General features: G+C 38.3%; 7 protein-coding genes, 1 long non-coding RNA gene and 3 pseudogenes across 8 annotated transcripts in view; 5 read left to right on the forward strand and 6 right to left on the reverse strand.

Annotated features, from left to right (window-relative positions):
- The window catches only part of LOC145466740 (matrilysin-like), an 8,397-nt gene extending 714 nt beyond the window's left edge, over nucleotides 1-7,683 (reverse strand). Inside the window, exons 1-5 of the mRNA XM_081450449.1 lie at nucleotides 4,977-7,683; nucleotides 2,965-3,335; nucleotides 1,990-2,300; nucleotides 782-814; nucleotides 135-237 (exon numbers count right to left, since the gene is read on the reverse strand). Of these exons, the coding sequence (XP_081306575.1) occupies nucleotides 137-237; nucleotides 782-814; nucleotides 1,990-2,300; nucleotides 2,965-3,335; nucleotides 4,977-5,057 (897 nt within the window). The 5' untranslated portion in view covers nucleotides 5,058-7,683 and the 3' untranslated portion in view covers nucleotides 135-136. The remainder of the gene's footprint in view (nucleotides 1-134; nucleotides 238-781; nucleotides 815-1,989; nucleotides 2,301-2,964; nucleotides 3,336-4,976) is intronic.
- LOC145466743 (uncharacterized) lies at nucleotides 821-1,989 on the forward strand. Its single transcript, XR_014041974.1, has 2 exons — nucleotides 821-1,017; nucleotides 1,601-1,989. It is a non-coding gene; the product is annotated as an uncharacterized LOC145466743 (long non-coding RNA).
- Nucleotides 7,684-9,718: 2,035 nt separating the features above from the next.
- On the reverse strand, nucleotides 9,719-11,493 carry LOC145466229 (collagenase 3-like). The gene is made up of 2 exons (XM_081449963.1): nucleotides 11,458-11,493; nucleotides 9,719-10,941 (listed from the first exon to the last, which is right to left on the reverse strand). Exons 1-2 carry the CDS (start codon nucleotides 11,491-11,493, stop codon nucleotides 10,552-10,554), a joined length of 426 nt encoding a protein of 141 aa, XP_081306089.1. The 3' UTR covers nucleotides 9,719-10,551.
- Nucleotides 11,494-17,885: 6,392 nt separating this feature from the next.
- LOC145466832 (serine/threonine-protein phosphatase 4 regulatory subunit 1-like) lies at nucleotides 17,886-33,062 on the forward strand. Its single transcript, XM_081450547.1, has 22 exons — nucleotides 17,886-18,312; nucleotides 18,377-18,433; nucleotides 18,556-18,673; nucleotides 18,793-18,896; nucleotides 20,154-20,293; nucleotides 20,946-21,006; nucleotides 21,569-21,654; nucleotides 21,942-22,046; nucleotides 22,740-22,805; nucleotides 22,922-22,972; nucleotides 23,630-23,737; nucleotides 24,100-24,299; nucleotides 24,717-25,362; nucleotides 25,825-26,010; nucleotides 26,512-26,631; nucleotides 26,901-26,942; nucleotides 27,824-27,924; nucleotides 28,086-28,206; nucleotides 28,492-28,607; nucleotides 29,198-29,358; nucleotides 29,652-30,172; nucleotides 31,257-33,062. Exons 1-22 carry the CDS (start codon nucleotides 18,306-18,308, stop codon nucleotides 31,308-31,310), a joined length of 3,171 nt encoding a protein of 1,056 aa, XP_081306673.1. The 5' UTR covers nucleotides 17,886-18,305; the 3' UTR covers nucleotides 31,311-33,062.
- Nucleotides 33,063-33,141: 79 nt separating this feature from the next.
- Nucleotides 33,142-36,294, reverse strand: LOC145466833 (histone H2A pseudogene; annotated as a pseudogene).
- A 344-nt stretch (nucleotides 36,295-36,638) lies between these two features.
- LOC145466834 (histone H2B.1-like) lies at nucleotides 36,639-37,876 on the forward strand. Its single transcript, XM_081450548.1, has one exon. The coding sequence runs from the start codon at nucleotides 36,672-36,674 to the stop codon at nucleotides 37,041-37,043; it is 372 nt and encodes a 123-aa protein (XP_081306674.1). The 5' UTR covers nucleotides 36,639-36,671; the 3' UTR covers nucleotides 37,044-37,876.
- Nucleotides 37,877-39,755: 1,879 nt separating this feature from the next.
- LOC145465774 (cysteine/serine-rich nuclear protein 3-like) lies at nucleotides 39,756-41,483 on the forward strand. The gene has a single exon (XM_081449531.1). The coding sequence runs from the start codon at nucleotides 40,151-40,153 to the stop codon at nucleotides 40,865-40,867; it is 717 nt and encodes a 238-aa protein (XP_081305657.1). The 5' UTR covers nucleotides 39,756-40,150; the 3' UTR covers nucleotides 40,868-41,483.
- A 1,853-nt stretch (nucleotides 41,484-43,336) lies between these two features.
- On the reverse strand, nucleotides 43,337-48,620 carry LOC145465735 (microfibril-associated glycoprotein 4-like). Its single transcript, XM_081449502.1, has 5 exons — nucleotides 47,815-48,620; nucleotides 46,736-46,992; nucleotides 46,379-46,493; nucleotides 45,129-45,509; nucleotides 43,337-44,854 (listed from the first exon to the last, which is right to left on the reverse strand). The coding sequence occupies exons 1-5, from the start codon at nucleotides 47,906-47,908 to the stop codon at nucleotides 44,589-44,591; spliced, it is 1,113 nt and encodes a 370-aa protein (XP_081305628.1). The 5' UTR covers nucleotides 47,909-48,620; the 3' UTR covers nucleotides 43,337-44,588.
- A 3,278-nt stretch (nucleotides 48,621-51,898) lies between these two features.
- LOC145466230 (microfibril-associated glycoprotein 4 pseudogene) lies at nucleotides 51,899-55,502 on the reverse strand (annotated as a pseudogene).
- Nucleotides 55,327-56,637, reverse strand: LOC145465732 (uncharacterized). Its single transcript, XM_081449500.1, has 2 exons — nucleotides 56,323-56,637; nucleotides 55,327-55,800 (listed from the first exon to the last, which is right to left on the reverse strand). Exons 1-2 carry the CDS (start codon nucleotides 56,531-56,533, stop codon nucleotides 55,607-55,609), a joined length of 405 nt encoding a protein of 134 aa, XP_081305626.1. The 5' UTR covers nucleotides 56,534-56,637; the 3' UTR covers nucleotides 55,327-55,606.
- A 12,806-nt stretch (nucleotides 56,638-69,443) lies between these two features.
- The window catches only part of LOC145466233 (zinc finger MYM-type protein 1-like), a 1,042-nt pseudogene continuing 125 nt past the window's right edge, over nucleotides 69,444-70,360 (forward strand).

Below are 70,360 nucleotides of genomic sequence, written 5' to 3' on the forward strand. Positions count from 1 at the left end.
CGAGGTTGAGCAAAATATCGTGATAGTGGCAAAAATCAATTATTTTCCGGTGCCTTCGGGATGGACAATATATTTTGCCCAGCCATGTTCAATGAGTGCTAATTTTTTAATAAATATACGTTTTTTCAACGTACCTTCAGCACAGATTGCACGTTTTCTTGCAATAGCGTTGTACATACGAGTTGGTTGTGCAGTAACTCTTCCAACCCTTACAGCCCGAATTCTGATCCTCGCAAGCTACAACGAGAGCAAACAATCCGTTTGAGTTGTAAAAAATGATTAGTGCTACTGTAGGAAAAATTAGAAATTACACCGTGACTGCTGCAAATTCTGTGCAAATTGACAAACGAAGAAAACCTCGGATGTTCAGGTTTTCCACAAATTATCAATGTTAGCAAGAAACAATGAATATTTGACCTCTATCGGTCAACTTGCAAAAAAATTACTGTTGGATAGCGGCTTGGTTGGTTTAGTCTGACTAAATTTCGTATAACTGTTTCGTTCTTCCATGTCATTCAAGTTGACGGAAGAAAACGACCGTTTTAATTAATTTATTTATCCCAGTGAAGGATTTCTTCTCGGTTTTTTCGTTCATCTTTCAAACCTAATCGTTTGTTGTTGGTTTTCAATGCTTCACTACTACCGAAAACTTTCGTGAACGGCGGCTGATCTATGATCGTGATTCACATAGTTCCAAACACTTTCATTTCTAAAATTTAGATTGAGAATCTTTGCTTCGATCAACTTGGTAGACCAGTCAGAAAAAAGCCGTGTAACTTACATCCTCCTCCTCCATTGCCGCTGCCAGGTTTACCTTTAAAAAATAATAATAATAATAAATAATAATAATAATAATAATAATAATAATAATAATAATAATTGTTTAGATCTGCGAAATACGTCAAAAACTAGAGATACCCATAATTATCTTTTTGCTTCGTTTAACCTGCAGGACAGGCCGGGTGGAGCTTTGCTTGTTCGTTTTTGGCAGAAGGACATGACGTACAAGCCGAGACAGTTAGTATTTCATGCATAACCTCTCGTGTTGTATCCGCCAAGTGGTCCGCGTTTGAGTTCATTGACACGAATACAGCTCTTAGAGTACCGGGTAGATAGGGAAGGTGAACAACTCACAGCTGAAAAGATTGTAGCTATCAGTGAACCTCTAAGTCTAAAGTACCTCGTAGAACTTCACTCCTACTTAAAGCTGCTGATCTACTATTCTCATTTCATCGCCAATCTTTCCATCTTGCTTCAGTCATCAAAGAATTGTCACAATAGTGCATTCGTCGAAAACGTAAACCTGGTTTTAGCTTGTGATGATCTCCGCACCGAGCTGGGGGGGGGGGGGGGTGATATCTGTTGATTTCATACGTGATGGATGACGGATAAGAGCATTCTGGCATCGCAGCTGCCTCAAGACCGCTTATGAGGAGTAAAAGAAACGACTCGCAGATAGAGACAGGTCTTGCCTTGTATTTTGAGTCAGTTGCCTTTGTGGACGCAACGCTAGTCAGCGATTCAATACTGATGCCCTGTCTCAACGCCTTGGGCAACAGGCCGCCCCTTGATAGAATAGACTGATATCTTTTCTTTTTAGGACTAAAGAATTGCTTTTGAATGCAAAGGACATCAGCAGGGACAACAGAATGGATTCTGCTTTATACCAAGAGCTGTAATCCACACCCTTACGTAATCGCCGAAACGAATCGAGCCCTTGATGAATTAAACCCATGGAAGGGATTTTAACAGCGACTCTTGGGACTTTTTTGTGTTTTACTGACATCTTTCTGTGCAAGGTCTTTTGATTTTAATTTGAAGACATAATGAGGCAGTTTCTTTATTTGTAGCATTGCAAACTTTCGTCAATTTGAAAAGGGCAGAATGCTCCTTTAAAAAACGTTCATTTCTATTCAGTAAGTCGTTTCCATTTTGTCTTGTTCCTAATTATACCTGTTTAATAAAATAAACTATTGTGGCATATCTCACTGTACAAGTACTGGATTGCATCGATGTCATCTTGCTGCAGCTTGAAGTTTGGTACATATCCAGTGTAATACGGATACATGACAGCATTCTCGACATCGGAGTGATGGATTCCCAGTGAGTGACCGAATTCATGTGTAGCCACCCACAGAAGGTTTGTACCACTGTATGTTCCGTCGGTGAATGTTTCATCTTCATCAAAGTGCGCGCGGCCATCTGAGGGGAAGAAAGCGTGTGCAAGTACTTTGCCTTTTCCGTCGAATGGGTAGGCGCATGTTCTCTCAGAACTTCCACCGTGAGTTGTTCTTCCAAAGCTTGGAATATTAAAGGTAATATGAAAGTAATTTTAGGGGGGAGGGGGGAGGGAAGGCCCACCTCGACATATTAAGAGTTGCTATGAATATCATGATGTGGTTATAATTTTCGAGCTTGCTGACATAGCGAGGTAGTAGTCTTACGTATAGATAGGTCCGCAATGGCTACATGCCTGGCTAACAGGTTATAAAATTAGGCGGGAGAGTGAAGCTTCAGCTGAACACAAAAAGGTTGAATTTAAGTACACGTTATCACACTATAAAAAATGTGATGAATTTTTATATCAATAATCATCTTCTTGTCATTTTTTTCATACATGGGTACTGTCGTCTATCTTTTTATTGCATCAAATGATGAAAACTGTGTGAAATTTCACGTCTTTGTTTTTCAAGTGTATAATCAATGTATATAAACTATGTAAAATGGCGATTCTTTTCAATAAATCCGATGAAGGTTGGTAGTGACCGGCCCAAATATTGTATCTGTACCTGAACACTTTCTTTAGTCTTTCGAAAATTCTTGATGTAATTCCTTCGTTTTGATCGATCAGAGCCTGTTTAGGATCCAACTTTGTTCACTTAGTTTTTGGCTGTAGTTTTCATTTTCATGATGAATTCATGTATATTTATGACATTCTGATTGTATCTTTTGTTCCTCTTTTACCTGATCTTAAGGTCAGCAGATCTTGCGCTGGAAGCTCTGGAGAAAGACAGTCCTGATACATCAGCCCAGTATTTCAGAGCCTTTTCAAACACTCTGTCTTGAGTAGAATGGTCCAAGTCTGCTCCATGCTCAACAAAGTACGTCAAGTGTTTCTTGCTCCATCTGGACCCAGTCTTAAACCTCTTCACACGGTCTTCTTCATCAACATCAGGCATTCCACAACGTGGCTTCTTTGTCTGTGCAATAGTGGCCTCATCTAACTTGCCGGTCACAGGCAGACCTGTGAACTGTTGGAATTTTCTGATGGCTGTTTCCACGTCATGATTTCCTGAACGCGAGGGAGATATATAATGGTACTGGCTCAGGAATTTCTGTCACAGAAAAAAAGGTTATAAACGCTATAAATATTTGTTGGGGTTTCAAAACAGTGTTGTAATATGTAACGGTGTCTTATTTCAGCTAAAAAGGACTTTTGTTGAAATTACAAAGTATACAAAATACACACATATTCGCATTAACCAGACTTGACACCTTATTTTGAGTACAACACGGATCGCGTCTAGAGTTAAATTTTTGCATTGGCAACTGTTAATAATATGTTGGCTAAAAATGACCCTGTTTGAAGCCAATGACATCCGAGATATAAAGTGGATTTAGATAAGGTTTACCTGATAGTTGAATTCGTCAAAATATGTTTCACCGTCAGTCTGAAATTGAAGCGTTTTCTCTACCAATTTGATAGCTGAGAAATGGGACTCATTGTGACCCTGCTTGAAGCCACTCCCAAGGAGATATTGAGTGGATTTATAGGGGAGGTCTATCTCATAGCTGAACTGTTCAAAGTCTTAACCTTCATTTGGGTAATGAGGTATTGTCTCCACGAAGTTGATTTAGAGTTTAGAAATGGACTGTAATTTTCACCAGCAGCTGAGAAATCTCTGGAAGTTTACTGTTAACTGAGATTCCAGCACGCCCCGTACAGACCCTCTATACAGCTTTAACATTGGGAACCAAAGGCGAACTGGATTTTACATGGAGCTGTGAAAGTACCAACATTAAACTGTGAACAAATCAAAGCCATGGTCTCGAGCGCAGTGCCTCAGTTGAAACGAAGGTGAGAGTACCTAAGATATAACCTTCTGAATCTGTCTATGCCGGAACATTTGAATTTGTTTTTAGAATTGATCAAAAAGGAGATAGAAAGCTTAAGAGCAGCTTCGCCTAAATATCAACTAGACTTGGAAATAGCGAAAACAATCGAATTTCTTCAAACTCGCCCAGAATTAAGCCCTACGGGCACTAGTTGCAAAAATATTGTTTTAAGTTCGATAAATCAAAAATTATCTTTTTACGCAACTTTTTCGTTTTGATGCCCCAAATCGGCCAAAATGGATTGAAAATGAGCGGCATATTCAGAGGCTCGTAAACTCAAAAGTAAAATTCGTCATTACAAACTGATTTCACGTCATATTTGCACTTCCTTTCTTGTATATTTAGAGCTAAATAGATCGCGATTTCATTAAAACTAAAATATTTGAGGAATTTTCTAAATTAACGACCCAAGATAGGTTAACACGAGGTCTCCGTTTAGCCTATTTTCAAATGCTAAAAAGGCGTTCTGGTACACGGCTTTTCCCGAAACGACTAGTTTGGTCTGAAAGAGCGTTGTTTCCTCTTTAAATTAGTGAAATAAAATTTTTGGGTAAATAAAACTGCGAGCGCTGAGATAGCGAACTAAATGCAGCACATCTTCCTGAAAACGTGACCTTTGACCCAAGCGTAACGAAACCGATTACTGCAAGAAAAGCAAACGTTTCGTTATTTTGAAACATTTTCTAGTGATATCTCTCCGAAACCATTATTGCAAGAAAATACTTCCAGATATGAAATCTTACAGGGTCAAAGAAGGAGCTAAACGAGGCTGCTCTTAAACATTGCTTAACACAGGCTAACTATAACTTTACAAGGAGCTGAAAAAAGAAACAACATAACATTGTGAAGAAATTACTCACTAAGGCACTGGTCTCGTCATCATCTGCTGCAAAGACAATCGCTTGTGAGGCAAGAACGGCCAACAAAACTGAAAACAACATGTTCGGAGTGCTGGCTTGGTTCGGGTTTTGTAAGTGAAGTTTGCTATCCACTGTAATCTTTTTTATAACTCGTTATGTGCTTACCTGAACAACTTGTGCAAAACTCACCTGTCAGATGTTAGGCTTACCAATCATGAAAAGTAAACCTGGCTCTCAAGTCTTTTTTCAGGAGGCCTTCTGGTCTCCTTCTCGGTATTTCAATGTTTGTAAAGATTGCATCGACCAGTGGGGGGTACTCCCTATAACGGGCTATACACGGGGGCCCCGCTCGAAATGTGACTCTTTCTCAGTTTGAAGATATAGAAAAGATATGAATCAGTTTCACGAGCTGAAGGGTGGAAACTTGTAACTGTTATTTGGGTATTTATTTGTGTATTTAGCATTGCGAACAACAACAGCAAGCTTTATTTGTATGACCATAAATACATACAGTGTTACAAAAGCTTTTGTAAACTAAAACTAAAACAGTAATGATTATCGTGAACATATAATAAGGCATAATGATTTGTTGAAGTAATAAGTTCGCCGATGGCTTGATGCTAACAGTTTTCTTGCATTTGACAATTCATTTTAAGCTGTTTCTTAAGAAAGAATTTAGACAAAAATTTGCAGCATTTCAACTGAAAACATGCTGAAGAAGTACCATTTTCTGGAAGGTAATGTTCAAAAGGATAGAGTTTTGACTTCCCCACATGAAAATTTCATTTACATCCCCCGTCCAATTATTTCTCAATATTTTTATTTGTTTTCCAGTTGTTTAAAGAAGCAAACTCAGTTAATAATCGCAAAGATGTAAAACTGAGGTAAATTTGTTTCTTTGGCAGGAGAGCAGAAGGAGGAGATGGGTGCTGTAAAGAACGGAATATTTCTTTGGGTTCTTCTTCAGAATAGTCGTAAAAAATTTCTTGTATAACCGTCAGAACATTACTTGTAATTTATGAAATAGCTCAGTCTTAAATCTTGCTTTTGCTGCTGTACAATCACTTGTCAGCGATGTTTGTTTTTAATTTATCATTTTATCGTCTCTTTTTTTCCTTTTATCGTTCAAATGTTGGCATAAGCGTTCTGTACGGAGGCCTGTTAATATTTCATAATAACGTCAAGTTATCCTGAGCAAACGCTTCCCGGAACCTGTTTAAACAAGTAACAAGCTGGTTTTGTTCATTTCTCTAATCTTCCTGCGGATTATAGTATTCCTTATTACACTTGCTCATTACGTCAGTAACCAAAATCAACCAATCAGACTGTTTTATACCGGTTTGATATTTTCCCAAATATTGTTTCTGCGTGATCAATCCTGAAGGTTTTCTTGTAATCTTCTGGATTTTTTTCCTAAAAGAAATGGGATTTAATGTAAAAATTCTTCTCGTTTTCTTTCACATTCCTTGTCCTTATTTTTCCTTTTTCTATCCAAGCTTGAAGGTCAGTTACTGGATTCTTTCCAACACATGATTGCACTTTTTCGAAATGTTTTCGCTTGTGTAAGAAGTCTGCTATTAACCAAGGTTACTCGGGAGTGTAAAGAGAAGATAAGTAATTCCCTGATTACATTCGACACTACCTTAAAAACCGCTCCATCTAATAAGCAAGTAAAACAAAAGTAAAAAATGTTATTTAAGAGTGGTGCAGTTACCACACATGGTAAAGGAATATTTATTGAGCCTGGGATTAAGCACGAAGTTCAAGTCTAACTAAACGTTTACGCGGTGGCCTCATGGTTAGTGCGCTCGTCTCCGGATCGAACGGTCCGGGTTCGAGCCATTGTGTTGTGTTCTTGGGCAAGAGTCTTTACTTTCACAGTGCCTCTCTCCACCCAGGTGTATAAATGGGTACCGGCGAACTTAAGGTGATTCCTTAGTGAGAGAACCCGCCATAGATTTCCGATGAGATTTGGTACGCTGTTGTTACAGGACAAGGAGAGTATTCAAAACGTAGTAAAAAGAGGGGGTCGCCGTGTTTGTTTTCACGCCACAATGCTGACAAATACGGTTATTTAGGTGACTTTTAGTAATCTCTGTGCTCAACAAATAAGCTCGATTATTTTTCAATGCAGCGTGTTATATGACACAGAGTTTGTCTTTCTTTGATTGTTTATTCATCTCCGTCCCAGAAAAAATGTCTTCAAATACCCTACATTTTTTAATCTAAAGCAAACGTAATTTGGACATGCGCTGTTGGGCCCGTTATGTCTCTCTCTGTAGTATTTATTTCATTTGCCAAAAAAGTAGCCATAGATTTCTGCTAATTTTTTCTCAGTTATTGAGGATATTGTTCTCATCGAAATTATGAAATAAAAAGTGGGGGTCACCGTGCTCGTTTAAGAGAAAAGGAGCGTTTATTTCGCTATCGAGCTTAGTTTGAGGGAAATCTCTTACGTTTTGTACGCGCACGCGCTGATGACGCGAAAATCGTGCGCAGTAGGGATGCGCAATGCAATACTAAGAATGTGCAACCCTGTGAACGACAAGTACCCCATCCGGGCGGGAATAGCACTGGGAACGAGGGGTAGAAATGCTCCTAGTCGCTTCATGCTACGGAAACCGGGATAAGTTTCGGCCTGATGGACCATATGGCTCACCTGCAGACTTAACCTTTTACCTTTTAAAGTTTACGTTTACTGATATTGATATATTCAATGATATTTTGCTACACTGATACGCTTAGAAAACAAAGCAAAAAGATGGCGAGATAGAAGCAGTGGGAAAAATGGTTTGTGCCGTGTAACATGACTTGTATGATGACACTGTCATTAGTGCCCGAGTTTATTGAACATCTACTTTGTATATTTATAATCAGTATTAAATAAAAAAAATGCTATTCCTCCACTAAAGCTAAATTAAAGTACTGGAAGCACTTCATTGACTTTTGATCATTTTATTAACCATTCATCTCGTTTTTTCCCATCGAACAATCAAACTTTCTTCTGACCCTGTAGCAGCGAATCTGCACATAAATTGAAAACAAAATTAAAAATACCTTTCTTATTGCGGAACCGTGCCCGAAATTTACTCGCTTGGCTGTAGAAAACATCTTTTGGTGATAGCTAGCCTCCCCTCCTCCCAGAGTTGTTAACTGATATTAATTTTAATCTTAAAATCCCCTCTGTCAGCTATTATAACGTCATAGATCAAAACTGATCATCGAAAATGTGAATTATGTAAATAATACTGTCTAGGTTTCATTATATCAGGGGAAACAGAAGCTTATGGGACAGCAACAGCCTCGCTTAATAATTGCTTATTTGTTGTAAACATACCTTCAGCACAGGTTGCATGTTTTCTCGCAATTAGCTTTTACGTACGAGTGGTGGCTGCAATAACTTGTCCAATGCTTACAGTTCGCATTTTTATCCTGACAAGCTATAATGAAAAAAAACAAACGTGGCCAGTGTCTCAGTTTTAAACGTTTAAAAAGGTCGTTTGCTGAAAATAATTGATGACATTAGACCGCTTCGAAGTAACCGATTTGCAACTTTGTTTTCATTAGAACTATCGCAGAATTGCTAATTGTATAAAAATCGGAGTTTTTATTGCTAATCTCTAATCTTTGCCCTTAGCATTTGCTTAGTAGTGCTGTAGAAATAGTATATCAAATACTAAAGACGGTATTTGACCACATTTCCAATCCCCAAGGAGAGAGCAGAAACTATTACGCTAGGCGGAGTGTTGTGACGAACTACGAGGCGCTAGAAATGTGGTGAAACAAGCCCAGTGCACGTCGATGTCGTAAACGTTTTGTATATCTCCTCAATCGAATCTCAGAAAAAATCTATGCTAATTAAGATCAGATATCCAAAAAAGCGCCACGATTATGATTTCTTCTGTTTCAACTCTATAAATCGTTAATGATTTTGGGAAACTATGATCGTGATCCGGTGCGAAAATTTCTCTCACTGACTAGTCGTAGAAGTAATTCTTCATTTGCTTTTATTCCACTCACAAAAAACATTCGATACAACTTACTGCCTCCTCCTCCTCCATTGCCGGGTTTGCCTGTAAAACAAAATAATTTTCCTTATTTAGATCTTGGAAATACATAAATATCTAAACAGATATCTTCAATTACTGTTTTCATTCTTTTTCCAGCCTGCAGGACGGCCGGTGGGTGAAATGGGTTTTTACCCCTGAAGGACACAATGCACTAGACCGGACACACAGTGAACATCTCCCCCCCCCCCCTCGAGGGGGGGAATCTAATATAAAAAGGACGGGGGTGCTTGTCAAAAATTTTGAAAAGAAGCCCTGAGAGTCACCAAGATCCTGTTTTGTCGGCGTGGCTCGAAACTTTTTTCACCCCAAAGAGGTGCTAATTCACATTTTCATAATAGCGATAAAGACGGTTGTAAATGTGACAAAATTAATATCTCCTACCATATTTGTTCCGGCTAAATACCCTAAAAGGTTTCGCGAAAGCTGCCACTGTGAACCTTGTGAAGCTAAACCGCTTTTTTAACCCCTAATGATTACGACGAGCACCCACGTCCTTTTTACATGAGAGTCTCCTTGGGTCATCTCCACTCTTGTGCTTCACGCGTTACCTTAGTAAAAAACCTTGTTAATAAAGGCTTGCCTGCGAAATTCGTTTGGCGACTCCAGAGGCTGCTTTATTCTCCGCAGACATTTTATTTTCCGTTTCGTTTGACAACTTATTGTAGCGTGAACTTTGTGAAAATGTCATGGAAATGTCATGGTGTTAAAAAAGGATCGAGGTTTTTTTGTTTTGTTTTTGACAGCTTCCACTTGACAATCGATCGATCTCCTTGTCAAAATACACTCTTGTAACATAACTTACCGTACAAATACTGAATTGCATCAATATCATTCTGCTACAGCTTGAAGTTTGGTACATATCCAGTGTAGTATGGATACATGACAGCATTTCTGACATCAGAGTGATGGATACCAATTGAGTGACCGAATTCATGTGTAGCAACCCACAGAAGGTTTGTACCACTGTATGTTCCATCGGTGAATCTTTCATCTTCGTCAAAGTGTGAACGGCCATCTGAGGGGAAGAAGGCGTATGCGAGGACGTTGCCTTTTCCGTCGAATGGGTAGGCGCATGTTCTCTCAGACGTTCCACCATGAGTTTTACTTCCAAAGCTGAGAATCCAGAAAGGAACAGTGAAAGTATATTAAGGGAGCTCCGCCTTAACAGACTTAGAGTTGTTGCTAAGGACATGATTTTTGTGGTGATAATTTTTGCGTGCTCTAAGCTAACATGACGTGAGAAATCACTATGCTCTTCCAATTTCTTTACTGGCTCGATCATCTATGAAGGCCAAAGGAAGTCTTTACTCCAGGTCATGTCTCATAAAGTACTATTACCATTTTACTGGCGTCAGCAAAAGCAAATCATGCATGGGGTACATGCGAAATAATTCCATCAGTTAAGTCAGTGAATCCCTAGTAACTTAATATGATCATTTGAATGATACCTATTGAGAAATACTTTCACGTTGTACTGTTTAATGTGCTAAATGTTACAAGTATACTCATCTGTTCCTAAGGTCAGCAGAGGAAGCGCTGGAAGCTCTGGAGAAAGACAGTCCTGATACGTCAGCCCAGTATTTCAGTGCTTTGCCAAACACCGCGTCTTGAGTGGAATGGTCCAAATCTACTCCATGCTCGACAAAGTACGTCAAGTGTTTCTTGCTCCATCTGGAACTAGTCTTCACGCGGCCTTCTTCATCAACATCAGGCATTCCACAACGTGGTTTCTTTGTCTGTGCAATAGTGGCCTCATCTAACTTGCCGGTCACGGGCAGACCAGTGAACTCTTGGAATTTTCTGATGGCTGTTTCCACGTCATGATTTCTTGAACGCGAAGGAGATATATAGTGGTACTGGCTCAGAAAATTCTGTGAAAGAAAAAAAGGAGAAAACTAAACCTTAAAACGAATTTTTTCTCTAGGAACGGGTGTTTTTGGTTCCAGACACTTTCAAAAATTTGCAGCAACCAGACAAGCAACCTCTCAACTGAGACGAAACTGAGTTTAAAGATAATCTTCTGAATCTGTCTACGCTGGAACGCTTGAATTGCTTTTAGAATTGATCAAAAAGGAGAAAAAAAAGCTTAAACGTTGCCAAACACAGGCTAGCTATAACTTTGCAAGGAGTTGAAAAAACAAACAACATAATATCGAGAAGATATCACTCTCTATAGCATTGCTCTCGTCATCGTCTGCTGCAGGGACAATGACCTGGGAAGCAAGAACGGCCAACAAAATGGAACACAACATGTTGAATACTAGTTCGGTTCGGATTTTGCAATTGAAGTTATCGACTGTAACGTCTTTTATAACCAGCTTCGTGCTAATCTGAACAACTTGTGAAAACTCCAGCTGTCAGATGTTTGGGGCTTCCGAGACACGATTTTGAAAAAAGCAGGTAAACTTTGCCTTTAACGTTTTGTCCAGGAAGACTTTTATCGCCATTGTTGGTGTTTGTAAAAGTTACCGTAACATTGCCCACATTTTTAAGGTGAATAAACATTTTTTAAAATTTTTATAGCCAGGTCAAGTACTACTGGTTAGTTCAGTCATCCGGAGGAGGGGGCACTCCGTATAGAGCACCATATGGGGAGGCTCTGTCGGAAAGGATTGCTGTTGTCAGGCTTCAGGTATATACAAGAGTAGAGGTTTTACCAGCTTAAGAGTAAGGAATGGTTGGGAATACTGCCATTTGAGTATTTAAAAGGACCTTTCACAATATCTTGCACCAACTCATCTAAACTGATTTTGAGGTAAATTAAATCTAGAGAGAATTTTAAAACGAGATGGAGCATTTCTATTGACTATGAAAGCCCATTATTTTAGGATTAGCTTTTCTCTTAAAAATATGTGTACAGGGTTTATCATTTTGGAACTGTGTAGCCTCCCAGTATAACGTTTATTACATAACTCCCCCTCTCCACGTAAACAAAACCCCACGGTTAGTTCGCTATTTGTCATTACTTTTAAATTTTTTTCAAGTAAAAAACTTTGTGAATACTTATTGTAAAAGGTGTTATAGCAGGTTTACCGGTTCTGAATGTTAATACTGATATATATATATAGGTAAGATTATGGCTAAGGTTTTCAGTTCCATTGCAGTGTTACGTAACGAAATGGTTTTATTTGTTTACTGTCGAAAACTGAACTGCAATCAACAAACCCCGGTGACTGAAACACAATGAAGGTGTGAAACTCAGGTGACTGTGTTTTTGGCGGAGGAGGTGGAAGGGAAGGCGGACAATCTAAACGGTGAATCGTTTTTCTTTTTTTTATTTCTTCTCCAGGTATTGCAAACGGTTTCAGTTATAACCATTCAAAACATCGCTTGTGTGATTAATTTAGCGACCTGCCCACCCTTAAATTTCTTTTCGATTGCAATCGATCACAATCGGTTTTTCAGCGATATTTGTTGTGTAGATTGGTTTTTTTCCTTTGTCTTTCATGTTGGATCAGGTTGCGGTGTGAAGACTGTACCGGGGGTTTTCATAAAAGCTGCCCGTTCCTGATCAAATACTTCCCTGTAGCTGTTTAAATAATTAAGATTTTGTTTGTCACTTGTATCGGAAGGAAAGGTGGTTAAAATGTAAGTAGATTATCTCACAAAATCACATTTTTTTGGAGTCAGTACAATTCAAATCAAATACGAAGTATATAGTTCTAAATTGATTCGAAAGATAAAAACTGATTTTGTTTATTTCTGAATCGCCTTTATAGGACCGATTCAAACCCGGCCATACAGTAACCGGACAAAAGTACAGTGGACGCCCGCCATACGATCACCCCTCTATTACGACCACTCTTCTATGGCCTGAGCAAAAGCCTACACATTCTCCTATCTGAAAACCCCGTTAATCCGATCACCATTTTTTGGAGTGCTCAGTCCTTATTTTCTTTATAAAATTACCCCGTTAAGGGCCCATTAACCGATTTATGCGCGCGCTCGCGCGCGTTGCTAAGGAGGTGAAATTTCACTTCCGGTTACTTACGTCAGCCTGAGCACGAAAAATAAAAATAACTCAAAAACTTGCAAATTCGCTTACGTTTTAGGTGTTTTTCTTTGTATTTCACAAAATGCAAAGTAAAACAAGTACGAGCAAAGACAAAATAAGAGAAAGAAAGAAAAACAACGGCAATAGAAAGAGAAAAACTAACTCCGTGTGGCTTTGTTTGATCTTACCGAAGTGCGCTGGTAGTGTAAATTGCGCACGCGCTGAAACGTAACTTCCAATAGATATCGGGCGCACTTCCGGTTTCTTTAAATGCTAAAGGAAACGCGGTTTTTCATTAAATCCAGTCTTTTTCGACGAATTTCGATTAAAGCCAACGTTGGAAACATAGCTATGCATTCCTTTTTCGAAATCATGCTTTTTTCAGAAAATTACGAATTTTTCAATATTTTGAAATGCTCTCAAAATCTGATCTTTTAGAAATAAAACAAAATCGATGCATAGCGTAATGAGGATTTAAATTAAAATGTTAAATAAATGAAAAAAATCCCGATTGAGTAATTTGCCTGGGAGCCTTTGCATTTTTCAGAGAAACTTGTTGAAGCTTCACGACAATCATTTGGAATAGCTAGGTAAGTTTCAGTACATTTTCGTTCAGGAGCTCTGTTCTACCTCTAAAATTTGAAAACTATTCGCGAAACAACCAAATCGACTGTTACAACACAAAGCATGCAAATTCCTTCCGTCACCACCGTCGTGGTTCACGTTCTTTAGACAACGCAGAATTTGGACATTTCACGTTGTTGTTTTGCAGAGGACGGCAAAGAATGTACCAAGAATTATTATGCACTTGCACAGCCATTGTTCTGCTCATTAAATCTTTTTTTTAGCGACCTTGCCGTTGCCGTTGCCGTTGCCGATGTGGTTTTCTTAAGCTCCCTAAAGAGATCTTAAGCTTTCCTGTAAACATTTCTTTTTACAGACAAATAAGACACATGTATGAAGAGACCATAAACAGACGAATTCTATGAAAGGAATTAGAAAGGAATGTGTTGTAAAACAAAAATAAAAAAAAATTTGAGTCGCTAGATGGTAACAACTTTGACTCTATAGCCAGCTTATAGCCGGGTTGCAAACTTCTATTTCTTTGTAAGATAAACGAAAAAAGGCTGAACAGTGTACTTCTTTTTCTGCCCAGGGGCCCATTTCTAGAAAGCCCCGGAAACTTTTCGGGCCCGTAAAGCCATTCTAAGTTCATCTGTATCTTAAAACGGAGAAGTGTATACGTCTGAAACTTCTTGTTTGAAGGGAACCTCTGTTTATATTATTTATATTACATTGGCTAACTGCAGTCAGGCCCAGTCAGTCCTCAAGAAAATTTTGCACCCCAAACTACAAGGCACCACAAAATTTCTAACCCAGAAAAGTCCTCAGATACGTAAAATTCACACCCTTAAAAAGGCCTCACATTATCCTGTCTCTACTACAGTTTAACCTCGGTGCTTCGAACTCCTCGCTATATCGATCCCAATGAAATACCTTTTCCTTAGACTACGAGTAGTCCCTCTTTCGCTTAGTCCGTCGTGCGTGACGCGAAAGAAAGCCGCGAGAAAAAAATGGCCGCGCGAAATCCTGGGGGCAAGGAGCGCGCGAAAGGAGCCCCTCGCCCCCAGGATTTCGCGCGGCCATTTTTTTCTCGCGGTTTTCTTTCGCGTCACGCACGACGGACTAAGCGAAAGAGGGACTACTCGTAGTCTACCTTTCCCTCGGATATAACCATGATAACTAACCGTCATTTAATACCTCTGGGTTTTATACTGGGCTTATCAACAAAATGCAAGACTTCATGCTAAGGAAAGACCAGATTAAGAAACGCATTCACCGTATCTGAAATTCAGTTGAATTGTTCCCAACATGAACAAGTCAAACAGGATAAAACAAACTGCGTCTTCACAGGAGTCCATTATTTGGCGTATAACACTTCATTTGAATTGGTGATGGAAACGTTGGTCCGGCGAAAGCAGTGTCAAAGCTGAACATAACACTGCAATACAATTCCTTTGGTTTCCTTTGCTGCCTAGCCTCTATTCGACTTGTGGAAAACAACAACAAAACCATCGGTTCAGGCTCAAGCGATAAATAAAAGTGATCAGACTGAAAAAAAACTTAATATAGTTGTGTAGCAGCACTGCTGGACCCTGGCTGGACCCTGGCTGGACCTTTTTGCTAGTGAGTCAATATGTGGAATAAAACTTTTTAGCGAGTACCGTGAACAAGTTTGAGGGAACTGACTGGAATTTTTTTCAAATATGAAAATATATGTCTTCTTTAACTTGGAAGACCGTTGAGCGGATTGAACTAGTTCGTTCAGTCTGCAGTTGGGAAACATAGGTCTCGTTCTTTTCTGGAATGTTCATCAGACACTCCTGGGACTCATTCCATAAACTGGCAAACGAAATAACCAGTGTTTCTCCAGTTCGAACCTCCTACGCTGTGGTTGTAAGTAGTCCTGGCGCACCCCCCTAACTCGCGCTCTTCGTATTTGGTTTGAGCGCGAGGTTGCAGACATTTTTCGCTTTCTGAGCACGACTTTATTGAGCTACATTGTTAAAACAATTGGTGAAGATACTATTAAACTCTCTGTTTATGATATTTCATGCCGACGGCAATTTAAAATCTCTCAAGCAGGCTCTCAAAATTTGCTGTGTTTTGAATCTCCAAATCTAAACTTTTAGCGCAAATTCCTTGGCCTGCCTTCAAGACAACCACTTTTTGATGTTTTTAAAAAACCCCTTAAGCTTACCAAATTTTTCAGTTCTAATTCTCGATAACACAACTGGACGTTCTCATGTAGATAAATGCGCTTACTGTTTTATTCTAGTCCTAACAGTTGTTTCGAGACAATTACAATCGGGAAGTGTCTCCGCCTCTAGTTATCTCTAGTTGACTGGAGCAAATGTCCAGACGGATACTTTTCTCCTACCCAGTCAGTATTTAACAATTATTCCACGAGCACGGTGAGCCATTATACCATGTAGAGCGTGGTATAATGGCTCATATACCATGATACCTTATCAATGAAAACTCTTGAACTGCATTATCCAATGACATAGTTTTATTTTATAAAACGTAATACCGTAAACTGCCGCTTATAAGCCCCTCCACTGATAAGCTCCCCCTGGTTATACGGCAGATCTATTCAAACCACAAAATACATCGGGTTATAAACCCCCCCCACCACCCCGGGATACAAGCCCCCGTCTAGCTTTCCTTGTTTTGATTCGTTTTATTATGATGTTTTATAGCTCAATTACCAGTAAATGAAAAACCTATTTCGATCAACTTGTGTAGCTACAACTCGTTTAGAAACGGTTTTATTTTTATTCCGGATATAAGCCCCCTCGGATATAAGCCCCTCCGTTTATAAGCTCATCTAAAAGCCCTTAATAAGTTCAATCAATCAATCAATCAATCAATCAATCAATCAATCAATCAATCAATCAATCAATCTTTATTTGCACTCACGCTTGCCGCTCAAAATGCGAAATTACAACAATGAAAATATTAAAAGTAAAAATTAGAGTACTAGCTGCCTGGAATAACCATAGGGGCTAGCGGAGCCAGGCAACCAGTTAACATCAGCATTAAATAGAAATAAAATACAGGTCAGCAAGAAAACTGAAGCACAAATGCACACAAGAAGAAAAAAAGAAGAGGAAAAACGCTATTTCTACCGCGTCTATGAAGGAAGTCTAAATTAGTTAAATTTGTATATGAATACAAAACATTAATATAAGAAGAGCACATAATAGCTATGGCAACTAATAACAGCTATATATTTAACTATAAAAGAAAGACTTGGAAAGGTGAAAGAAATCAACAGAAGATTGATTTACAGGTAAATTGGGAAACAACACAACTGCTAATAAAATAACAAGTAACTAATAATCTTTGACAAGATCGCTTTTTACTGATTCCTTAAAGTTTGAAATATAGAGAAGGTTTTCAAATTTTCACTAATTGAAATCCATACTTTGGGGCCCTTAAATCTTATGTTGAATATTCCATAATTTGCTCTCACTTTAGGTAAAGTATAGAATATATTCGAAGCACTTCTTGTATTATAGTTATGTCTTTTATTGACTTGTGTGAAGAAAGTATCAAACACAGATGTTAGACGTCTATTGTGAAATTTACACACTGAAGACTGCAATATTAAGAAAGACAAGGTCAGTAAGTTTAACAATATTTAAGTGTTTGAAAATTGAATTAAGATGCTCATGAAATTTAGAGTTGTTTAAGCCCAGGGCTTATAAGCGGCAGTTTACGGATCGATGCCCATGTGCTGCTGAACTCGCAATATTCTCTTACCGTCACTCTTCTATTTTATGTTTTAATTCTGAATTTATCTTAGCGAATATAGTAATTGTAAGTAGTAATGTTATTGTAAATAGTCGTGGATTTTTGTCATGAGCCCCGGCTCGGGAGATTGGGCAACCACTACATACGTTTACGACTTAAAATAAAGTTACTTTACTTTGCTTTACCTTACTTTCTGGTAACGGTGACTTGTGAAGTGTACGTTTTATTAATTTTAGTTTCATCGTAGTTTGCGGTTTGTTCCGCCCAGGGGGACTCCCAGGTGAAAAGGTCTGGGATGTTGGTCGTATCCTTTAGGCATGTGATTAATCACGGATTTTGGTCCCAGGGTATTCAGGACGAAACGCCACAATTTTTTACTATAAAGGTATCCTTTAGGGTTGCAATAAAGAAATAATAAATAACGCTGTCATGTCCGTTTTAAGGTGGTGCATGGTACCTATAAAGCTCGAACCACACCCAGTTGGTCTCCTTTAGGGATTTAACTCAAATTTTACGACGAGCATCCCGGCTCGGCTATAATAAGAATGCTCATGTAAACTTAATTCCAAAAGCATAGATACTTACCCCCCTCAGTAAAAAAGAGATAGAGATGAAAGGAAAAAGAAAAATATAAAGTAACAAAACCTCGCACTCAAACTTTCCGCCCGACCTCTTTCTCGTTTTACCTGGGGTTCACTACGTGTGAAGAAATTAAACTTAGACTTTTGAAACTAAAATAATCAACTTTACAAGCTTAAATAGGCACTGTATTTTATCTGAGTCCTGGAAGAAGCTTACCCTTCTCCCAAGAGCTTTCCTTTCTTCCCTCTTCAACAGAGGAAAGCCGCCAGGTTAGGAGCGAACAGTAGGGGTGGGCTGGTCAAGATTTGTCAATCACGTGACTGGAAGCCATGTTTGGTAGAAAGTTTGGTGGCCGCTTCCAAGATGGCGGGTAGGTCGTGAATTCCGATGAGGTATTCGTCCCGTTTCATTACTTATTGTCTATCTCCTTTCAGATATACGATTCCATATAGAAAGCAATGATGGCCCAGAAGAGGAAGACCAAGAAGATGGTATGTTCATTTGTCTAACTTGCATTCTGTGGATGCCGGACATAGCGTTTTGATCAACGCATCACTTCCCACGGTCTTTCTACTTCAACGGTTACCTATTACCCAATATCTTGATTTCACAGAGGGGTACGAGATGGATCAGGACGAGTCTTCACTGCAAAGTTATGCATCTGCTGAAGAACCTCTGAGCCCCATCATCAGGATGGAGAGATTTATGCTGAGCGACATCATTGTCAATCGGTGAGTTTCGCGAAAGTTCAGCACGTGTGAGCTGAGACTGTGTCTTCTTTCTGCGAGTTCGTTCGTTTTTTCGTTGCTGTCGTAAATTCACAATGTGACTTTCAATGATCTATTCATAGGCAAATGGCTGCTAGATGTTGTCAGGACGCTCTTAGGGCGAGTAAGACCAAAGAGGAAGTTTACCATGTATTAAGACTCATGGTTCGCCTTTCGGATGACATCGGTAAGCTGCAGTTGATCGAGTTTTGCGTAATCATAACTCAATATGGGTACTTCAAGTATCCAGAAACTACCCGCCAGATTGTTAATTAAACCTATTTGATGCTTTAAAAATCAACGCTATCCAGTTATTTTAAGTTCAAAGTCTGTATTTTGCGGTGTAAAATTTGAACTGGAACTTGCATGATATCTAAATTTTTTATATCAAAGTTCGATCGGCGCGTTAAAAGATCACACGTTTGCCAGAATTGAAATACATTCCTTAGATAATAGTTTTCTTTATTCACCTTGCATTTTAAGTTTATTTAATTGCAAACCATTTATTTACTAGAAGGTCGATGAAATAGCTTCTTGAACTAACGATATTGCCCTACATGTAGCTCATAAATGTCTGACGTCGTTTGATATTTTGCAACTGGACAAGCTGGCTGTGTTTATGTTAACCACCTCCAATAAATTATTATGTTATTTCTTCAAAAGATGCAGTCGATAAAATATTAGAACAGCAGTTTCCTAAAACCATGGGCTATTTCTAGATAAAGTTGAAACGATCTTTTCAGGATCAAGATTTTTTTGATCTGATGTGCAGTTTGTGTATATGCACAAGTACTACTGCGGAATAGTTTCATACTTAAAGAAGGAAAATAAACAAGTGAAAATTCTCTACAAGGTATATGAAAAATTAACCGAGACATTTTATAATATTGATCTGTCAGAAAACTTTACACTCATTTGTGATGTGCATTAGCATGTGCAAATAAATACACTGTATTGCTAATGTTGAAGTTCACACAAATTTCACTATGTTTGTTTTTTGTAACTGAGCAATAGTGTTATAAAGGGTATGGTTTCCGCAACTTGGTTTGGAAATTTGCTGCACTGTTATGGGGCAAGTTTAAAACTCATTGCAAGTTGTTTACAGTGGGCACTCTTAAAAGAAAGCTGTTGCAATTTGCATGATTATTTATTGTCATGAAAAGTGGAAGCTTGACAATGGTGGTGTTTTCTGTAACTTTTCTTGCAACAAAATTGTGAAACAAAATGCACTCTGACGCTACCTTTTGTAAATACATAGCATGCCTTTCTTTACAGTAGTATAAAGGTGCAAGTTTAGTTACAAAATATTGAATTACTTTGCCTATATTCTGGTTTTATGTGTTGGGCCTTACCTGTGACACGATTGAACATGTCACTAGTGTAACCCTATAACTGATTTTGTTTGTAATATTGATAATAATGTATTTATTGGAATATTTTTTAGAACCATCTGTTAGAGTTGAGCTTATGGAACAGGTTCCCCATGTAGCAGTGTACTGTTATGAACATCATTCGATGATGGAAGCTGTGCCGCAATATATTTTATTTATTGTACTCCGATTTTTAACCGATTCCAATAATCAGGTACAGTTGTAAGGACTAACATTAAAGTTCAATTCAAGGCTTATTATTGTTACTGTTTAGTTTGTTTAGTGAGCATTCGACCAGTAAGATGGATACTGGGCAAGGAAATCTATTTGGCTTTGTGGCAGTTCATTTCATGTATTAGTGTCGTAAATGTCAGGGCTAGCAGGTTTATAGAGTTGTCAGCTTGGAAGCAATTGATTCAACCTAAGAGATGACTCAACCAGCTAGTAAATATTAGGGTTAAATGACCTGTAATAAGGTCAGTAATAGTCAAGTTAGGACATATTTCCCAGCTTTGATTTGAATATCTACGTGGTGATGTCAGGACTGAAGATTTGCAAAGTTAAGCTCAAAAATATCTTTTCCTACTTAAATCAGGACATAAGAGTGCAAATGTGGGTTAATCACAACTAAGATGAAATGCTGTTGACTATGGCGATCATTCATGTACTCTACCATCACACATTTACATGCAGTTTATAAAATGCTAGCCTGTAATCAATCCTTTCGAAGTTGCATGTAAACAGACACTGAATTCAACTAAGTAGAACTACAACTACTACTACTAAGTAGATCGGAATGTATTAGTTTGGACAATTTCAATTTCTTCGACTCGAAGCTTACTGTATGATTTGTTTGTGTTGGTTAGGTTCGTAAAACAAGTCAAGCTGCCCTGTTAGTTCTGTTGGAACAGGAAGTTGTTGAAAGAGGTGAAACTGAAGTTACTTGCACATAGTTTGTCTATTTTTAGAAATGTTGCTTTTGTCTGTAAACATTAGCAAACCCTGGAGCCACTTTCACTTTCTGAAATAACAATACATTAAATTGACTTTTGAGTGCTGTATGTATGTAGAACACACAATAAGAAATTTTGAGAAAAGGAAAAATGTGAACTTGTAGTCCATCTCGCAATTTGAAACATGCATGCATTTCCAGTACTCCCCTCACGTTCTTTTCACTGGAAAATGTTTGGCAATATGAAAAAAACATACCTTCCAAATAGTTATCTGATTATGATGTTCATCCATTGGTGTCAATGATGACCTTGGCTTCACTGATTGGCAGAATGTTTACAAAGGTGGCTGATTAATCCAATCTGGGCGTGGGACTGTCTGCTAGAGATTGTGCACTGTCTAGGGCTACAGTAGTTTTAAAAGCAGGAAGTTTTGGAGCAACTCTGTGATGTTTTTAAAGTAATCTTGTGTTAACATTTTATGTGATTTTAGTAAAGTAGTCTTGTGATAACATTTTATGTTGACTTCCTGCCTTTAGAGGATGTTGAAGACCAGGTGTGTCCTGTCTTGCTTCAGCTAACAGCAGGAGAGAGTAATGATGACTACAGATCTGAAGCAGTTGCAGTAAGTCCTAAAATTGTTATTTGCAGCTAGAGTAATGAATTAATTATATTGTAAAATAGAAATAATCCTCCATAGAAGGTACCTACTCAACCCCTTCCTCTCCATCCTAGATACAAATACTCTACATGTAAATCATCTCATTAATCTTGTTTGCCAATGTAGATTTTTGTACATCTAAGAGTACCACTGATCTCATAATTGGCAGTCTTTCACAATGTTATGTTTCTGCTACTTGTACGGAAGTTGTACTTGTTATATTTATATATATTTATGATATTTTATTTTAGTTAATGAGTAAGATGGCTCCGCTTGTTGGACGTGATATCACAGAGCGGTACTTTTTACCGAGGTTTGAGGTTCTGTGCTCTGATCCTTTGTTTCATGTCAGAAAGGTCAGTAACATGCTCGGTCAAATACTAACGTACAGAACTGTGCACCCCAATTAGAAAAAAAAAAGAAAATAATTCAAGTTGCAGATCTTCTTGGGGCTGATTTAGATGGTATAACTTTTGCAACTGGCAGCAAACTTATGACAAGTGTCTAGAAGCATGATTCATGTTTTCTCAGTAAAGCCTACAATACATTGTTTCTTTCTTGCACTTTTTGTGTATGACGAAAACAAATATTGTGGGATTTTTGAGGTTTGAGACCATACAACAATGTTCGCATCAAACGTATTTAAAGTTGTACATTCCATGTGTCTAAAGTTGTATTATTTTGCATGGCTTGCCCAGTCTGTGGCACAAAACCCACAAAAAGCAAAGTTTTACTGTCTAAATTAGTCCTTAGAGTGTTTTTCAAATGACTGACTTGTAAAACCTCAAGCACAGTTCTTAATGTTAGCTGGCCAATCACAACAAACACATGTACATGTACCATAACAAACCAATCAGAACTTGTGACCTGTGCCAAGTACAGGAATGCGTTGAGTTCCCCTTTTTTATAGTTTTCCTCCTGATTGGGATTGTGTTTGTCATAGTCAGAGAACATTTACATGGCATACATGAACATGCGGCTCTTTGTAGCCAACTACAGATCTTGGTCACATTTGATTAGGATGATAATTTCATTTCTATTCACTTTAGGTCTGTGCTTCCAACTTTGGTGAGATGTGCAGTGTTCTTGGACCTGAATTAACAAGTGAAAGAATGGTTAGTACCATTTTATACAATGACAGAGTGTTTATTTCTTCTCAGCTACAGGTGTAAATATGTTCCTCCTCCAGTTGTCCCTCGATAAATTTAGCATTATTTTGTTTACATTGCAGCTTCCAGTTTTCTTCAAGTTGTGTCAAGATGGAGTGTGGGGTGTGCGAAAGGTGTGGTCATTTTAATTTTGATACTATACATCTGTCCAAATTTGAAATAAAGGAATTGTAAGATTTTCATTGCATGAGTGACCAGTGCTAAATAACTTTGTTGGCGTGTCAGAAGTTTTGTTTCCTTGTTAGTTTCATTCTGAATATTAATATTATTATAGTGAATTAACTGGCACACTGTAATGAGTTAATTTTCTTTTCTTTAAGTTGCTGTAAACAATGCAATTGATGTAAGAAGTGTGAACTGTAAATGATTGTATTGTAACTAGTTTTTGTGTGTTGCATAAAAGAATGTCAAAAGTAGACAATATCCTCATTTTATTTTTTTTCCTAAAACGGCCACCTAGTATGTGTTCATGTAGCTATGATTTATTGTACATGTACATGTAAGCAGAAGCAAAATTGCTATGATAGCATTTTAGGAGTGGAGTAGGGTGTCTGAAATTCAAACTGTTTGTTTGAAACTTTTTAACTACATGTATCCTTGGACAAGTAAATATCAAGTCATTATTTGAGTTACTACTTTGTTGCTTGTTTGAATCTCATCTTACATGTATATGTACAGCGACTAAAATCTTTTTTTTTTTCAGTACAACCACTTTCTTTTGGTCATGCTTAGTCGTAATTGAACTGAATTTAATTCTTGTATCAACCTAGGCTTGTGCTGAATGTTTTATGAGTGTGTCCACGGCAAGTCCTACTATGATGAGAAAGAATGAGCTGTCTCAGTGCTTTGTCAGCTTGTTGTGTGACAAGTCAAGATGGGTATGTACTCAAAAGCAGCTTCATTTTTGTGTCTTTTCCTAGTCAAGGGATTGGCGCTCAATTCTAGTGACTACTCTCCTGTGCTAGGTGGCTACTATCTATATTTTGTAGTCCATCATGAGCTGAATCCCAGTCAGAAGCTCATCAGGTTACCAAAACAATTCTGTACCCATTTATACTCACGTGAGTCCTGGGTGGAGAGAGTCACTCTGAGATTAGATTGCTTTTCCCAAGAACACTTACCCAGTGACATTGGTCCCACTCAAACCTAGACTTGAATGTTTAAGATTTAGTGGATTAGACCTCCCTTCTTTGTAATTTGAAGCACTGCAATTAAAAAAGCATGTTAAATTGTATTTCAGGTTCAGATGGCTGCCTACCAAAGCCTTGGTCCTTTCATTTCCACTTTTGCAGACCCAGGAGAGAGTGGTTTTTATATAAATGAGGAAGGGATTTTGTGTGCACTGCCTCAGAGAGAACTGGAAACTCCTTCATCCCCAATACAAACAGAGGCAGAAGCATCGGCAAGTCAAATCACAACTGAAGATTCTACTTCTGAAGAGTAAGCAGTAGTTAGTGCTCTTTTCCTCTCCTCACGTTTCGTTGTTGTTGTCCTCCACCAGTTCTTTCATTCGTTAATTTGAGGTTCACTATGCCTAACAATTTTGCCACAAAGAAGAGTGAGAGAAAAAAATACTAGCCTTGTGGTACACATGTGCACATAAATTCAAATCCTGCTTTATAGACACCCATTTTATGTGGGACCTCCTGTTTACACCTGTACAACATTAACATTTGATGCCATGAATATACATGTACATAATATAGGCAATGGATTTAAACAGTTACATGTACACACTCTCTGTGTTCCCTGTTGAACACACACAAGCTGCTGTTTGACATTAATCATTAATCATTAATCATTAGCTTGACATATATTTTCTGTGGATTGTTTATAACTGTATGTGATTGTTTTCAGTGCTTCTCATGAAGAAAACAGGCAGACTGAACGACAGCCCTCACCTGAGGCTCGTACCACAGACTCTGGTTACATTTCACCACCAGAGATCATATCAAATGAACCAGATGTACAAAAGCAGTCACAAGAAAGCAAAAGCAGACATGTTCTTGATCATGCATGTTCAAAAGAGTCAGGAAATTGCCATAAGTACATGACTACGGATCTTGACGAGGTTGATGATAAGTACTTTGATTCATTTCTGTATTGGAGGACGCCTTTACCTCAAGTTGAACTAGATGCAGAAGATCTTGCAAGTGTTGAAAAAGTTAAAACTACAAGTAATAAGTTGGAATTAACACCCAAATCAAGTGCATTAGGTGAAGGAGAAACAAGTAGATCCTCAGATATACATCGCCATAGCGATGCTATACCTCAACATCATCACCATCATCACCATCCAAAGCTATCGTTTATGCACGGTGATGATGATAGTGACGAGGAAGATGGCATTCCTCTGTATTCTCTTACTGATGAATTTCATTCTCATGTGGATGGTATTGGTCGTTTTGATTATGATGACTACAGGAAGCTTAATTTAGCTCATACGTCTTCATTTGACGAGGATCTTCTCATTGCAGATCACATAACAGCCCCTCCTGTGCAGGTACACTATTACTGTAACCCTTCTGGTGCAAAGCACAAACTGTTATGTTAATTATGTAATTCCTTTTTCTGATTTCTGCACAACATCTTCTTAATAAATGTTTACATGACATGCTGAGAGTTCCATTTTCTTGGTGGTGTACAACATGACAAACGAAATTGCACCATTCAAGCAGACACATGAATTTATAACCTATGCGATATGTTAAGGAGTGAGAGAGGACAATTTGACAATTTGTTATCGTAATAAACAAATTGATGTCAGTTTTTAACACGTCTGTCCTGTTATTGACAATGAATTTCGTCATAGCATTGTCAAAGTAGTCTTCGGATCCAGTGGTGAATGTTATGATGAAATTCATGATCAATAACAGGACAGATGCATGAAAAACTGACATCAATTTGTTAAATAGACAACAGTTTCAACTGGTACAATTAATTACTAGCTGACCTTTCATTTCAGAATGTCATTCCTCAAACCCTACTTGACCACTATATCTCAATGACGGAACCTGCTAAAGCACAGACCATTGACACTGAAATTGTACGGCATTGTGCCTTCAGTTTACCTGCCGTGACTTTAACATTAGGTCGTAAAAACTGGCCCTGTTTGAGAGACACATATGAACTGCTTATTGCTGATATGCAGGTATGATTTTGCATTTTAGACATCATTTTATATAATTTATTAATATTTACCATATTTGTTATTTGATGTGGGATAAAGATAATGTACTCTCTTGCTACTCTTGACCTTAGTCTAGTGAATGTGCCAGACTGTACAATGTACCCCTGTATTGTTATTCAGTCTTCCTTGAGAGACTAGACATCCTTTCCCAGTATTAGCTCTTTTTCAGTGGCTGTTACAGCAACCTATTAGGCAGACAGGCTTTCAGTATTCTATGATTACTGGACTTAATTGAGAAAGTCACGGAATTGTATACAATTGTATTCCAATTCAAAAATACTCTTAATTAAATGCTTACTGCTAAACCAGATCAACCTTTTCTGTCCAAAATGAACTACAGTACATTGCAGTTAGTGAATTCATGAACAGAAAAAGACGACTTGAAGAGTTCAGTGAAATCTGATTACCCAGGAGTAAGTTACAGTGCATGTGTTAACTTGTGGAATCATTTTTTTCTTTCAGTGGAAAGTTCGCAGAACATTAGCATTCTCTATACATGAACTTGCATTAGTTCTTGGAAGTGAAATTACAAGAATTGAATTGGTACCAACTTTTAATAGCTTTCTTAAAGACCTAGATGAGGTAAGAGGAAACGAGAACATTGAGAATTACACTTGCAGGTGTAATATATTTTTCCCTTTAATGGGTAATAATTTACTGTAATTAATTTCCTTACTGTTTTCTGTTTCTGTAACTTTTTCTGCTTTCATAAATGTTTCTTTTCCATGTGGACAGCAAAATGTCCAAATTTAATGAAATAATCTTAGTTTGTAATTTCATGTATGAATGTTTCTCACTGGTATATGAATGTATTTTAAATGTAATGGGTCTTATTTTCATAATGACTTTAGGTGAGAATAGGAGTTTTGAAGCATTTAGCAGATTTCATCAAGGTAAGAGATACATGCACATACAACCTCCATTCTTTGTCAATGGAAGTGAGTTGGTTATTCGCACCCTAGTAAGCTCTTGTCAAATTTGCAGAATGACGTGCTTGTACTCTACAGGTAGAGGTTTGATATGCATGTGAAGATACTATCCCCTCATGTTTGGAGACAACTTTGTTATACACGCCATATTCTTATCACCCATGTGTCTGGCTTGCACAAATATCTATTGTTAATTATAATCCATCAAATATTTTCGCTCGCACGCGATTGGTCTAAATGCATCATGTGACTGCATATTCCTCAGCTAAAACTGGGGGAATATCCGAGAATATTCCCCAATTTTCAAGACTGTTCGTGTTGCGAAAAATATTTGAAGGTTAAAAAACATGATAGCCTCCACTAGGCACGAAATATGCTTGGATATTTGTCCTTGGACATTATCTGTTCCTCAAAGCTCACAGTTTTCCTTGAGCTTTGCTCTCAGAAAACTGTTCACTTCCGGGAACAGATAATGTCCGTGAACAAATATCCGAGCATACAATGTATTTCTGTGCCAAAAGGAGGCTATTGTTTACTTTTTCCAGTATGAAAGAAAGTCTCATCCAGGAGGCAGTGGATTGTGCCATCAGGATAATGAATTCTATCCTTTGCCAGTGAAGCTCTTTGGGAAAAGTTTCTTAGATAAAAAATTTCAAATTACAGAATTTCTGTAGAAGATGAAATTATGTTAGTATTAGTTCAATTTGAAATTAATTGATTAGGTAAGTTTTTCCTGGTGCACATTGGGTCAGTGGGGGGTTGGAGGAGTAGTACAGATGCCATTCAGGCTAGCACATTGTTACCACTTGTGTTCTCTAACACTGATTGATGATTTTATTTCAAAGCTTCTTCCATGTGATATAAGAGGTGACTACCTTCCCATGTTAACAGACTTCCTAACAACAGACAATAATAGGAATTGGAGGTTCCGTTTTGAGCTGGCGGAGTAAGTTTTTTTCCCTTCCTTACAATAGTTGTTTTGTTTACTGTTTTGAAGCTATTCTTGTCTCTTGGAGCTTCCAAAATTTCTGTCTGGAATTATGGTTTTTCTATAGGCAATATAAATGTAACACCGTGCCAACTTGGTAATTTTATTTCCGGTTTCAGACAGCTGATGGCACTCTGTGAGCTTTATGAACCCAAGCAAGTTCTTCTGTTTATCTGTCCTATTGCCATTTCACTTGCAACTGACAGAGTGGCTGATGTCAGAACAATAGCATTTAAACTGGTCAGTATTGTTACTAACAAGACATCTGTCAACTTATTAACATACATGTACTTATTTTGTTTGTTGTAAATTACGTCAAGTGAAAAATTATTATTTTTTGCCCGCTCTACACAACACTGTCACTTGTACATGCATATCGTGTAGGTCTTATGATTTCAAATCAACAAATTTAAATTAATTTTTCATGTAGTTTAAGGATCTATTGTGTATATAAATTGATGTAATTGTTCTCCATTGCTTTTTTTTAGTAACTGCATCGTTTAAATTTTCCTACTTGTACTTTAGATTGGCGTTTTACTGCAAAGGCTTCACAGCTGTCCTGAAGAGGGACCAGCACATAAATATGTCTGTGATATCATCAATAAGTTTGCTCACAGTCCACAGTGGACCAGGCGACAAGCGTAAGTTTCTTTCTTTAAGTTAGTATGTATTGTACATGTACTTCACATATTGCATTATGAGTATATACATGTATTGTTTAAATAGTAGTTTTTATAGTGTGATAAGCTGGTTGAGGGAAGGACTCTGTTTTGCAAACCTGAGAAAAAGTCATGTTGAGAGTGACTTTTTTTTATAGGTTGTCACAGCTTCAACCATACATCCTTAGTTTACTTGTGTAGCAGCATGATAGTAAACCTTGTATCCCACAGTTACAGTTGGTCTAGGCTTTATGGATACCCAAACAACATAGGACCCTAATGGACACACTCTCGACTTTCACCAAATTCTCACAACTTAAATGTATAACAAGTGTAATCTTTTTGCTGGACAGAGGCTTGCTTTTCTTCAAACAGAACTGTCAGGGCCATAACCTGTCACACCTGTGACAGCTGAGTATGTGTGGTGGGCCCTTGATGTTACGAGTGAAATTGTTTCTTGTTGGTACATGTAAAATTCACCCACAAGGTAACAGTGTGAAGATCACAGCAACAGTTTACTCAAAGCATGACAGCCTAGTCAAAGATCTTAACACTTTTTTTTTTATTCATAGGTATGCACAGCTCTGCCAAAATCTATTGGAAGAGAATGTTGAATCTGGAGAACAGTTTAGCAAAGAGTTTTTACCAAGCCTGTTATTTCTTCTCTCTGATCCTGTTCCAAATGTGAGACTTAGTCTAGCCAGGACTTTGTCACAAGGTGTCTTATTATCAGGTACATTTCATTTCAAACACAGCATATCATTTGGGAGGTTCTCTCTCTCTCCTCTGCAGAGACTCCATAGGGGACAGGGAGGTCCCCTCTCAGCTTTGAAACTTCCAGCCTACATGGTCAAGGCAACACAAAAGAGGCCTTTGCAGAGGAGAGAGAAAAGTTAATAGATAACTTGGTGCCTTCCTTTGTTCTAAGGTTGACCTGCATGTGTGATGGCAACGTCTAACAATATTGCTTTCACTTTGTCCTAACATAGCACATAGTTATCTCTTTACTTTCTTCCTGTTGTGCAGATTACTTTAAAGAAACAGATAGTGAAGGAAAAGATGCTGTTCACTCTGCTATACAAAGGCTTCAACGGGACCCAGACAGGGACGTTCGGTACTTTGCAGGTGTTGAGGAAGATGCATTAGATTTAACATATGAAGGCCATGTCACGTCTTTACATACAGCACAGGACCACTATCAAGATATGAGCTATGACCCAGAGGAAGATTTAGAACTTGACAATCAAACACCAGGTGATGGAGAGAACAGAGTGGAAGACTTAAATGAAACATGTGGTGATAACCTAGAGAGTAGAACTGAAACAACTGAACAACTAGATGATTTTGATCAGACTGTCACAGAAGAGGTGTCATCCATTGGCGCTCTTGTTGATACAGATTTGGAAAGTACAACACAAGAATTTGAAGAAAATGAAAGGAGGGTAGATTTAGAATCTCAAGGCGACAGTGATCAAGAACAGATAGGTGGTGAGAATTCTGATGATGGAACAAGATCTACTGAGGAAACAGAACAACAAGAAAATGAGGTACAGTAATTTGACACTTAAGCCACTCTACCCTGTCTAAATACAGTAAAAACCTGCATGTAAGAACATATATTTTTTGAAGTCTGGCAAGATAGGTTCTTATAATTTGGGGTAGTTATTGGTAATTTAGGCTAAGTAGGTTCTTAATTTCTCTGAAGGAGATATTGTTGTTGATTACCAGAAAAATAAATGAACTTGGGTTTGGTCCTGAAATATACGGTATTTAGCCACAATTGTATAATGTACACATATTTCCTTGTAGTATAAATTTGCAGTGTCAAAGTCACACTCCATGGTTAAAATGTTTATCATAATTTAGCTGTAATCCATATAATAATAAGAACCTGCTTGATCTTGCTTGGCTAAACAGGTTCTTCTATTTTTGGGTAATAACATGGCAAACTTTTGCCAGCAGGTTCTTAAACCACTAGGTTCTTACATATGGGTTTTCACTATAACTTGCCTTAATTGTGTGGAATTTACATTTTGACAGTGATGAACAAGTACAGTGGAACCCAGCCTAATGGCCACTGTGTTAATATGGCCACCTTGTTATTACGGCCACGTTATTCTGGCCTGAACAAAAGTTCAGTCAGTCATTTTCTCATTTAGAGAACCCCTTTAATGCAGACACGCAGTTAATATGGCCAGATTTTTAGGGCCCACTGGTGACCAGATTAACAGGGTTGTATAATTGTTTCTTGTCTTAAGTGTTGCAGCAGTATTTACTAGAAGAAAATGAACAAAGTTTTAGAAAGGCTCACCCCTGGGTTGTATTTCTGCAACGATTTTCTCATTCTATCCCAAACTTCCACTCATGTTTTTAAAAAAACAGAAAATGTTATTCCCCTTGAATTTTGGATTGCCGAGGATTACATGAGCAACTTCGTGTACACTGCACATGTAACTGCTTTGAGCATGAAAACAACAGGCATGACCTTGGCCATCAAGGGTAAAACATGTGGTTTTCATCTGTTGTTCAAGGGAAGGACACTTGTACCTTGTTTCATATGTAATAAATATAATGTTGATAAAACAATTGTATATCTACTAAACATTCTCTATTCTGTATTTTGACATGCAGGAACTACCAGAATCATCTGACCCACTGCAAGAATTAGTGTGGCAGAACTCTTGAGTTTCTCTCCAATTAACAAGTGGCTTCCCAACTTAATCAAATGTACATTTTCTGAGATATTCAGCTGGCATAGCAACCAAATTCCTGTACATGAATGCATCTCAGAATTAATTTAATGCCCCGGGTTGCTTTGTTTTAAATGGGGTCTGTGAACTTTATATCGCTGAGTAGCAAGCAATTGAGTGATTCCCAGGGAGTTATTTTAATTAAACTAATTATTAGACTAGGTGTTAAATAATTTATAAAAATGGTAGCAGTTAATTGTGGAAAGCATATATGAGACCATTTTTGTGAGAAATTTGAAGTTGTATTGTACAGTTGGATTTCATTGTGTATATTTCATTTTGATTGTGTTGTCATTAAATTAAGAGTTCAGTGCTGTGTAAAACCTATTGCATGCACATTCTGCTATCAGAAATTTTATAATGTTGATTTGATACTGACATCTTTAATTTAAGTATATTTTGAACATGATACATACTATGACTGTATATGCAGAGTTTCTGAACTGAGTTTGGATTTTGATTTATTCAAGAGTTTCTTTAAAACTAACTAAAAAATATTATTGTACCGTTTTTAATGGGAATAATCTATTTTCTGGGAAATATCAGTGGAAATGAACTAAAACAGTCTATATTCTTTTAATACAAACAGAATAGTTATAGGGCAATCCTTTCTGTGACAATCTGACCAAGGAATACAACTGCAAACTCAATCAACAGAAGCATGATTTTTTTCTTTTATTTTAAAGTGGCAAGGAATTTTAGCACAGTGACTAAGTTTGTTTCATTCCAACAGAAAGTGGATGTTAAGAGAAAAACTGTGTTCAAGCCAATGATTAGGGGGTGCGATAAATCACATGAGACACACATTATTAGTTTTTGGCACTTAAGGGATGACTGCAATACACCAATTAAATGTAGATCACACATCAACGATGTCATTTAAATCTGTACCTTTGTCTATTTACTCTCCATTTACAGTGTGACTGTGATCTTATGTGTTGACAGGCACAATGAGGATTACCAAGTTACAGTGTGACTTCTGCAACCAACGACACCTGACAAAATTCTTATTAAACATTATTGTGAAAAGCTGTTGGTCAATTTGCAAAGAATTTGCCTGGATGGCTTTGGTTGGAGTTGCCTTGCTGTAAGTTATCATTCCTCACTGGGGATGTACACGCACAAGGCTCTTGTCACCTTGGTGATAATCAAATATCTGTCACGCAGAGTAACTATTCTTGACTCCTTATCTATCATCTGGCTTTTAGATTTATTGCGATCACGCATCAAAAGTCATTACTATAAATTTGAACTTCAAGAGTATTTTCTTTATACTTGTCAACAGTACGCTCACTATATTTACAATTTGTATAATTTTCAGACGTACTTTCTACTCTAGTATATTAATTATTTTTGGAATGAATAGTTAGTGTTCATGTCTCTGAAACAAGGAATTCAACAAAATGTTCATACTTCTCAAACCATATTTCAATGTTTACACCCATTAATATCAGATTCTTTTTGTTAGTCTAATTTGCCAACAGTCACAAGCTTCCTGTTTGGCACATACAGTAAATGACATCAACTGTCATGAGACTGATCTGCAATACAAAGGAACACTATAATTCCAGCTGCTGAATATGTAATATTATGACCAAATTTATTTGGTTCTTATTGTTTGCCAATTTGTATACATTGTGTTAATAATGAGTACATGTGGTTGAATAAAAATTTCCAGAAATTATAATTGTGCTGTCAGATCTTGATTCCTTGGTCCTTTTGAGCTTAAACAGACATCATGTTCCTTCTGGTAAGAAAAACAGTGGGGTGAAAAGGACACTTGTTTCCCAGGTCTGAGAAAAATCTAAATTCTTAATTTGAATTCAGCCAGGTAAATTTCCAATATTTATTAATATTAACATTATTTATTTTTTCAAACAAACTGCAGGTCGTTGCTTGTGTTACTTTCAGTACACTTGTTTCCTCCAAAAGAAACTATACCATTTACAATAACCAGATTATAAGCTTTCAAATTCTATTCAACAATTAGATTAGACTATGAGCTTTAGATTTCTGTCACGTGATAGTTGGTGAGAGGTCAGCCTGAGTCAACTATCAAGCATAGAAATCAAGTTTTAGAATAGATCTGACTACTAGTTGTTTAAAACGTTATCTAAATACTCTTCACAGACCCTTTGAAAATGCAAAGAAGTGGCCACCGGTTTGTTAACAACTGCACACTGCTGTGCCACTCTCTACCATCAACAGAATAGAAGTGAGATAGTGTAGCCAATCAGAGAGCCCTAGTAGATTTATACTAAGAGGTGATTGCTACTATTGCCTCACAGAAATTGAGCAAATAATCTAATAGTTATTGTTTCAGTAATTCTAACTGAAATGTACTAAGGTTTCCACTTATTTCACCACATAGTTTTAACATTCATACTTTCAAAGACACTCTGGATTTGCAGTCATGTTTGTGAACTGTCTTTTTTTTTTTTCACAATTTAAGTTTTTGAAGTCATGAAACTGAATGTCCTTCTATTAACCTTGTCAGGATTTAATCATCCATTTTTTTTTAAACATTCCTGCAAAGGTTTGGGAAAATGGAAAAAAAATAGACATTCCATAGACAGCTTACAGCCACTGCACAATTCACAATTGTTTCACTGGCGAGTGTTGGATATGAAAATGGTAGATAGTCAACAAGGTGCATGGTGCCAAGTTGGCTATAATCATCTTGTATCCAATAGGCAGGAGTGGAATAATTGTTTTATTTAAACAAAATACCCAAAATATAGAAAACTGAAATAAAAATAAACAGCCCAGGAAATCACGCACACGCTTACCATATTTGTAGAGCGTGGTATAATGGCTCATAACCCATGATGGCTAAGCCAATGAAAACTCTCAAATTGCATTATTCAATGATCCAGGGTTTAATATCAGATGATAGCTCAGCCAATCACATTGCAATATTTGCATTGTATACTACTGGTAGGCTTCTACAAACACCCTGTGAGAAAGTGCATGCTAAAAGGGGTACTTCTTTAACTCAATAAGACACAAGCCATTGTCATCATGGCACACTCAAAGAGAATTAACATTTTATAACCAAAAATGAAAAAGAGATTTCCCTTTCTTGTCCTCTGTTTTCTGGAAGAAACAAAGTGTTTTCTCCATGTTTTAACACTCATGAAAGTTTGGGAGGACTTGAAAAAGGTTCACAGAGCATGTGGTTCATGTTACTGCAGCATTTCTCACTGCTCCCAAATCTTTACTCCTGTTTCCATTACTCAGTAGAACCATGAAGAAAATAAAATTTTGGCTTAACTTTGAGTTGAGCAGTCAGTTTCTGGTCAGTGAACAGTCTGAGATTTTTTTGTTTTGCAAGAGGCAACAACTCTACTTGATGCTGTTTTGGGATGAAAGCAACTCTTGGCAGGGAGTCAAAGAGAACTACTGAAAATTACAAGACTTGAATTAGTCAGTCTACTGACAGAGGAACAACCATCATCACAAATGATGTCAAAATTTGGTAAGAACATCAATCAATGACAAACCCGCCTAAAGGCTTGTGTGCCACATTTTTGTTTTAGCAACATCTTGATGTAATCTGTGATCTATTAGATAGATCACAGATTACAGCAATAACTAGAAATAGCATTAGAAATAGATAGAAATAGCACTATATAAATAAAGTAATATTAGTATCATTATTACTGAACAGATGCGTGGATACCTGGAAAGAGCCTGCACATGAAGCAAGTGAAAATAACAGAAATCAATGAAAGCTGGGAGCATTTTTGCTTATCACTTCAACTGAACTGTCAGTTACCCCCACTAAATTTGAGGAGGCAAGCCAAAATTTCAACACCCCAAAAGAAGAAAGATCAAATTGTTGATCAAATGCACCTCGGAAATAACCCAATCTTTCTTTAACCCCTCGAGAAAAGTTAAATTTTCAACACCAGAAAATATCTTGAAAAAATCAGGCAATGTTGATGGAGCAGCCTTCTCAGAAATGGAGTTTGTAGCCCCTTTAGAAACTGGGACAGCAGGTGAAATTGCCATTAAAATATGCACCCCCCCCCCTCCCCTCCATCTCCACCGAAAAATGTGAATAATCAAATACCGCATTAAGGTAGGTAAAACCACTCAACACAACTATTTAAACATTGAACATTGCATTTATAAAGTCATAAAAATAACATCAATGTCCCTGATCGATACTGCAGAGATAAACGGAATTTTCCCTCACTTCTGTCCTCTGAAATGTTCAGACAAACCGTGAGATGTTCAAACAAAGTGCTCGGTTAACTGAATTGACAAATTATCCACAATTCAAGCAAAAGAAAAACAAAAAGCTTATTTTCTTATAGTTTATCTGTAACTCGATATTGAAATTCATAGCGTGCGAACGCTAGTTCTTAAAATGTCTTGCATTAAGTCTTAATTATTTACTGTCTCAAGCTGTACAAGTCGATAGCAATGAAATAGCAATGAAGTTCTTTCCCTTGAAGATTTTGCGAACTCAACGGCCGGGTTGGGAAACTTATGAACTTAAGTTTAAATTCGAATTCTAGTGCGCGGCCTTGCTTCCTTTCTCAGATTTTTTAGGTAACAACACAGCCTGAATGTTTGGCAGCACGCCTCCCTGAGCAATTGTGACACCAGCCAACAACTTGTTCAGTTCCTCGTCGTTTCGAACAGCCAGCTGAAGATGACGGGGAATGATTCTTGACTTTTTGTTGTCTCTAGCAGCATTCCCAGCCAGTTCTAGTATTTCTGCCGACAGGTATTCTAATACGGCGGCCATGTAAACGGGAGCTCCAGCGCCAACTCGTTCTGCGTAATTTCCCTTTCGTAGCAAACGGTGAATTCTGCCGACGGGAAACTGCAAACCAGCTCTTGAAGAACGTGTTTTCGACTTACTTCCCTTCGCTTTGCCTTTACCGCGTCCAGACATGTCTAGTTTGGTTTATTTTCACTCTGACACGTACACGATGGAGTAAGACGTAAGACGTAATACAGTTGAAAGTACGAACTTGTGGTGATATGATGAATATTTCATCTATGTTTACATCGGAGGATCGACTGCTACGATTTCTATCCAATCAAATCACGCGAAGTAAAGGGAAGTCAAAAGGGCAACATCGCTTCTTGTTTCCTCAGAGGTCCGTAGGTTAAAACAACCAATCACATTGTAGAATTTTCGATCCTGGGACATGTCGATCTCAGGGCAACGAAATATAAATAACAGAACGGTTGCCATTGCCCGTGTTTCTATGAATAATAACTACTGCATTTAGTCGATAGTTCTGGGCATATTCACCGACGAGGGAAGTTTATTCAAATGCCTCCAAAAGGGAGCGGTAAAAAAAGCGAGAAGAGCCCAGGGAAAAAGCCAGCTCTTCCAGGCGAGAAGAAAGTCAGACACAAGAAGCGACGGGAGAGCTACGCGACATACATTTACAAAGTCCTCAAACAAGTTCACCCAGACACTGGTATATCGACCAAAGCTATGAGCATCATGAACTCGTTTGTAAATGATATTTTTGAGAGAATAGCAGCGGAAGCCTCTCGTCTGGCTCACTACAATAAAAAGTCGACCATTTCTTCACGTGAAATCCAAACAGCTGTTCGCTTGTTGTTACCCGGCGAGTTGGCCAAGCATGCTGTCAGTGAGGGGACAAAAGCCGTCACAAAATACACCAGCAGCAAGTAAACGAACCGTGTCAATTTCGCTTGGTAGATGTTCTCTTAGATATAAAAGTTTCTGTCGGAACTTTGCCTTCGGCAAGTAAGTTGAAGTACGTTCGGGTCTCAGTCATGGGAAACGGCAAGCGCTAGAAGCGTTGCGTGACATACAATTATTTGTAACGCAGTTCAAAAACAGTTGTATGAAATAGGACCTCAGTTTTACTTATTTGCGAGCAGTGTTTTTGGTAGGGATTTTTTGTTTGTGGTTGTGTCGTAACTGCGACTTGAACAACATTGTTTTGTTGGTAACATAGCCCCCTCTCGTACTAATAGATGGGGTGTGGTCGCTTCAAGGGTTGTATGAAGAAGAACTTCATGTGTACTTATTTGCGAGCGATGTTTTTGGTATGTTTTTTTTTTGTTTGTGGTTGTGTCATAACTGCAACTTGAACAACATTGTTTTGTTGTTAACATGTCCCCCACTCGTACTCGTAGATGGGGTGTGGTAGATTTAATTTTGTACAAATTTGCTGTGCCTCGAAAGTTAGACGGCATGTTATAAAATAAATCTTCAGAAGTGATCATTTGATCGGCAATAAACAAATTGGGCGGGCAATGAAGAAAAAGCTTTCTTCTCGTGAGGCCCCACTAAGGCTCCGTTAAGGGGGTCTAAGTATTCCAAATCCCCTTAATTTTTGGCCTAAATATCTCATATCCCATTACACTTAATTCAAGATGCAGAAATTGGGCGTTTTTCCCGCTGAATAATCCCGCTTTATCTGACCAAGATATCCCATATTCCATTAATTTTTCCTTAAAATATCCTGTATCTCGTTATTTTTTTCCTAAATATCCTGTGTCTCAAAACTCCTAATATGGGTGACGAAGTTGTTTTACATGTAACTCTACTTACTATTTTGGTAAGTTATGAAAATTGTCTGATAAATCTTCAAAATAGATTTCAGGAGGATGCATCAGACATTAACATTGTACCGAAGTCTTGCTTCAAAAATGTGGAACGTCTAAAAAGATTCAAAATACAAACACATTCAATGTTACGTACATGGCGACTGTACTGCCACCTCTCGACATGCGATGTAACCTGGCCTACGTCAAAAATGTAAGCACAACTGAGACTCTACTTTTAGTCATGAAAGATGGATTTATTTGACATCAAACTAAGGTTGGGAGTATCAAGAAAACACTGTGAGAGGTAAAGTGACTGTTTTGAATGCTTCTATCTTTCGAATATTAACTGAGCGGTTGCGGCGTAATTCTACCGGAAGTCCCCATTGAGAGCCGATCGACTAGACCAAAAATCGTTTGAATTACCCCGTAAATTAGGAAACATACAAAGTCCACAATCTTCTTCATTCATTTGAGGTCAGTAATTATCATTTATTTGTCATTTGTTCCGCTAATAACCGAAAAGAATCGCCAGTTTTACAGTAAAACGGTCTTTCAGTCGTTCACGTATCATGTCGAAAGATGTCGCCTATGCACGTAACACTGAAAGAGGGTGTAGTACTCGAAGAATCACCGCCCACGATTACTTGAAAAAAAAGCGCCGCCCCTGAGCATCTCTGTTAAAATGTAGAGCATGCGTATTCTTTCGGCACCGCTCTGCCTGTCAATATCCTTACTTTTGGGCAACCTCAAGTTCTCTGGCCTGCACAACCATTGCTTGGCTAGATGATATTATGACTTGACCAGGCCGGAGCCTGGGTCATGGGCTCCTGACTTGACTCGAACTACGCTGAGCAGGATTAGAGGGACGGAAAAGCTTGAGTAGGGCCTAGAGAATAGTTTTCTGATACTCCTGCCCAGTGCTATTTCAGCTTGCGTATAAACTGGTATGAAAAGAAGACAAATCACCCGTGAGCCAGGGGAGCGTTGAAAAACCGATAAGAGTATGAGATCCAACATGTAATTGCGAAGGCAAGATTCCTATTTGAGAAGAAAACCAAGTGTAGTCTAGGCCACAATTGGGTCAGAAAAAAAAATGTCTGAACACCTCAGGGAGTTGTCTTTCACTTTTTAACAAAGAATACGATCGAAACCGTATACAAAGTTTTGTATCGACTGCCCCATAGAGGCGTCAGCTGGTATTCAAGTAAACTTCGTGATCAGTGGAAAAGTCAGTGCTTAACTGAAAAAAAAAGAAAATCAAAAAAGATCAAGTACCTGAGACGAATGCTGAACTGACCCAAACTGGAGATCCGCATGTGTTCTCCTGTTAATAGCCTGCCACTAATCCGCCTGTTCTGCAGGCTATCTGCCAAAGGTTGGCTTCTATATAAACCGCTACGATCGCTACCGGAACCTTTCTCATAGCGATCGATCATGACGATGATATGTAAGCCATATCAATGCAAAAAGTATATTAAAGGATTCCGGCGACATCAAAATTTTACCCTAGCGCTTTTCTGAACGGAAGTATTAAAGACTGTCGAAATGAAGTCTGTGACATGTCTTCAGCTTTTCAGGTGACTTTTATTTTAGCCTTCTTGCTGGTGGAAAAATTATGGTAATGTTAGTGTAAAACATATTTTGTAGGGTGACCGTATTTGCTAAGCAGCGGCGGCTAATTGTCCTGTTCATGTATATTGTGTTGCTAATTTTAAGTTTCGTCAATGCTTCATGACTTTTTCAAAAGTAGAAATTTCTTCGCTGTATAACTCGCTTTATAAATCTCAAAATGACGAACTAAAACCTTGATCCCAGGTTCTTCTATATTTTGAGAAAGGGTTTCACCTGGCTTGTACCTGTTGCGAAAATAAAGCGCTTCGATTTGAATCGGCTTTTCGCCCTCACAACACGTGGACGGACCTTCGTCAAACCGCCTTCAGTTGAAGAAACTATTTTGCTACACTAGCCAATAGGAGCACGCTACCAGGAGCCTTATCCAATCAGCGATGAATAATGAATGAGAGTCATCAGCCGTTCTATTCATTGACGGCACGGCCAAACACAATACATTCACCGTCCAATAGTATTTTACCCTTCAATGGTGCACCTACACCTGTTCGCGAAACTGTCAATTCGCATAGCAAATAAGTTGCCACTGTGAATTTTCGATCGTTTTGATAATTTTCCTCTGGGCTGAACCATAACCAACCGGGGAAATAGAAAATGTCGAAGAGGAAACTCGACGAAGAAGATTCGCTGAGTACAGCTAGTTCTGACAGCGCCGACAGCTTGGGAAACGTAGAAGACTATCAGAGGGCCAAACGAAATCGACGAGTCCGGTTTAGCGAGAGGACGGTGTTCCACTTTCCTCGTACCCAAGGTTATACGTGTGTGCCTTCAAACGGAGGAACAACGCTTGGCATGAAACATAAACACGCTTTCGTCGAAAGAGCGCTTATATCGGACGAAGATCTAAGCGAAAGCGACACCGAGGATTCTTACGATAGCGCTGACAGCGAAGACAGCCATTGCTTCATGCCAATTCCACAAAAAGATCGCAAGGACATTTTGAAAGCGGCCGGCGTTAAGAAAATCAACAAACAAGAAGCAATTGAGTGTATGCAAATTAGATATTCGCGACAAATTTGCGGATGTTCTTGCAAGGAGTTCTGCGAGCCGGAATCATGTAGCTGTCAACTGAATGGAATAAACTGTCAAGTTGATCGAGATAGTTTTCCCTGTGGCTGTACTCGCCAAGGATGTCAAAACCCAAACGGACGCCACGAATACGACCCGATTACCGTACGCCGTCATTTCATTGAAACATTGTTGAAATTACGAGGAGAGAAATATCTATGGCATGAAAATACAGCCGATCAAGAACATTCGCCCGATCTGCAGGATCCTGACCAGGTTATAAGCTTTACCACAATTTCATAGCACGCGGAGCATTTGTGAAGTTTACTCCCTACCTCTAGACAGACGATAACAGGATCGACTGTTAGTGCTGTGTTAGCGGTAATTTACTGTGTTGTACAGTGAAAACAGAATTACGAAAAGACTTAAAGCGTGCAGAAGTGGTGGTTTATTGGAATATTGTGATTTATAATTATATAACCAAACGTGTGCAAATCTGGCGAAGAATAAAACTTATATATATTTTGTATTGCGAGTGGAATCACTAAACCTTTGTGTTGCACTTCTCGCATATCGGCGACGCTGTTTCGAAGTAACTGCGTTTGGTCAGACGACAAAAAAAGTACCTTATGTGTAACATTTCTGAACAATAGTGTCGCTTTTTTACTTAAGTGTAAATGAATTCTACGGCGGCCGAAAACTCGAAGTCGATCGTGAAAATTGACCGGCGTCAAAGCAATCATTGCCGATATTAAGCGTAGTCGCGAGTTTAATTTATCATCTTTATTTGTACGGAGTATGTTGTGCTACAAAGCCAGAAATATTCTTTACATGATCTATAATTTGTTCAATTAACTATATTGCCGCGGTAGAAATTTCGGACCAATATTCAAACTTACGGTGATTTTTATCACACGCGACCTGTTAAAGTCGCTATGAATGATCTTGTGATAGTAATAATTGCTTCACGGTGACTTTTACTTTACCACAGGACGCTTTTTTAGTGTATCAAGGACTCAATTTCGAGACTGGTTTCAAATCGAAACAACATCAATCACTTCACATTTTTCTAAAAAAACCGTGTTTTGGTGTTATAAATGTTTGACTAGGACTCCCGTTGGCTAAAACAATAAGAAAGAACGCGTGCAAAACAGTAAAATACAAATGAACATATGATTCTGAATATGAAAGGAAACAAAATACATATTAAGGCAGCGTGAATTTCCGGTCGCCGCCTGAGATCCAAGGGAGGTAAAAGAATTTGAAGTCCAGGAGCCTTACAATAACTAGACAACGAGCTGCTTTTAGATATTAGCTAAGAAGGGTACATATGTCTCCTTCCGTTTTATCGCCCCCATTTTGCCCTTCATGTTAACCATCAAATTCATTTTCAACTGCGCCCAATACATTGGTCTAGTACAAGCTGAGATAATTTTGTTCTGTATCCCGACAGTTCGTCCGGCAGGTTATCATATAACGATTTTCTGTATTCTCAAAACGCAATTTGTTAAAAGTTTCTAATTAACCACAGAGTCGATAGAGTTGCTCTCGGTTACATTTTGCGCGTCGAGCAACTCTTACGCTTCGCTCGTGCTCTCCAAACTTCCCAGGTGCATCCGTAACTCGATATACGCACGCTAAGCATGAACCAATTATTCATTAGCCGCCCAACATTCGGACTGTTATCAAATAAAATTCGTTATTTTAGTGTTTCGTAATTCTGGTCAGAGTTGAATGATATTTTCGTCAAATTGTATGTGTAGTTTTACTTGCGGACTTTGCAACCTTGACCGTCCTTGTCATACGAACGACACAGATTATTTCTCAACAATGCCCAGTATAGCGACAACTTCCTTTGTTTTACCAAAATGTCGAGACTACCACCAAGATTTGATTTGTCTAGGTCAATAGTGAAATGCAAGCAGAAGATTCTGTTCAACTATTTTAAGGACATTCAAAACTTTGAATTACTCTCTGTTTCTCTTCACTTGGCTGAGCAACGCTAAGGTAGCCTCATTAGAGGTAGTGTAGTCGTGTTCCAAAGAACACAATAGATAAGTAAAGAGCGTGGATGGGTAATGCCTCTTCCACACTACGCTGGAAGAGTTTGAAATCGGAGGTTTCGTCCTGAAAACGCATCAAATGTTTTTCATCCACACTACGCTGGAGGAATTTGAAAACGCAACAATCACCGGTCATTTTGGATTTGTGTTTGAGGAAAACTCGTTCAGTGAACTCAACGCCTTGCTCGTCATTTCCTCCACTCCTTTTAGTTTCGAAATATGTGTTACGACTTCCACCATTATATAATATTGTAATTTTATTTTTATAATTTAGTAACATCTAAACCTGAAGAAGGCTGGTCTTGCCAGCTGAAATATTGATACGACGTTGTGTCAGCCTTGCAGTAGTCTTTGACTTCTCATCGTTTTAGTTTGATTAGATCTCCTGTGAGATCCAACGTTTGGCAGGATCTTCGTTCACGGCTTTGCACTTTATTTAATGTGTTTTCAAAACTTTCTGTCCATTCGAGAACCGGTGAAAAGCCGGCGTTTTTAAATCCCTCCGGTTTGAAGAGCGTTGTCGAAAAGCTCCGTTTTCGTGACAGATTAGCGTGGACGGTAGGCTTAATTAACCGTAGAATTCAAATTCCTTCGGCGTAGTGTGAACGGGGCCTGAGAAACTCCTTCCGTTAACCACACCTTCTAAGGAATGTCTTTCAGTTGCCATGGAGTGTGTAGGCAGCCTGTCCAAAAGTGTGCTCGCCCCGCAGAAAGCCCTTCTATATAAAAGTAATACAGTACACAAATCGAAATTTATTTAAACGCCTTTATTTAAATCATGTGCAACATTTTAAAATTATATTTTCACTGCAACCTCCTGACTGTTATTAATTTCTGTGTGATTATTTAAACCTACATTCTCTACTAAATTTTGCCTTTACGATCACTACCCTTATGACTATAAACTTGATGAAGCGGCTATTTTCACGTATACATTAATTGACAGAAAGCCTATCCGGCAAGCAAATGATACCACCATACTGTAAGGTACATGAATCTATTACACATGGCTCTGCATAGTATTTTAAAATGTTTACCAGCATTGAAGTACATAGCTCTGCATAGCATTTTGATTGTTTTCACATGTACATTATTGAAATACTCTGACAGTAGCTGAATTCTTTCTGACTAGCAGGTATGTCTCTGGACGAATCTATTTTACAGAGATAAGTGATCTAGCGTACAAAGGATCACAATTCCACACCTTTTGCAAAACCCTGGAAGTTTATGTCGCGATTATACCGAGTAAATTCGTTATCTTCTGGAAAAACTCCTGGTATAAATCAAGATGTTGTTTATAAGAAGTGGAATTCGTTATTTTACTGTTTTGTAATTGTGACTAAGCCAGAGTTGAACGACTGGTTTGTTAAATTGTATGTTTAGTTCACAATGCGAATTTATTTAGTCAGTATCCTTGATCATGCTTGATACAGGCGGGTATATTAAAATTAATGCCAGTAGCAATTGATATTTTGAGACAAGGTCTCTGAGCTCAAATTCGGCGCAGAAATAAATTAACACTGAGAGATTCCTTAATCGACCTTAACCCGATGAAAATCTTCGGACTGTTTTTTATTTTTTTCAATTTTCCTTGAAATAAATTGGTTTTACGCATTCTTTGAAGATCAGTTACGTTCCTTTATTCTAGAGTACATTGTAAACATCTCTCGAGGTTCTGTTCACCATAGTTTGTGATTTTTCCGCGTTTTCTCTCTACTAACTGAAGACAGTGCATGCGGTGAGTGGTCGGTCGATTGGGGTAAGCTTGCTATCTAACCAATGGTATCATTTAGAATTCAGTGCTTAGTTTTTAAATTTAAGTAGAGCATATTACAATCCGAATTAAACAATTTTAAAATATCCTTATCTTCAATTGTAAAGTAATTTACAGTTATACGTCTTATACCACACCTTCGCTTGGTTTTGACAAAAGCCTCTTAAGAAAAGCAAAACATGAAAGTTCAGAAATTCACTGGTCTTATTTTCATCTCGGTCCTCTTCAGGGAGTAATTTCCTGCCTTCCAGGTTTTCCAGTTCACACCATCCGATATGCGAGAGGGATTTTCGTGACGATAGATACCATTCAGGTTAGATTTGTGACACCTCTTGTACCACCAGGCTCCGTGACGAATACTGGCACAGTTTTTGTCCTCATGGTTATCATTATCTTGATCACGAGTTGTAAACGGTTGACCGCGATGATAAAAAAGAGAGTTACCAGCAGTTCCTAAAACATTACAGAAAGAAATGATTAACTATCATGCGGAAGAAAAAGGTAATAACGAAAGAAATCAGTTGTCCCAGCAATCTTTGCTACACCTGTAAGTTGTCGAGAGTGGGGATGGTGGTCCGGGGAGTCTCCCCCCCCCCGGGATGGATTCTCTTCCAAACTTTCAGTAGTTCTAACTGTTATTTTAGCCACAAGATTTTGTATGCATAACTGAATGAATTTACAAAGGTGTTGTTTCTACAACTTAGCGAATAGAAACGAAGCGAATCACCTGAGTAAGAGCCGAGGATCAACTTGTACTTGTCATTCTCACTCATAACACCAAACTTGTTATACTCGGCATAAGCAGTATTCCCTTCAAAGTCTTCCAAGTCCACACGCAGCATGCTGTTATTATCAGAGGTCAGGCGGTGGATTTTGTCCAGCCCGAGCCAAAATTCACCATTCAGATCACCAAAACCAACTTTGTAATCGCTCCAGTTAAGGAAAAAATCAACAGAACCGTCCAGTCTCTTCTGGAACACTGTCCACCCTCCACCGGCTGTTGTTTGGTCACAAAAGACATCAAAGGCAGGCAAGTTGTCAGGTTTGATGGTGTAAACACCGTCTTTTCTTTCACCAGATTTGTAGATTTCGCCGCAGTTTCTATAAGCTGAAAAAGAAAAGAAATGATAGAAATTTTGATATGGCGTAAGTTCTACCTGAAATAATATTTCCATTCGCGGAGGCAGCGTAAGTGCACTTTATGGTTTGAGTGCCAGACGAAACGGCGACGCAAACGCAGTCACGAGCAGGTATTCCAGTTTTGCAGGTTGGAGGTTGAAATATCGCCATTAAAGTTCAAGTGAGTTTCCTAAGAATCAAGAGACCATGTAGTCTCTTGTCAGCACTTTGATTAGCCTGAATGGCACTCCGGTAAGCCTAAAGTAGTCTAGGCTACTTGCGGTTAGGCTTTACATTGGGCTTAATCGATTTCACCTCGAATAAACAAGTCCTTCCAACCAGCATAAAATACGTGCTGCTAAGTCACACAAATATGGTGATACAAACTTGTCTTTGTGTGGGCTTCGTGTCCAAGCACGAGATCGACCCTGAGCCAGCTGCCCGCCGCTTGGGCAGAATAATAATTAAGGTTTCTCTCTGCCTTGTCAGGAAGCAGTGTTCATCATATACATAAAGCTGTTTGGATTTGGCCCGGTAATACTCTGTCTCTATGGGCTTCTCGTTTCCTCTCTTACTGTTTGGCGCTGTTTGCTCGCCTATTCGACTTTGTCTCCTCCCCACAAACTGTTTCTGGGTCTCCGGGGATTGAACTTTTTAAACTTTTCGTAACTGATATGCGTAAATTATCAGTGGCGGATCCAGACCTAGAGCCAAGGGGAAGGGGGCCCGGGTTTTGTTTTGCTTGCCCTGCCGACTTTTCTTCCCTCTGTGATTTCTCATTTTTACCCAGAATAAGGAGGGGGGCGGGCCTCCCGGGCCCCTCCCCTAGATCCGCCACTCATTATCATTATACATTACTTTCATTGCAAGTTGTTCCAGTGAATCCAGGGCGACAAAGACAACGAAAACCTTTACTGGTGAATCCAGCTTGACATGTGCCATTGTTCAAACATGGGCTGCTACTACAGGAATTCTGTTACGAGGGAAAAAGAAACGAGAGAAGCAAATTAATGATTTTTTTGTTATTCACATATAAATACAACACTTATCATGATATATTTTCTAATCAGGATAGAAAGAAATATCAATGAATAACTATAATTGTTATATTTTTAGTCTGAGCTTTCTTGCCTTGTGTAACAACGAAATGTCATCTGTATCGCTGAAAATATTCAGCATACTTCTTTTCAATGATTAAAGACTATATTACATTACCTCAATTGCAAGATAGGTGAAAGATGGCTCATCAGCAAGGAAGATGGTCAATTGGTTTTCATCGGTTGCATTATTCAAATCGCACTTGTGTTTTCCTCCATCTGAAGGTCCCAAATTAATGGACACACAATTAGGCTCCATATAACACAACAGTCGACAGGTCCCTTCATTAGGGACCTCCTCACTCCTAATCACGTGATTCTTCATTGCTCTGTTTGCAACTGGCTCCTTGAATATAATGTTGCGGCATTCGTCGTCTGTGTGAATAAACAAAAATAAAATATCAAAATGACTTACTCTGATAAAACGTATTTGCCTCCTGCTCACACGGTTTGATCGTTTTTATTTGTCGATATTTCCAAGCCACTCTTTTTCAATTGGGGAAAGAATATCCGTAAGTGCTGGTATCATAAGGGAGAAGGGAGAGGAAGACTGTTAACGTTTATCAGTATTTTTTTCAGTACATTTCCCGTTACACAAATTATTACTCTGATAAAACGTTTTTGTGTCCTGCTCACATGGGCAGATCGTTTGTATCGCCATCCCAGAGTTTTTGGAATGTATAAAAGAATATCCACAAGGGCTGTTATCAGAAGAAGCAAAAACAGAATGATGCGAATTCTTGCGGAAGTTTTAAAAGGGAATGGTAAAGTGTTCTATCTGTATTTTTTATACAGTCCATCAGGGCTTTCAAAGACAGTAAATCTTCCTAATATGATTAAAATTACCAAACGTTATATCCATGGTGAAGATCGGATCTGGAAAAAATACCTTAGAAACGTTTTCCCAGCTCGGTTAAGTTTGAATGAAAAATTATAAATTCTTTCCCTGCAAAATGTTATTTGTCTGAGTGAAAACGCCAGTTCAAAGATCTCCCCGTACGAACGAGTAAAATAAGCCGGTTTGCCTGCGTTTACATGTGTTCCACATCTGATATGCTAAAAGGAAGAAATAACACAACTTGGATTTTCGACTAAAGCGATATAATGTCTCGGAAACAAAATCAATTTGGCAGAAATATTAGAACCTTTGTAGAGCGCAAACTAAGAAACTGTGCCAATTAAGAGAGGAACACTTACCAAAGCAACCACAACATAATAGGAAAATGTTTCCAAACGAGATACAAAGGCAAAAGATGGTAGAAATGTCATGCTGAATCTCCAAAGGAGCCATTCTTCCGAATTCGGAGAGAAGTGTGCAAAGCGAACGCTTGTGAGCTGGGTCAGCCTGTACGCATTTTCACTTTCGACGGGGAGAAGTTATAATTAGAGCGGAGGTTCCTGTTTTGACCAATTTGATGGAATGTTTATGATTAGGTTAATAGAATGCCTTATATTGTCAAATTAAGGCAATGTTTACTTTAGTGAATAAGTAATTTATGCTAACTTCAGAGTTTACACCTCTGTAGATCGGAACACCGAGGGTAACGGAATTGGTTTGGATTGTTTGTAATAAAAGATAGACAAGCTTCGTGACGGTTTCTGTTGAATATTTTCTCAATTCCACTGTAATCCTACAATGGTCTCTGAAACTTAAAAGGTGTTTAGTTTCCCCGGAGGCCATGTTGATGTCATGACTACCGGCTGCAAAATCGACCTTGAATTTCAATTTAACTATATTTAAAAGTTCCAGTAGAGTCAACTATTATCTTATGATCTTGGGTTTCTATTGAAAACCATTTATTGTGATACCGTCCTGGGAAGTAACATCGCCTTCAATAGGATTCTGCCAGTTTTTGTTAATGAATATTTGCCACCTGTTGGGGCAGATGAGAATAAACAGTCGGACAGAATAAAAATAAGTTAAACAAAGTTTGATGCGTTAATAACCCAAGTCCTAGTTATTCACTGGCATAGGTTTTTTATGATTAATGATTTCTTCATACGTTTCGAGAATTTTTAAAATTACTAGCGCGCATCATATTGATTGCAAGATATTGATTGCATTTTTCTTGTTCGCTGCCGCGCACCAACTATTATAAAAGTAATTCCATTGTCCATTGAAAATAGCTTTAGCTATTGAGGCGCCATTCTTTGGAACAGCCATCCTCTCGACTGAACGGAAACAGAGTCCCTGAGGCAATTTAAACGCCTACTCAAAGGAGATGTATAAGGAACGGCATTCGTGGAAAGCAGCTTTTTTATTTAATTATTTTTTATTATATTAGACATTAGGCATTAAATGTATTCCGTAGTTTTAAGCTGACGAAATTTTCACCGTGCTTAAATAAAGATTATGTATGTATGTATGTAATCGTAAAAAATGGGGATGCCTTCTGCGTCAGGTAGATATAACCTGGAAAAGGGAATTTTGTTCCCAACGAGATTAAAAAACACCGATGCATTGAAACGCAGCAGGAAACACAGTCGTAAACTTGTAAACGTCTTGTTGTTGACTTCCCAGTATTTACATGTATCACATTCGGATTATTTTTTCACCTAATTACCACCTGCAAATGTTATGCAATCAGCCTAAAGGAAAAAGTGTGCTTTCATTTAGCTCAACATCTTCTTCAATCATTATTGAATACGCGAGAATTACAGCACAATCTTTGTAAGTCCGTTCAAATCTTGTTTTAGAAATTGTTACCCATCCAGTCTTTGGTTTCTTTTGGAAAAAAATAGAAAAAAAAAAAAAAAACTTATTTGGCCTAATCTCGAGATCAAACATCATTGGTTAAAGCAGAATTGCACAACGGAATGTTTTATGAAAATAGACTGCGTTAATTTGGCTAAACAGCTCTATTTGAGCCCTCCTTGACTCCATTAGTTCTTTGCAAAATTCGACTTCCTCAAAATCCTACACACCCCTACATCGCGCCCTTCGCATTCCGGTTTTGAGCTAAGCGGAAATTATTCTCTTTTCGGGTTGTGCTTTCGCAAATTGGCTTGCGGGCAAGTCTATTGCATGGCCTTAATGTTTAGTTTCAGTTATTTACTCCAAAGCTGGTTAAAAAACCCAGTAAATTGTGTGTATTTCTTCTTGCATTGAGTCCTTCGTTAAAAAACGTTATTTAACACTGCAACTTAATTTGTCGAAACTTAATATTTAATACATTTGCTCCTAGAGGGCACAATTTTGCATCTGTCTACAGTAAACTTTTAACTAACTAGCAGCAGTCCTAATTGCAAAATCCTAAAATATAGATAATTAAGACCCAACAGACAGATAATGCGAAAGGTAATCATTCCAAATTTAACTTACTAAATTTTTAATTGAAGTGGAAGTTGCCGCATGCAAAACGTCAGGCTGTGATGTACAACCATATTTACAAGATCAAAGAGAAGTAATGTTAGTCATTCTTCATCGGCGTGGATGGGTAATGCCCCGTCCACACTACGCTGGAAGAGTTTGAAAACGGAGCTTTCACTCTGAAAACGCATCAAATGTTTGCCATCCACTCTACGCCGGAGGAATTTGAAAACGCAACAATCAACGATCATTTTGGATTTGTGTTTAAGGAAAACTCGGTCAGTGAACCGTTCTTCTTTTCCGCCACTTCTTTTAGTTTCGAAACATGTGTTACGACATCCACCATTATATAATATTGCAACTTCATTTTTATAATTTAGTAGCATCTAAACCTGAAGAACGCTTGTCTGGCCAGCCGAAATATTGTTTTGAATAAACGACCTTGTGTCGGCCTTGCAGTAGTCTTTGACTTCTCATCGTTTTACTTTGATTAGATCTCCTGTGAGATCCAACGTTTGGCAGGATCTTCGTTCATGGCTTTGCAGTTTATTAAGTGTGTTTTCAAAACTTTTTCCATCCACACGAGAACGAAAAGCCGGCGTTTTTAAATTCTTCTGATTTGAAGAACGTTTTTGAAAAGCTCCGTTTTCGTGACGGATTAGTGTGGACGGTAGGCCTAACCGTAAAAAGAAACCTCCGTTTTTAAATTCCTTCGGCGTAGTGCAGACGGGGCCTGAGGAACTCCTTCCGTTAACCACACCTTCTAAGGAATGTCTTTCAGTTGCCATGGAGTGTGTAAGCAGCCTGTCCAAAAATGTGCTCACCCCGCAGAAAACCCTTCTATACAAAAATAATACAGTACACAACTCGAAATTTATTTAAACGCCTTTATTTAAATTATGTACCACATTTTAAATCATTTTTTCACTGCAAAATCTTGACTGTAAGTAATTTCTGTGTGATTATTTAAACCTACATCCTCTACTAAATTTTGCTATACAATCACTACCCTTATGACTATAAACTTGATAAAGGTATTTTCAGTAGTTAAACAATGGTGCATTTTGATATTTTTTCTTTTACACGTATACATTAATTGACAGAAAGCCTATCCGGCAAGCAAACGATACCACCATACTGTAAGGTACATGAATCTATTACACATGGCTCTGCATAATATTTTAAAATGTTTACCAGCAAATTGAAATACTTTGAGATTAAGCTCAATATTTCTCGGCCAACCGTGCGGTTGACTCGACAGTATACATGCATAGCTCTGCATAGCATTTTGATTTTTTTCATATGAACATTATTGAAATACTCTGACAGTAGTTGAATTCTTTCAAACTAGCAGTTAGTCGACTTTACTTAAGCTGAACGAATCTATTTTACAGAAATAAGTGATCTAGCGTACAAAAGATCACAATTCCACTCTTTTTGCAAAAACCTTGGAATCTGAAGTCGCAATTATGCCGAGCAATTTCGTTATCTTCTGAAAAACCTCCTGGTATAAATCAACACGTTGTTTATAAGAAGTGGAATTCGTTATTTTACTGTTTTGTAAGCGTCATTAATCCAGAGTTGAACGACTTGCTTGTTAAATTGTACGTTTAGTTCACATTGGGAGTTTTACTCAGTACCCTCAATCGCGCTTGATACAGGCGGGTACATTAAAAAAATGCCAGTACTGAACAATTGATATTTTGAGGCAGCCTCCTTAATTCCTTTAGAAAAGAAGCTAAGCTCAAATTCGGTGCAGGAATATAATCAGCCTTAATCCGATGAAAAAAACTTTTTTGACTATTTTCATATTTTTTCAATTTTCCTTAAAATGAGTTGGTTTTAAACATTCCTTGAAGATCAGTTACGTTCCTTTATACTAGGGAGCATTGTAAACTTCTCTCGAGGTTCTGTTTATAATAGCTTCTATTTTTTTGGGTCTTTTCTAACTGAAAACAGTGCGTATGGTGAGTAATAGACGGTCAATCATAGCATGCTGTCCACTCAACGACATCATTTTAATTTCAGTGCTCGGGTTTTAAATTCAAGCGCAGTATATTACAATTCAAATTAAACAATTTTTAAATATCCCCATCTTCAACTGTAAAGTTAGTTACAGTTATTTCTCACCCCAGCTCTCTTGGTTTTGACAAATGCTTCTTAAGAAAAGCAAAACATGCAATATGAAAGTTCAGAAATCCACTTGTCTTATTTTCATCTCGGTCCTCTTCAGGGAGTAGTATCTCCCCTTTCCGCGTTTTCTCTCTACTAACTGAAGACAGTGCATGCGGTGAGTGGTAGACGGTCGATTGGGGTAAGCTTGCTATCTAACCAATGGTATCATTCAGAATTCAGTGCTCAGTTTTCAAATTTAAGTAGGGCATATAACAATCCGAACTAACCAATTTTAAAATATCCCCATTTTCAGCTGCAAAGTAATTTACAGTTATACGTCTTATACCACACCCTCTCTTTGTTTTTGACAAAAGCCTCTTAGAAAAGCAAAACATGAAAGTTCAGAAATTCACTGGTCTTATTTTCATCTCGGTCCTCTTCAGGGAGTAGAAGTTTCCCTTCCAGTGCTTCCAGTTCACACTATCGGAATCGGGCGAGGGATTTTCGTGACGATAGATGCCATTCAGGTTAGATTTGTGACAGTTGTTGTACCACCAGCCTCCGTGAAAAACCCTGGCACAGTTGCGGTTCCAGCTGTTATCATTATCTTGATGGCGAGTTGTGAATGGTTGACCGCGATGATAAAAAAGAGAGTCACCAGCAGTTCCTAAAACATTACAGAAAAAAATGATTAACTATCATGCGCAAGACAAAGATGATGACGAAACGAAATCAGTTGTTCGAGCGATCAATTGTTGAAGGTGCGTGTTGTCGAGAGTGGCGGGGATGGTAACGATAGAGCAGAATGACTGGACAAGGAAACAAACGACAAGTATGAGGGTAACTATGACCACCTGTAAATAACGGATTATGATAATAAAGTGTATTATCGTTTGTCTCACGATGTAGTCACTTGAGATGTAGATCGCGACGTTTCGACTGCTTACTGCTAGTCTTCTTCAGGCGATAAGGTCGACTTCACCCTAACAACATCAACAGGGACAGTGGAATTGAAATTCCTGAAGCATGGATACCCACGATCAAGAAACACAACAACAGGAGAACGGTACAACAGCGGACCACTGAGGGAACAGCTACTCGCCGGAACAATGGAACAATAGGAGGATCGAAATACACCAATCACAGCCGACCTTTGTGATATAAATGATACTGTGCAATTAGTCGACCTTATCGCCTGAAGAAGACTAGCAGTAAGCAGTCGAAACGTCGCGATCTACATCTCAAGTGACTACATCGTGAGACAAACGATAATATACTTTATTATTGCATCTACCACGATGAATAACAACAACCTTTTCCTCGACATTGAACGGATTATGATATAGAAAAAGAATGAAAAAAAAAAAACAACATAGAAAGCAAGAAATATGAATGCCTTATTTTGAAAAGGCAAGATCGCGGGTTAAGGGTTTCTATTTGTTGCTGGGGTTTTGTTGAAAAGTTCACTTTTCAAACTTTACTTTCAGCAGCCAAAGTTGTTGTTTTGAATCCCGGAATTTTATCCCGATAACTGTTGCGTAAAGGATACAGCTATGGCTTCAACAATCTGAGCTGACACGAAACGAAAAGTGGTTCACCTGAGTATGAACCGGGTTTCAGCTTGTACTTGTGATTCTCACTCATAACCCTGAACTTATCGTACTCGGCATAAGAAGTATTCCCTTCAAAGTCTTCCAAGTCAACACGCAGCATGCTGTTATCATCTGAGGTCAGGCGGTGAATTTTGTCCAGTCCGAGCCAAAATTCACCATTCAGGTCACCAAAACCAACTTTATAATCGCTCCAGTGAAGAAAAAAATCAACAGAACCGTTCAGTCTCTTCTGGAACACTGTCCATCCCCCACCGGCTGTTGTTTGGTCACAAAAGACATCAAAGGCAGGCAAGTTGTCAGGTTTGATGGTGTACACACCGTCTTTTCTTTGACCAGATTTGTAGATTTCACCACAGTTATAGGCTGCAAGAGAAACGCAATGATGAAAATTTCGATATGGCGCTGAAGTTTTCACCTGGAAGAAATGTTTTAATTTGCGGAGACCCTGCAGGCGCAGTACAAATATGGCGATAGGAACTTACTTTTGTGTACACTGATCCATATGCAATTACGATTGACAATTTCCACTACGAGTGATATTTGAAAATTCTCCGAAAATTGTCCAAGCCATTATGAGAGTGCAAATATCTCGAGCTTTCTTACGACTACATGTACCCTGTTTCTATCGAGTTATAGACACACCAGTGGAAGTTTGGGAGAACAAGAAATGCTGTGGGAACACGAGCCGCAGGCGAGTTTTTCCCCAGCTTTTTCGAGTTCTCCCAAACTTTCGCGAGTGTTTCTATAACTCGATAGAAACACGGAAAACATGTTTTCTATTTCTTTTAGAAAACACCGCGACGAAAAAAGAAAAACAGCTTGTCTACTTTGATAATAGATGTAAATTCCCTTTGCTCGCACCATCACAACGTCAACAGCTCATGCTAGTTCTGTGTTTCCATCGAGTTATAGAAACATGATTTTTAACCAGTCAGCGCGCGTATTTTCATAGGACTGTTTTCTTAATGACTAACATATACGAGGGCACCTGCATTAGGTTGCACAGCATTGTAATAACTCTGAATTTGTCTACTTTCAGTTAATCACAGTGAAGTAATTTCTCCGTCATATAACAAAGTAATGATAGTTGGACTGAGTAGAGTTCAAATCGGTTTTGGCATCGACCCGGCTGTCAATTCTTTGTCTTAGAAACAACGGACGGCGCCTGATGATTCCAATAATGTAGTCAAACGAACCACTTCCCAAGAAGGGTATTTCGTAAGCGAGATACTATAGGAGAATCTTTGTTGATGTCATTGTTTACATTTTTCCTCATTAACATACGACTTTGTGCAGAGAAGGCATCACGGTAGACACGAATTGACTACAAACATCTAAAGAGCTTGTCACACTTAGTAATTGGTGAAATTCTTGGCTCTTTGGTTGAAATATTCGAGGGGAAATTGGCTTTACAAAACTGCAAAATTTTCTGGGTGGCAAAAGCGCTAATGAGCTCATATATTCTTTGTAAAATTTGGAGTTTCTAAACCCGCGTCGCACACGGAAAGTATTCGATACATCGGGCTCAAATTCCTTGGGACAGTAAATCATACTATGCCCTTTCAATGTTCAGAACACTTTCTGTAGCTCCATCAGAAACTGTACCGCTTATGCAATGAGGCAAATCTTATAAATAAAGATTATCCTATCCAAGAGATAGCAGACGTTTTACACGAAAAGATGAGTCAACCTGAACATGAGCGACCATCTCCAGTAAATCCTTCCCTACAAGTACAGTTATGTCCGCCAACAGTGTTGGTGCAGTTTGCATTCACGTCACAGTCATGGTTGCCGGTGATACATTCATCGACATCTGCATTGCAAACGATTAAAAAAGAACTTTTCATTGTTATCAAGAAGATGAAAATGCTGTGATACTCATAGAGAAGTCCAGGAGTTTACTTCTATTTTAAACAGAGACGAAATCAACAAAATCAAAACCCAAGTCATACTAAAAACAACACTGAAATGGCATTAAAGTTGATTGTGAGTAACCTTTTAAGTCCATGTCACAATAAACCAAAACTGCCTTTCCATTCACAGTTGGATCCAGCCAGTACTTGCTGCTAATGGTGTCTATGCCTTCGCTTGCCTTTATTTCCTGACATGAATGCGCTGGGAGCTCCGGAATAGAACCCAGAGGAGCTTGGATCAAAAAAAAAGACAGGAAAAAAAATACAAATTTACCAATTATACTGGTTGCTATTATGATAAATACAGTGTTTCTGTCGATCGAGGCTGATAGCTGTCCACAGAAATCTTGATTTTAATAAATAATAAAAACTGGGAAAAAGTCATCATTTCATCGAGATACGCCGACATAGAAATAAAATAAGTAATTACTTTCAGGGAACCATTACCCAGAAGACTTTCAGGGATGAAATTTGCGAAAATTTTGCAAATGGGCCCAATTAAAATTTGGCACTAGTTAGAAATTCCTCTCGAAGGAAAAAGCCCTTCAAGAGCATTAAAGAGCATTAAATTTTCGGGAAAACAACGTTTCATTATTTCGGGAAAATTTTAGGCATTAATAGAAATCGTAAGCACAGACACTTTTAAAACAATGACAGAAAATGGAAGTTTTATATTCTTCCTTTGGCGATAGCATTGGACTTCCGGTTGATATTCGAATCTGAGTTTAAACTTTCTTATTTTTTTCGCACATACCCCGGTTGCTCAAGCGTCTTTTGTAAAACCGTGCCGGATCTGAGCGGAAATGTTCGGGCCTTGCCTCCTTGGTGCGGTTATTTAGTTCGCACGACTTTTCTCCTAAGACGTAGTTATAGCTTTGACAGGTGATTTCTGTTTCACAGCTTATATCACACTCGTGAAGAGCTCTAGCGAAGAACTTTTTCAAGATGAACCCCTGTAGAGCCATCCCATTTATGCTCCGTTCCTCTCTGCATTGCTTGCCAGCAGATACCGATCCATACAGAAGCCGGCGAAGAGAAAAAAGCAGCGAACGGTCCACAGCATTTTCCGGGACTTTTAATTTGTAACTGTGGGGAGATTAACACAAACAAAACTACTAATTTTAGGAAAGACATTCACGAAACTCAAGGCATCGTTCAATTAATAGGCTCCACCAAAAAATCATTGGCTCTTTCTGGCTTGTCTTGGGTACTTGAAAGCCGGAGTTTTTTAAAGTCCTTGGTTGCACTAACCTTTCTGGCTCACGTTTTCTTCTTCCTCGATTTTTTATGGCAACGTAACAGAGAAATAAAATAGAAAATAGTATCATACAGTACGAGTATTATAAAAACATTTTTGCAACATACGTTGTGGGTGAGTTAAGTTTTGTAAATAGCAGAATTAACAACCAATATAAACTTACTGAAAGATAGCGGTTGGGCGAGATACTGTGATGGGGGTCTTGCAAAGCTCAGCCTGTTAATGAGCATAAGCAGCTTGCACACCAGCTGCAGCAAACTATTATGATGAAATGTAACTTTATATTTTATTCGAAAATTGAAGACCTCCGGGCAATGTTAGTAAGAACTACTTAATTTTCCTTTATTCAAATTTGAATTAATAGTGAAAAGCTTTCTTTTTTGTAAAACCAGCCCCAGGATGTCATTAATGTTTCTAATTCTGTTTCTAATTCTTCCTTTTGTGTTCCCGCTACACCCTGCACTGATCTCGTAGCCGCGCTGTTTTGGGGAAAATAAATTGATGTTTTTAGAAAGGGCGTTTTGTTTATGTTCCTGTCTGCGTGTGAAATAATTTCAGACAATGCTTTCGACATTCACTAGTTGTTATGGTTTATTTGCAACACGCGGTGTTCCCTTTGTGGGAAATTATGTAAGAATTAAACCACAAAAAGAATATTTGAGGTGGCTGGTTATACTTTGATAGATCAATACTACCAATCTTTATCAAGTGATGTTGATAGTGGTATCACAATCATGCCCAATTATTGGTGAACATATTTAGCTTATCTTTGTGACTTAATAGGCTACCATATAGGAGCAGTAAAACCTGCTAAAAAGTTAGGACCTTATTAATAAAGCAACGACTTGGCGACCCTTATATTTTGTTATCGAAATGTGACAAGCATGTAAAGATAAAACTCTTTGTAAAGTTTAAAATATTCTGTTAAGGGGCTCATGTTAAATTTTCGACAATTCTAAAAAGGTGACTCTGAATTCACGAAAGGATTTTTTTCAACTTTGCAAAGGAGTTTTATCTTAAAATGCATATTACAATTCAATAATAAACAATGTGTTTCACCGAGTCGTTTTTGAATTATAAGTTCTTAAAGCTAACGGGTGCCTCGTTGCCATGGTGACCTTAATATCTGCCATAAAGATAAATGACTGGGCATTTGTGTGATAATAATATTCTAACCACCTTGACAATGCCCTAGCAAATGCTTTCCTTGGCAAAAACTTAAAATTATATGATGAAAAACTATCGAGGAAGTTTAAATCATTTGCTTTGAAATGGCCGTTCTCTTATAGTCACCGATAAAAGATGGGTTGAATTTCTTTTAGTTAATTTTAGTTTTGAAAGAACAACTCTTAATTTCGGGAAATTTTGAGAGCGGTATAAATCTCTTATGATCCAACAAATTGGGCGTCAAGACTCTGGGCTCTGAAGTGAGACTTTCCCAAGTTCGTTTAGCAAGAAACTTGGGTGTAAAGCAAAAACATTCAAGTTTGAATATTGAAGATTCAAATCTGAGTAAAGAAAAACTATTGCTGGGATTGTGTTAGCTAGGGATTTTTCGTGGTGCGTGTAGTTATACAACAGTTTAGTGTAGGCAATAACCTGTAATCTTTATCGTTCCATACCTGTTTAATTACGTTTAGAGAAAGATATTGAACGTCATGAGAACTATAAAGAGGAGTGTCTAACACAGGTTTGGATGCGGGATACGGGATGCGGGATGACAGAAATTTTAATGGTGGGATGCAGGATAAAACACTTGGCGGGAGAAGGATTTGTTCATTTTGACGGGTAAGATGCGGGAAATTATGGCGGGATGATAAACAGAAAATCACATGTACTCCCTTCGTAAAATGTCTAAAGATCTCAAAATTGGATGGCATCAGTGGATGGTGCAACTACTTACCTCGGCGTTCTCTGAGACGGCCACCACAGCAGCCAAAGGTAATTTTAACTGTTGCCATTTATTACGAGAGAGCAGTGGTCGGCCACAGTCATCTCCAAAAAGAGAAAGTTCTGGCCGTTATACTAAAGGCATGTAAATTCCTTACAAAGATTCACGAAAACGTCAGGTTAGTTTATGCGAGTTCTTGAATAGCTAGTGGATAAGAAAAAAAAAAAAATTCGGCCTTCTATTCGTCCCGCGAGGAACGGAAGTTTTTCTCACTTTTGACGAGGATAAGTTAAACTAGAGGAAAAGTTTTAATTTTGACGAATTTGATAGGGAATGTTTAATGGCTTCCTAATATTGTCAAGTTAAGGCAATGTTTTACTTTCATGAATAAGTTATAATCTCTTGGTTATGGTGACTCAGGGTTTACTCCTTTCCAGATCGGAATACCAAGAGTTGCACAAATTGATTTGGTTTCTTCGAGGTAAAAAAATAAACAAACTATATGACCGTTGTTGCTCAATATTCCCTGAATTCCACCGTGATTCCGCGATGACTTTTTCAAAACTTAAAAGGTGTTTAGTTTCAGGCTAGAGGCTAAATTGATATCATGACTAGCGCCTGTCCAATCGCCGTAAATATAACTATATATTGTGAAAACATTTTTGTCACCTATTATCTTATGATTTCTACGGTTTCTCTTGAAAACTATTTCGTGTAAAACCGTCCTGGGAAGTAACAACGTTTTGACATAAACAGGGAAGGGGGATGCCTGCTGCACAGATTAGATATAACCTGGGGTAAAGGGATTTTGAACGGGAAACGTAGTCGCCATCTTGTAATCATTCTGGGCACGAAATAAAGATTGTTGTTGTTTGTTGTTGTTGGGGACATTGCGGGGTTGTGAACACCGCAATACCGCAAAAAAAAAAAATTCATCACCTTGTTGTTGACTTCCCACTATTTACATCACAGGCGGATTATTTATTTTCTTTCACCTCATTATCACCGACAAATATCATGCTATCAGTCTTAAGCGAAGAGGTGTGCTTGAATTCAGCTCAACATTTTCTTAGTAACAAACTTGCCGTTTTATTATAATGTTTAAAATGTCTTTCAGTTCAAATCGCGGAGACAACGCTTGCCATCTGTGCCTCTTGTCAGCGAAATATATAGCCTTACAGCTTTTAGAAGACATGAAAAACACACCATCATGCTAGATCAACACTAGGGTCTCTAGAGGCCATAGTGTTGATCTAGCATGATTGTGGTAGATCAACACTATGGCCTCTAGAGACCATGGAGGCTAAGTATAATTGTTATACCTCCCAACTCAAATACGTTTTCCGATTGGAGGAGAACGTGTCACGTGCCGTTGGTCAAAACTCACTGACTCCCTAGGGAAACAGCAACTTGAACTTTTGACTCGCACGTGATCCGGTCGTGCTCCTTGAAACCGCGGCAGATTTGTGTGTCAGCCGGCGTCAAGCAGACAATTTTTCGCAGTTGTTTTTCTATTTTGGAGTTGGGAGATATAACGAAACACTTAGTGACTGGCTCCGCGGAAAACATCGAGTTTTGTTTCCCTTTTGGGCCAGTCATTAAGTGCTTATTGTCATCCCCCGTACAAGATCTGAAGTAATTATTATTGAATACACGAGGATTCCAGCACAATCTTTGTAAGTTTGTTCAAATCTTTTTTCGGTCCTGTTACGTATCCAGTATTTGGTTTGTTTTGGAAAAAAAAAATGAGAAAAAAATATTTGGCCTTATCTCCAGACCAAGCATCATTAAAGCAGAATTGTACAATAATTTTTTTTAATGAGGATACAGTAAACGGTGGGATAAAATAACAAATAATGATGTGATAATTTGGCTATACAGCTCCAGATGAACCTTGATCAACGTTTGACTCCACTAGTTCTTCGTTAAACTCTTCTTTCTGAAAATGTTACGCCCCTCTACATGACGCCCTTTACATTCGTGTTTTTATAGTTATGGAATGTCTCTTTTCGAGCTCGGCTTTTGCAAATTGTTAGCCTTCGAACACGTGCAGCGTAGCCGCGAGCGCGAAATCGAGCGGCGAAGCGGCGAAGCAGGCGAAGAGGCGAAGACTCCTTCCTGCCGGATCGCTGTGCTCTTCGCCGCTTGCACGCATGACCCAAAGGTGAGCCTGCTTACTAACTAGCAGCAGTCATAATTGCGAAAGTCATAAAATAGAGATAATCAACTCCAACAGACACATACTGCGACAGGTAATCTCCTCGACAAATTTAACTTACTTAATTTTAATTCATGTGGTAGTTGTCGCATTATGAGCCTCCCAAAACGTCAGGCTGTGACGTGCAACCATAGTAAACGATAAGTCTGATATTTATTGTAAAGAATTGAAACGCAAGAATCTTGTAGGAATAAAATTTGCTCTGTCAGCATATACAACAGTTGTCTGAACTCAGTAGTTTGCTGCGCGTTCTCAGCGCCTCTCAGCAACATTATAAGCCTCCAATCATATTCATGAGTCTCCCAGCAAAATTATGAGCCTCCCAGTATAATAATGAAGCCCACGGCATGATTGCGAACCCCTTAGAATGGCAGAGAATAATTTCATTTATTTTACATGTTTTTAATGGTGGAAACTGCACAAAAAAATTGCAGTCACAAGTTCTTCGATTAAATGAGGCAAAGCTGTCTTTGAGTTACACATATGACAATTATTAATTAAAAAACTGTAAGTGTTTTAACGCTTAAGAGTTTATTGACATTTTCAGGCACGTTTTAAACTGCATAACATTAGCAAAAGACCATCATGGCTTCTTGACATAAACTTAGAGCATTACCACTAATATTCCACTGTATTTACATAAAGTATTATTATTACTCATCAAAACTAATTGGATCACCCTGCCTTAATTACCTTCACCTCATGAAGACAAACACATTAGTTTTACCGGCAATGTTACTGAAACTCATGGCTAGGTTCAAGTTTTATGGAATCTTGAAATTTTTCTTCCAGTATCTAACCCTGATTCGACAAGCTTTCCCAGCTTTGAAGAAAAAGATGATTGAATTTTTAATGAAGTAATACTAATAAATTGGTCGCGCAACACACACACAGCTTACAATTCAAACTATATTGACAACTGAGGTGGACTTCCTTCAAGCCTGTTGGTCTCCCCGCCCTCTCTATGGTATGTAAGAATACTTCCTTTTTAAGGCAAACAAACGACGACGACGACGACGATGATAATGATAGTGGTATGATGATGATGATGATGATGATGAATCTTAAAGCTGCTTCATTACAGTAACACTTCGCTACTTAAAACGTTAGATGCTCTCATGATTTAGTAATTTGAAGACTACTAAGGTTTGGTTACTACATACCGACATCGTATCAATTAAGGTTTTTTGGAAAAACTCCAGGAACTATCAACTGGTTCTGCTAGTCATTGCCATGGTCATCTGAGCAAATGACAAACAGAAAAAATTTGACATCTTCAATTTAAAGATGAATTCGAGAACGTACGTGCGGTCGGGAATCCTTCTGCGATAGAGGGCCAGACTGCTAAAATCTTGAATTTACAAACGGGTCTTTGAGCGCGATGCTCAACGAGTTTGCTGTTCAATTCTGAAAGGTCTCTGAAGAGTCTCTTGGCCGAGACGAAACGCCGCGTCAGACTCTCCACGAACTATGTCTTCACAAGTATATGTCAATTCCGAATTCAAGATCGCGAGGAGAATCGACTTTTCAAGTTGTTTGTTTTACGTGCCATCTTCAGTGACCAGTTTTGTTTGAATATGGCATAATTAATGATTTAGTTTCAGCTCATTTTGTCGCATGTGGAATATATTTTTTTCTCGGTCAACCTTTGATTTTTTATGTCTGTCTCTGATTAAACTAACAATTTCTTCATAGGTTTAAATTAATGTTTGCTCGAACGCGCGTTCTTATCAGTGGCTTGCATATATCATGATATGCAAACTCAAGTTTGTCATTTTAGGTGTGTTTAGAACAGCTAAACTGAAGAGAAATGTTTAGAAATCCAATGGTCTCATTTTCATCTCGGTCATCTTCAGTGAGTAGGATGCTCCCCTGAAGCCCCTCCAGTTCACACCACCACCAAAGGGCGAGGGATTTTTGTGGTGATAGATGCCATTCAGGTTGGATTGGTGACAGTTATTGTACCACCAGGCTCCGTGAAACCTCTTAATAATAATAAATAAAACGCTTTAATAGCTGACACAAATTACTGGTAACCCAGTAGTTTACATTGTGGGCTAAAAAAAAAAAAATTATTTAGTTAAAAAATGTTAAAATATTGAAGAAGTTAAAATATAATACAGCATGCACATAAAATGTATTCGAATATATTACAAGACATTTTGAAAACGTTCTAGAGACGGTAAAGTCATCATTATCTTGATCTTGAGTTGAAAATGGTTTACGGCGATGATAAGAGAAAGAGTCACCAACAGTTCCTGAGACATTGGATTAAAAAATGAAGCTAATATGAGCAAGGCAAAGTTGACAATGAGAAGAAATTGTCCGAGTGAACGTTGTTTACACGTGTGTGTTCGGGAGAGTGGGAATGGTGATAATACAGTGTTCTATGACGATCATGTCATTCTAAAAAGCAGAATGACTAGACACATCCCTTGATCACGAGGAACGAAGCGATAAATATGAATGTGATTACATTGTTAAGAAGCTAATTGTAATTAAATGCTAACGGATTGTGAAGTTAAAAAATAATCAATGTGAATACAGAGCGTCATTTTAGAAAGCAAAGAACGAGAGAAAACCCTTTTACAAAAGCTGAAGGCTTTCATTTTTCTCCAAGGGGTTGCCAAATTCGCTTTTCAAATTTTCATTTGTCCTTGTTGTTTTGTCCAGATTTTGTATCTACAAGAGTAGCTAAAAATTTATAAAGCTGTTCTTTCAACAAACTTAGAGCACTTGAGTAATAGTCAAGGATCAGTTTGTACTTGTCAGTCTCACTCATAAACCAAACTTGTTATACTCGGCATAAGCAGTATGTTCTTCAAAGTCTTCTAAGTCCACACGCAGCATGCTGTTATCATCTAGACTTGCCATCTGATGTCAGGCGGTGGATTTTGTTCAGTCCGAGCCAAAATTCACCATTCAGATCACCGAAACCAGCCTTGTAATCGCTCCAGTCAAGGAAAAAATCAACAGAACCGTCCAGTCTCTTCTGGAACATTGTCCACCCCCCACCGGCTGTTGTTTGGTCAGGTTTGATGGTGTACACACCGTCTTTTCTTCCGCCAGATTTGTAGATTTCTCCACAGTTTTTGTAAGCTGCCGAATCTGCAAGAGAAAAGAAATGATTGAAATTTTGAGATGGAGCGATTTTGTACCTGAAACAAATCGCGGAGACCCAGCAGGCGCTATTTATGGGGAGTGGAAAGTCGAAACGGCGAAGAAAAAAGTCACTCAAACATTGCAATACGTACTTGCCTTTGAGTGGGCTCTGAATTCACAGACGAGAGGAACTTTGCTCTGATGCTCACCGATTAAGAAGAATAATCCAACGAATTTTTTCTGCCTTGTCAGGAGAGCTGCAAGGCCCAGTGTGACTCTCTCCCCAGGGCAACTCGCTTTCTTTTAGCTTCTACTTTTCGCGGCCATTTTTTTCCTTCGCCGTGTCGTCTTTTCTTGGTCTCCATCAACTGTTCCTGGGTCTCCGACGATTGAATATTTTGAACTTTCAGAAATTGATATGCATAAATTATCAGTATACATTACTTTCGTTACAAGTTGTTCTAGTGAATCCAGGGCGACAAAGACAACGAAAACCTTTACTGGTGAATCCAGCTTGACGTGTGCCATTGTTCAGACATGGGCTGCTACTACAGGGATTCTGTTCAGAGAGAGAAAAAAACGATGGAAGCAAATAAATGACTAGACGTTATGGATTGTATATATTGTACTGAAATATTTCTAGATCAGGAGGAAAAAAAAATTGAATGATTTACAATTTCTTATGTATGTTTACTCTTAGCTTTCTAGTCTTGTGATTTATTTAACAAATGCATGTGTCGCCGAAAATATTCAGCATAACTCTGTATAACTAGTTAAGACTGTTTTACATTACCTCAATGGCCAGATATGTGTAACTTGGTTCATTGTCAAGAAAGGTGATAAACTGGTTTTCATCCGTAGCATTTTTCAACTCGCATTTATGTGTTCCTCTCTTTAAAGGTCCCAAATTGATGGACACACAATTGGGCTCCATATAACACAACAGTCGACAGGACCCCTCGTTAGAGACCGCCTCACTCCTGATCACGTGATTCTTCATTGCTCTGTTTGCAACTGGTTCCTTGAATATGATGTTGCGGCATTCGTTGTCTGTGAGAAACAAACAAACAAAAAATATCTAAATGGCTTCCTCTGATAAAAATATTTACCTTCTGCTCACACCGGCAGATCGTTTCTATCGCCGTGCTGTTATCAGAAGGGAGAAGGGAGGGTTACAATGCTTCATGATCTGTGTTTTTTCCAGTATATATCTTTCACAGACATTGAATCTTTCTGTGATACAAATTATCCAACGTTTTCCATAATGAAGATAAGATCTTGAAAGAAAATCGAAAAGTTTTTCTAGGTTGTGTAAGTTTGCGAAAAGGGAAAATGTTATTTTTCTGGGTGAAAAGGCTTTCACGAAGATCCTGTGCGACCAGACAATGAGTAAAATAAGTCGGTTTGCATGCGTGTATTCCTGAGATGTGGAAATGAAGAGATTGTAGAACTTAAACTTTTAACTAAAGCAGATTTAATGTTTTGGCGACAAAATGAATTTAGCAGAGATATGAAAAAGTCTTGGTTAGCGCAAACTAACAGACTGAGAAAACTACAAGAAACTGAAACACTTACCAAAGCAACCAAGACATAATGGGAATATGTTCCTAAACGAGATGCAAAGGCAAGAGATAGTAGCAATGTTATGCTGAATCTCCAAAGAAACCATTCTTCTGTTTGTGGAGAGAAGCGTGCGAAGTGAACGCTCGTGAGTTTCAGCCTCCACGGTCTGTTTATTTTTTTCACTTTTGAGGAGAAGAAGTTTAACTAGAGCAGGAGCTCCTGACGGTTTTGGCGAATTTAATAGAATGCATGTTTATATCTCAGACATGAAACGATAATTTAATTTTGATTTAATCATTTTTCGGAAGAAACCTCTCCATCCCTTTTTCAGTGTAAATATAACAATAGAGGTAAATTGTATAGAAATAACTGGTACATACTAACGAGTGCGTATACAAAATTTAAAAATGCGTGCGGATTACAGAGATGGCTTAAATTGAAGTGTAAAGTTGTTGATTAAGGGTTGAGTTCACTATTCTATTCAATTTGCATCTTCTGTAATATTTGCATTGATGAAGGTAGAAGTTTCTGCCAAAACATGTTTGTAAAATTTATTGTCGTTTTTATCTGAAATTGGTTGTGACTTTCCTGCGGTCCAGACTTTTTGGTAAAGTTTATATTGGTTTAATGGATTGCCTGATATATTGTTTTATTTATATAACTGAGACAATTACTTCCATTTGATTGGCTGAGAGTAGGCAAATCTATAGTTAATTTTTAATTTGCACTGCAGTGCAAATACGCGCGCGCTTTCGTGATTTTCCCAGTCATATAATAAATGAGTAATCGTATAAAGGCTCGCCGAGCAATTAAGGATCTAAACTACTTGTTAGTGTTTGAAAATTCTTTCCAATTGCACTCGCCTAAAGGTTCGTGCAATTTTGGAGGAATTTTCAAATATCGCTCGTAGTGTAAATCCCTTAATTGCACACGCATTCATACGACTACCTATACAAATTTTCACTTTCATGGATAATTACGCTATGTCAACCCAGGACATATGGCGGTGTTCCGTACGTAATAGTTGCTGTGTGTTCTCAGTATAATCATGAGCCTCCCAACATAATTATGAGCCGCTCGGCATAATTATTTCCGCTAGTGTTAAAAGCAACCACGCAGGATAGAATAGTTTCCATTTCGTTTATTTTAACTGTTTTTTTTTCTAATGTGAAAACTACAGAAAAATTACAGTCACAAGAACTGTTTCATGAGGCAAATCAAAACAAAAACAGAGGAAACTTTCCCAGAGACGATCTCTCTCTTTTATTTTCTGGTAATTTGGTAATTATCTGTCATTAATTAAAATCCGGCTTCAATACTTTGCCTCCCTTTGATAGTTTAAAGTTACATTTTGATGTCATTGCTGGCTTTGATATATACTGAATATAATTTAGAATAAATATACAGGAATAATAATAATCATAACAATTATAATTTTCTCAAACGTGATTGCTGCATAAACTGGTGTATTTTGCTCTAATTAATCTGCAAAGTTGTAATCGGACAGTGTAATCGGACAGTTGGCTGTAATCGGACAGTTACATGAGCCAATCATTTTAAGTCCTCTCCACTAAATCCATCAATAACAACATCGATTACAGTCAGTATAGTAACCAATACAACAGACTGACTTTGTAACATTGTGAAGGTTTAGTTTACAGTGACTGTTTTGAAAGAAACGTAACAGCCATTGTGCGAGCTATTCCCATATTCTTAATTATGATATTTAAAAATGACTATTAAAAGCTATTTTTCAAATAGTGTGAGATTGTAATGGTTTTGATTAATTGGTAACAGGACATCGGGTCGTCCAATTCAGTCTGTAATCATACTCATGCAGTGCCGTAGCACGGGGAGCCCCCCCGCTCCCCCCCCCCCCCAAAGAAAACTTTGACTAGCACGTAATAAAAATATTCGAAAGCAGAAAAGTAATAATGTTGGGATACTGTTGGATTCTCTTAGCGTAATTAACACTCTGGTTAACTCTAATTTTTCTTTATAACGTTTTACAACAAATGTCCAGCACATTTTTTCTTCAAATTCTTACAAAGTTTAAAGCAGCGAAACCCGAAAGTGGTATTGGATTTTTGTGTTTGACCGCTGTAAACTGAGCCAATAATCTTGATAGGCACGTTCGGTCAGCGGCCACGTTCCTCCTGCTTGTTTCCAAAACCATTCAACATTCGGTTCGATAAAGCATGAAATTTTATGGCTTCGACAGGGAAAAATCAAGAGGGTTTTAAGCAAAGCACAATCCTCAAATGGGTGAGAGCTGATCGTGAGCCATCGAAGCCATCAAAGAATGAAAACCGTGAAGAACAGGCTCGTTTAGAAGAAAAATCTTAAGCTGGAACATCTGGCCCACAGGCAGCAGGAACTTCAAGAACTTTGAATTCAAGCATAATCCCCACAAGCCAAGAACCTGATTTACTGGCACCAGGTCTGGTATCAGTGTTACAAGGCCCCAATCAACCCAAGAGCTGAACAACGGCCATGGTTACATTACGACGAGAAAACTGATATTGTGTTTTGTTTCATTTGTATGAAAGCCATCCAAAATAATATGCTTTCCTCGGCAAAGGCTGATACGAAATTTACGCGGATTGGCTAAGGGAACTGGAAAAATGCAATAGCTAAAAAGAATAAGTTTCAAAAACACATGTCGTCTGAATCTCACAGGGAAGCAGTAGCCAGATATGTTACAACCTCAGCAAAGACAGTCGGCGATGTCGGAGAGTTGTTGTCTGACAAGCATGTAAAGGAAAAAGCAATAAACAGAAGAATTCTACTCACGATCCTTTGAAACGTTCGTTATTTAGCTCGACAGGCTCAACCACTTCGAGGAAATTGGGACACCCACAGTGAGGGTGAGATTAACTGAAACTTCTATCAACTGCTGAAACTGCGATCTGAAGAAAACCCAAGAATAATTGAGTGGTTAGATCGCAGAACTGAGAAATACACATCCACGATTTTTCAAAACGAGATCCTCGATGTTCTTGGTCTAGATAAGAAACTTAGTAGAGATGCATGAAGAAGTAGAAAAGGGGAACTGCGAATCACAAACAAAAAACAATGAAAATAGGTAGTCTGGAAAGATGGGATTTGGGCAAAATTTGGACTGGGAAATGGGATTTGTAGCCCCCATTCACAACCTTCTTAGTAATATCCATTACTGGGCGAAAATATATATTAAAAACGTAAAAATCCATACGTTTCGAGGCTGCTGGCTCTTCATCAGTGGTGAAAATGCAAATGAAACTATCTTCTTGCTCTAGGTATGCTGCGGGAAATATCAGAGAATATTCAGAATGCTAAGATCTTTACAATAATGGCCGATGAGACAGCAGATGTGTCTGTCAAGGAGCAACTAGTTGTGTGCATTCGTTGGGTTAACGACAAGTTTATTATTCATGAAGACTTCATGGGGATGTTGCCATTGCCGAGAACCACTGGTGATCAGATCGTAGAAACACTAAGGGACGCACTGCAGCAAATGAATCTCAATATTCAGAATGCTCGTAATCAATGCTATGATGGTGCTGTAACAATGGCCGGTGAGAAAACTGGAGTGGCAACAAAGATTAAATCTGTCAATGCAAAGTGTTTGTATACACACTGTTAGGGCCGTGCCTTGAACTTGGCTGTTGCTGATGCCATAAAATCAGTGAAATGTATGAGTGATGCACTTGATACAATCAGAGAAACTGGAAAGGTGGTGAAAAACACACAATTAGATAAAACTAAGGAAGAAACCGCAAATGAATCTCGCGGAGTTCATGCTCTTTGCCCCACGCGATGGACTGTTTCGTGGCGAAGCATTAGCATTGGTGCTAAACAACCATGGTGAACTCGATCATGGAGCTTTGGGATTGGTCACTTGAGGTATTGAAAGACACAAAAATGAAATCGAGAATCACTGGTGTGAAAAGTGTAATGACACAGTTTAGTTTTTTCTTTGATTGTTGCTTAGGCGAGAAAATTTTGCGACAAACCGACAACTTGAGCCGTGCTTTGCAGAGTTCTTCAATTTCAGCAGCTCAAGGAAAAATACTGGCTCGGGATGTGGTTAAAACCTTCTTACCAGATCGAAGCGATGAGTCATTTGATCTGTTTTGGCATCGCATCTTACAGAGAAAAGACAAGGAAATCAAGTTTATTGAAGACCCCGTGCCTCCGAGAAAGAGAAAAGCACCGGAAAGATTCGAGCTTGGAAACCAAGAAATTCATCATTTTCCTCAAACCGACAAGGAACACTACAAACGAGTTTATTTTGAAGCCATTGATTTTGCAACTACCGCCGTCACATCAAGATTTGACCAGAAGGACTTTACAGTGTACACAAACCTCCAGGAGCTCCTTTTGAAGGCTACTACCAAAGAAGTGTATGATGCTGAACTGGCCGAAGTTTTGAAAGTTTATGGTAAAGATTTAGATGCCTACCAACTTGCATTGAAGGCCAGCTGTTACTCCTCCCACAAGTCGCTGCCTCAATGGGGTTTGACACGTCAAGATTCAACATTGATGACCTAATATCATTTTTTCAGTCAATTGATGATTCCCACAAATTGCTCCTGTCTGAGATTTGCACACTGGGCAAGTTATTGTTGGTAATGCAGCGATGAATGCCGCAAGTGAGCGGTCATTTTACGCTTTAAAGTGCGTAAAGACATATCTCCGTTCAACAACTGGAGACGCAAGGTTGAACCATCTCATGATGCTTCACATCCACAGGGACAAGACTGACACGACTGACCTGG

The sequence above is a fragment of the Orbicella franksi genome, chromosome 13 (genome assembly GCF_964199315.1).
Source record: "Orbicella franksi chromosome 13, jaOrbFran1.1, whole genome shotgun sequence".
NCBI classification, from domain to species: domain Eukaryota; kingdom Metazoa; phylum Cnidaria; class Anthozoa; order Scleractinia; family Merulinidae; genus Orbicella; species Orbicella franksi.

Excerpts from the sequence above, each read along its gene's own strand:
- LOC145466229 (XM_081449963.1), bottom strand. The coding sequence starts at position 11,493 with ATGGCGATAAAAGTCTTCCTGGACAAAACGTTAAAG. Across the intron at positions 10,942-11,457 it reads TCCTGGACAAAACGTTAAAG|TTTTCTCCTTTTTTTCTTTC; the intron begins GCAAAGTTTACC and ends TTTAAGGTTTAG.
- LOC145466832 (XM_081450547.1), top strand. Across the intron at positions 22,806-22,921 it reads AATTAACAAGTGAAAGAATG|CTTCCAGTTTTCTTCAAGTT; the intron begins GTTAGTACCATT and ends TTTACATTGCAG. Across the intron at positions 26,632-26,900 it reads TTCTTAAAGACCTAGATGAG|GTGAGAATAGGAGTTTTGAA; the intron begins GTAAGAGGAAAC and ends TAATGACTTTAG.
- LOC145466834 (XM_081450548.1), top strand. The coding sequence starts at position 36,672 with ATGCCTCCAAAAGGGAGCGGTAAAAAAAGCGAGAAGAGCCCAGGGAAA.
- LOC145465774 (XM_081449531.1), top strand. The coding sequence starts at position 40,151 with ATGTCGAAGAGGAAACTCGACGAAGAAGATTCGCTGAGTACAGCTAGT.
- LOC145465735 (XM_081449502.1), bottom strand. The coding sequence starts at position 47,908 with ATGGCTCCTTTGGAGATTCAGCATGACATTTCTACCATCTTTTGCCTT. Across the intron at positions 46,494-46,735 it reads TCACCTATCTTGCAATTGAG|AATTCCTGTAGTAGCAGCCC; the intron begins GTAATGTAATAT and ends CCCTCGTAACAG. Across the intron at positions 44,855-45,128 it reads GATCCTCGGCTCTTACTCAG|GAACTGCTGGTAACTCTCTT; the intron begins GTGATTCGCTTC and ends GTAATGTTTTAG.
- LOC145465732 (XM_081449500.1), bottom strand. The coding sequence starts at position 56,533 with ATGGCTCTACAGGGGTTCATCTTGAAAAAGTTCTTCGCTAGAGCTCTT. Across the intron at positions 55,801-56,322 it reads AAGACGCTTGAGCAACCGGG|CTCCTCTGGGTTCTATTCCG; the intron begins GTATGTGCGAAA and ends TTTTGATCCAAG.